Source organism: Micrasema longulum, unplaced genomic scaffold (assembly GCF_059751315.1).
Source record: "Micrasema longulum isolate JH-2025_06_02 unplaced genomic scaffold, ASM5975131v1 h1tg000317l, whole genome shotgun sequence".
Lineage (NCBI taxonomy): Eukaryota > Metazoa > Arthropoda > Insecta > Trichoptera > Brachycentridae > Micrasema > Micrasema longulum.
Window position 1 is genome coordinate 14,777 of NW_028277521.1, and position 72,089 is coordinate 86,865.

At 34.8% G+C, this 72,089-nt stretch overlaps 1 protein-coding gene across 1 annotated transcript; it reads right to left on the minus strand.

Moving 5' to 3' along the window:
* Positions 1 to 10,369: 10,369 nt before the first annotated feature.
* On the minus strand, positions 10,370 to 33,408 carry LOC148282560 (neurotrimin-like; the record flags this gene model as incomplete). The annotated part of the gene is made up of 11 exons (XM_088224894.1): positions 10,370 to 10,673; positions 11,936 to 11,977; positions 14,298 to 14,490; positions 16,376 to 16,549; positions 16,731 to 16,872; positions 19,327 to 19,417; positions 21,359 to 21,509; positions 25,129 to 25,375; positions 26,142 to 26,226; positions 31,705 to 31,848; positions 33,245 to 33,408. Coding segments are annotated over 11 exons (1,549 nt in total), but the record flags the coding sequence as incomplete, so codon positions are not given.
* Between the last annotated feature and the right edge of the window lie 38,681 nt (positions 33,409 to 72,089).

The following is a 72,089-nucleotide window of genomic DNA, read 5'->3' on the forward strand; positions in this document are numbered from 1 at the left end:
TTCGCCATTTTGCCTATGTTTGAACATCCACATTTCTTCAATTCTTCCATCTGTTGACTTTATTTGTTAGCCTTGAAATTGTCGAATGTGGCGCCTGCTATTTTTTTAAAGTTTATTTTATTTTAACAAACAAAATAACATGCATAATTGTATTTTTGTATCCGCAAAGCCGAGGCTTGCCTATAGGTTACATTATTTTATTTATTTTTTTAATTCATAAAAGGTAAGTGAATAGTTTAATGATAGATAAAGAATATAATTATGTGCCCACTTAAATTTCACTTGCTGCTATTTATTTTATTTTCCACACGACAATATTTTGAGTTTGTCCAAATTTTTGTAGACAAGGACTGGATTCAACTCCCTGGGGAGCTGTTTATATTAACATATTACAACAGAGATGAAGAACATTTAAGAGATAAATTTTGAAATTAAAATTAAAATTAAAAATGTTGATAAATTACCTGGTCCATGAAGAAGTATAGAAATTGAAAAAATAATATTTTCAGGCGTTGCCTAGTCTAGTATGTAGGTGAAATAATTCAATTAGATGAATCTCACCCGCATAAATAAAGGTTTCAGCTCTTTAACTTCACAAACATCAACAGATGAAAGAATTGAAGGAATATAGATGTTCAAATATAGGCAGAATGGTGAATGTTACACAGTGTGTAAAGTGGCCACTTAAACCAGCCATTGGCAGGTCATAAGCCCTGTAGATGCCTGGACTTCTATATTACCTTCTCTTAAATGTTCTTCATCTCTGTTGTGATGTGTTGATGTAAGCAGCTCCCCAAGGAGTTGAATCCAGTCCTTGTCTACAAAAATTTGGACAAACTCAAAATATTGTTGATAAATCCACCTGGTCCATGAAGAAGTATAGAAATTGAAAAAATAATATTTTCAGGCGTTGCCTAGTCTAGTATGTAGGTGAAATAATTCAATTAGATGAATCTCACCCGCATAAATAAAGGTTTCAGCTCTTTAACTTCACAAACATCGACAGATGAAAGAATTGAAGGAATATAGATGTTCAAATATAGGCAGAATGGTGAATGTTACACGGTGTGTAAAGTGGCCACTTAAACCAGCCATTGACAGGTCATAAGCCCTGTATCTACAGGCATCTGCCTGGACTTCTATATTACCTTCTCTTAAATGTTCTTCATCTCTGTTGTAATATGTTAATATAAACAGCTCCCCAGGGAGTTGAATCCAGTCCTTGTCTATAAAAATTTGTAAAAACTCAAAATATTGTTAATACACAAGGAGATAAGATCGGGTAAAGATACCGCCCCGGCAATCTGCATTACCATTCAATCTGCAGGTTCAAATTCTAAAAAAGATACAGGTTTCAGGTGTAAATAAATGTATTTAAATAAAATTAGAAAGCAGAACAAAAACAAACAAAAATATTGAACTTTATTGCATTGGAAATAAGCTTTCATCGACGCTTGTTTTTTACTATTTTATTCCCGTAAGTCAACATTATATTTTTGTCTTTGCAAATATTTTTTTTTTCGGCATCAGTTATTGAATGCGAGTAGTAGAATGTTTTTAATCTTTCGAAGGTAGTGCGTGCTTCTGAAAACGAAGGTACAGGCGGCGGCTCCTCTTCATCAATATCGACCTCTTCAGCTGTCTCCTTCAACCTTGCTTCACACGAGCTTTTGATAGTTTCTATCCCACACGTTGGGATATTGTCGTCAAATGTGACAAAATTGTTGAAATTCGTCTGGGTATCAAGTCTCAGCCAATCATCTTCAGAAACCTTAACTTGTTCTAATTGTAATTATATCTCTCTTTCTCTTTCGAACGTTCTGCGCATTAGAAAAATATGTCAAATACGCATCGTAATTCAAACGATGAATGCAGTAAAATGGTGGACAGAGAAACAATCGATGCGATCAATTTTTGTATGTTAAAACATATAAATATGAAATTATTTTGGAGTTGGAAGAAATAAACGACACATCCGGGAAAACGATTATTTTATTAATGTCTTTTGCCTCAATCTTTATTTTTACAGGTACGATAGTTTTTAAATTTGTACTCGTAGGTTCAAGACTAGCTGCACTCCCAGTTCTTTTTTAAATAATTAGCAATAAAATAATAAATAAAACACATTTAATTTTGAATATTTTTATACGTAATCAGAAGCATAATATTTTACATTTTAAAAATGAAATTTCAACACCATTTTCTAAACTTCAAAGCGTTTTCTAACTTACCTACAAGTATTCGGGGTAAACTCTCGATAACATTTAATTAAGCACAAGGAGATATTCTGTTAGACAAAACAATTGCATTTTGAGAAGATAAATCGTCAGAGTCCAACCCCATTTTTGACACGTGCTATAATAAATTTTCAATACAAGTGTTCCAAAATTATATAATTAACTATCATTCGAAGGCAGAAGTGTTTTCTATTTACAATACATATTATAAAATATAATATTTTTATACAAAATACACACTACATCTTTAGTAAACTGTATTTTTTGTAAGTCAAACTGCTCCCATTCATTTTTAATCGCTTTAAAGGCACCATTCATCATTTTTAAATAATTTATTATACATAAAAATAAGAGGGAAGAATGTAATATTTATTAGCTTAGAAAAATGTTAGAATATTTTTATAAATTAGCATTGACTGAGAAAGCTTAAAAAATCACATAGATCCAATGACGTACAATAAACGGACACATTATTCCTATAGTAGCTAAATAGGCAAGTCGACTAGTTTGCTGGCGCATGTGTAGGCAATGAGATCGCTAAACTACCCACACGTCAGCGAGTCGTTCAGTATCTGTCAGTGAGGGCCAATGCGCGAACGTTAAAAGCACACAAAAAATCACGTGCGCTCTCTCTGGTAGTTTACAGCATACTAAATTGCAAAAATATACCCAATCATAGGAATCGCTCCACCACACATTCGAAGGACAGCCGCAGAAGCAGAGAGGTACAAACAAACCCATGCTCCTAGACACCCCCACACCACCACCGACCGACGGCCTCGCGTCTTAGATCTAAAAACAGATTCATCAAAGCCACCTCCCTTATGGAATCCTCACAACAACGGAGAGGAGAACTGTGGCAACGGGATCTTGGAGCGAGACCGTGGATGGATCCCGGGTATCCAAGGAAGTGAGTCCGGTATTGCACGATGTAAAAAAAATCTCCAAAGGTCGGGGTCCCTCCTGGTGATGATATATTGTGTGACCCGGGACGACAGCCACCTACTGACATGCCTGCTCATAGTGCTCATGGGAGAAGGCTGTACTTCTGGGGACCTAATTGTGGCAAGGCAAATGACAAGGCGATATTCGTCGCCGCATATTGGAGTGGCAGGATATGATCTAACCGGACACGTCATGTAGCGTACAAAAAGCTGAGCCAACGTGTGGACGTGTTGACATGCGTTCAGCCAGCGCCCTCTGATCTGTGCTAAAAATCCGAAAACAGACTGATCTGCCAGCCACAAATACCTGTATTTATAATTTTCTCAAACTGAACGGTTTGGGTAGGTAGGAAGAAATTGCCTTAAGGCAATATGCCCGCCCTTACATGTATATTTATTGTATATGTATATAAAGTGTCAAATAAATAAATAAATACCCGTCTCTACATGTTTGACAATACGCATTTACCAACGACTGGCGGAAGACAGTTAGAAATTAAAAGCACGGAAGGCTTCGCATGAAATTGAAACGCCATTTTCTCCGAGCCAGGGATCACTATTACTATACGTCATCGGCTACGCCATTTTTAACTTACAGCATTTGAGCAAGATTTTTATAAAAGTTATTCAAATCATTACTCTTTTGCATGAATTTTCCTTCGTTTTAAGTAAAGCAAATGGTTTACACGGTATTTGAAGATTTAAATTAAAAATTATAGTGGATATTTTGAGATTTATATGTATTAAATATTTGATTTATAGCGTTACATATTATATTTACTTAGTGTTATAATAATTAGCTTAACTAGTATTATACGGAGAAAAATAGTCTTAAATTAACATTTCACAAAGATTATAATATAATACTTAAAATATAAATTAAATTACTATAAGTAACAGATACGGCTTTCCATTTTTTTCCAAGCAGCGAGTATTAGTTAGTCCTATACAAAGATTGCTGAGAAAAAATAGTACAGCGGAACCTCTATGTTCGACATTGATCTGTTTCCAGGGGTCTAACGAATATAGTAAACATTTTTTCCATAAGAAATGACTGAAATTCAATAAATCTCTTTCCAACTCCAAAAACGGTACAAAAATGAGGAAACTCTTGTTTAAACTTGTTTGAATTTGTATGTAAACAAGCGACTCCAGCGTTTTGAAATATTGCCAAAGTTTGATTGAATTATGTGAAAGATTCATTACTTTGAAGTGGTTTTAATGTGTCAAGAGTATTTTTTTATCTTGGATTAGGAAAAAAAAAGATAAGTGACGACGAATACGGAAAATACTAACAAATATGAGGAAAAAATTATCATCGATGACGATTATTTATTGAATATTACTTTTGCTTCATTGAATATTTATTGAATAAAGGTTCCACTGTAAGTATATAAAATGTTCAAAAATGAACACAATTAGTTTGTTAAGTCTGCAAGCACCAGATAATGAAAGCGAATTGAGAGATTTAATCAATCGGTAACATTTTGCGGTTATGTTAGGTTAGGTTAGAAACTTATCTGTCAAAATACATACCTAACCTTTAAGAACCACATTTAACGACGAGACTGCTTAAATAACTATTATACAACTTAAAATGTCTTAAAACAATCTAAACAATAAGTTCCTAAAATCTATATTTGATAAACACAGGATTCAATTATTGGTTAAAACGCAATGTCTTATCATTTTGTAAAATTATTTTAGATATATTTCAGAATATTTCAGTTTTTATTTATTGAATTATTTTACTGCGGGAATCGTAGTCTTTTATATAGAAACAGGGTGTCTTTAGTATTTAGTGATAGAAAGACCAAATATTTTCTCGAAGAGATGCTTCTAGAAGGGACCTTGATTGTCAAATATAACCACCTGGGCTGGTATTCCAAACGCTCTCGCGAAATAAACAGGAGCAAAACCAAAGTAATGACTGTGGCCTCTAATGAGCAGCGAATGAATGTACTAATGTCAGGAGCGACTCTGAAAAACTTGAAAGAGTTTGTGTGCCTCGGAGACAGGATCACTTGGGATGGTGGAACAAAAAGAGAAGTCGACTGTCGCATACATCGAGCGAGGCTTGCGTTTAACAAAAAATCAAAGATTTTCGAATCAAATAATATAAACATTAAACTCCGCAAGCAAAATGCCAAGAAATACGAATGGGGCATATTGATGTACGGTTGTGAGACATGGTGCCTCACCGAAAGAGGTAAAAAAAAGACTAGAGGTCTTTGAGATGTGGCTCTACAGAAAAATATTGTGCATATATAGGAATGCATCGATACTGGAAGAGCTCCATATTACAACTCGTCTATCAGTGGTGTGTTTGAGAAGGATACTGTCCTTCTTTGGACATATTGCTAGACGTGAGCCAGATAATCTAGTAAAGGCAATAATGCCTGGCCGAGTTGAAGGTAGGAGAAGCCGGGGTAGAATCCCATATAGGTGGACTGACCAAATAAAGGTGGCTACGGGGCTAAAATTTGATGAGTCAGTACGTCGGGCTGGGGACAGACTGGAGTGGAACAGACTAATCAGAAGTGTTCGTAGTGATCACGATCCTCAGCATTGAGGGACCGACTTGGAAGAAGATTTAGGAATATATTGTGTATATATAGGAATCACCACATGACATCACTAATGACGAGGTTTGCAGAAGAATCGAAGAAGGGAGGCAACCAATCGAAACTATCTCAGAGAGGCGAGCCCGATGGATCGGGTCACGAGGGTCTCCTGCGTGACATTAAAGAGGCAATGGCTGAGGGGACAAATTACAGAGGGTGCTGCGACGGGAGTATTTGGAGCGAGTGCGCGAGGATTTGAACTGCGCCTCATATGTCGAGCTGAAGAGGGCTGCAGAGAATAGAGACCAGGGGAGGATGAGATGCGGGGCTTTGCTGCAAACCAAACCCCAGGATTGAGACTGCGAAGAAGATTTAAAAGGGTGTTTTTACACTAGAATATTTCATAGTCCCTGGACTGGTACCTGAAGCGAGAGACTGATCATCTTACTTTAACGTAACAAAAATGATCGAGATATGCTGCAATTGGTGTACCGATACAGTTCCCTATGCACTATTAGGTGCGGAAAGGGAATGATGATGTGTTGCCAACATGTGCTACGGGTCATCCTTCTCAAATATTCCATCTCTGCTAAAAATATTGAGGCAGGAGATGTTTTAAATACCTAAAAATACTATCGGAAGAGACACCAGTCTTTGTATTGTGAAAAATATAATCCACGATTAAACATTTGGAAAGACTTTTCGTTCAACCAATTATTTATTACGAGTAATTTGAACTAACATTGAAATAATATTAAATGCATTCTACTTCGTAATTATTATAAATGATATATCAACTAGTGAGAGACATAGGATAGATTTTAATCACTGAAAGCCAGAGGTACTTAATAAATTTTTAAATAATTTTTGTCAAAATAGCTTCCAAATATCTATGGCTTTTATTTTTTAAATAAAACTATTAAAACTATTGTTAATGGGATGATTTTTGGTTAACATCATTGAAAACAACATTAAATCAGAACAATTTGTGGATACCATTTGTCATACGGGGGTGCGGCAGCTAACTTTGCTGATTTGTATTGGGCGCCAAGCGTTGACAGGGGGTCGTAGAAGGGTGAGGTTGGTCTCATTTGAAAGGAGAGGTCTTAAAGTTACGTTTGTCACCTCATCGGTAACCACCATGCAGTGGACCTGCGAGCAGCGCGTGTTTGCCATCAAGCGTTCTTTTCGAACGGCCGCTTTTCACTTTTTCAAGGAAAACAAACTCACTGTTACAGCCAAATGATTGAGGATTTTTCTCCCAAACCTTGACCTAAGGTATGTGTGGTTTCAGCAGGATGGAGCCACGCCACACTGCACGACGCTCCGTGGATGTTTTGAGGGAACACTTCCTCGATCGCCTCATCACCCTGAGAGGCGACTTTCCGTGGCCTGCTCGGTCACCTGACTCGGCTCCTTGCGGTTTCTTTTTATGGGGTTACCTCAACTCGAGGACAACATACGCCAGCCATCAACGATATATATATCAAAATCGGGTTGTGGTCACGTGGCTAGTGTTGCGGACTCACGGATCAGAGGTCCGAGGTTCGAACCCCACTCTACCCCAACTCGATTTCCATTTTCTAATAGTGAGTTATTTACAACTTGTGGAAAATGGCCACCAAAATTGAAATATTTGAGTAAATTATAAGAACGCTAATATTTCTGATTCTATTCTATTGATAAAAAAAAAAAAAATATGTGTTACACGACAAAAAATACAAAATAAATATTTTCACTCCTTTTTTTGTAATAATGTGATAAGGGTTAATAAATACAGAGAAAAATTAGCTGTCACACCCTGAACTCTTTGACCACATATGAACAGAAAACATAATAGCTTAATCACTCACTTTGGCATAAAACTAGTTTAAATAAACCAAAACGTGGAATCAAATTATATAAAAATATAAAAACACAAATATTCCCAGTAAGAACTAAAACTTACAATAAAATGGTAGCTTAGTAAAAATACTTCTTACGCATGTTTCAAAAAGGAGTCTCTGATTGAAATTTGTCTGCATTTTGTTGGGTGGGTGCTATGGACAGTCCATAATATAACTGTGGGCAAAATCACTTAAATAAATTCAATATCATAGAATTATAATATATGTACACAAATAGCTATCGACGTGATAACAATATCTCACCATGGTTGTTTATCATATTCGCAATCACAATGGAGCATCCGTGTAAAACCTAATATTGTCAAATTGTTTACATTTCGTGACGTATGATCCTGCTGTGCAATCACATATTTGAATGTCACCGGTGTAAATATGGAAAATATTCCAAAACGGCTATTTTTATTTATTTATTATTTGTCATGCTATTCATTGCATTTAGCCGGCGGTTGGCCAGCCAAACGTCAAGAAAAGCAGTCGCCATAGTAATTGTAATTTACTTTAAATTTTTTTGTATTAGATACTCCTTACTATTTTGCAAATGCAATATATTGTAATATTTTTTTATAGTAAAGGCTGATTTTTTGCCAGTGAACTGTATTTTTTTACGAGGAAAACAAAAAACAAACCGACACGAGCGTTGACTTGGAAATTACACACGCGTTGACTTATGACTGCGACAACTTAAGCATGTTCATTGTGATTGCTCAAATGCTTAGCATGTTTTTAAGCACGTCGATAGTTATTTGTGATTGAGCTACACAAGGCGCGTAGAATCATATTTGCATACATCGTACTGTGTCCAAAAGTCTGACATCCCGCCTGCGCGCATGCGTGAAGTGGCCGGGTAATGTTACCAGACCGCGAACAATAATAATTATAACACGTGAATAAGATAATTTTGTGTAATGTTATGTTATGTTTTACCACAAAAAATGTTTTACTGACTGGACTTAAAAAAAAAAACAGGCACTTTTATTAGGCGAATGTAAAAAAATACTTAAAAAATAATTTAGTAATTAAGGAAATTAATACCGTTTAGTATTATCCTAAGGTTTATTGATAGAAAGCCGAGTAAAAAAATTGCCTACCCTGGCAATATTAACAAAATGTCCACCTTGTTTTATTTAACAATGTGACAGACGGTAAAATAATTGAATTCTTGAATAATATTATTTGTGAATTTGCTACTTGCACACGAAATGTGATCCCACCCTATTTATTCCCTTTTAATCCCAGCAGTATTTACAAACGACACAACGCGGCGTAATTGAATTTAAATCGGCGGTTGCGTACTAAGCGACGTCTACAGAGCAACTAATGGCCAAAATGTAAAACTACTCGCTTATGAGTAGTTTTGTCAGCTTCAGTTTGATGTGCGTATGCGGTTTTTTGACTATTATAATTCTATGACGCAGCTCTTTTTTAACGTGTAATTTTCCAATTCGAAACATTCGGAAGTATTTTTATTAATTTCTAAAATTAATATAGTACAAACAGTTTTTAAAAAAAACATGTGTTTAAAAAATAAGTTAACAATACATTTGATTGGCGAAACTTAAAAAAATAGCTGTTTCTAATGTTACATCCTAATACATACAAAGGAATTTTTAAATAATTTCTTTGATTTTATTTAAAACGTGTCATTTATTTAAAAAAAAACAATAAATATTGTTACGATTATCAATAGACAAAAATATTAGAAATCATGATGTTATTTATTTTATATTTTGACATCTATGGAAGTAGGACAATAGTTTTTGGTTCTTTTCTTGTCCATACCAAATAATGCATAGGGCTCTGTCATAAGTAAGGTCACTTTTACATGTCAAGGCATAGTTGAGATTGTTAAGTGGTACAATTCATTCGTTTCTTCGCTAACAACATCTTTGACACTGTTATATTTTATTATAAAAATCAACACACAAATCAGTAAGGAGAAAAAATATGCATTTTTTCAGTTGATTTCTGTATAAAAATATTGATTTTCATCCTATAAATATACCGGTTTTTCTGTCTCTGGATCAAAAGATCGCTCGTTTATTATTTCTATAAGAATATAATAGTTTAAAGTAAAATATCCTATTGTAAAAACACAGAAATATACATAGCCGAAGACATCAAATGAGACGCTGAGAGCCAAAAGAACTAACGAAATTAACATTTGGACCGTTTTAAGCGAAAAGAATCATGTAAAATGTCCAAGACTACTGTTTTTGGATAAAGCTATGGTTTCCTAAGAAAGCGGTGCCATTATTTACCAGCCATGATATGCTGTGATGCAGTGGGCGTAAGAAGACAGCCGACAAAACGGTGACCAGAGTAAACTTGAAAAGAGCGGCTCCGTTATCTAGCGGTCGTGTTGACCTAATTTTATCAACTGATTGACTAATTTTATTAACTTATTTGTATAACTGAGATGTACTACGACAAAATAAACTGTTTTTAAAATTAAGAAAAATCAAATTAAAATCAGTGTTCATATAATCACTTTATAAACGCCATTAACTAGGAAAATGGAACCATTTAAGCTATCTATAATAATAACAATAATATCTTTTAACGTGGTGTTTGTCTGCCTACTTTTATTTAACAAGGAAGAAGAAGATCATGCGCGCTTTATTCGCTGACAGCTCTGTACTGATTTGCGTCAGTGGCTTCTCTGGCATACGTTTTTTATTTTGTTTTAATTTTGCATCGCAAAAAATTCTTTATTCAAGTTTTTAACTATAATATTGGCGCTCGGATCAGAGTGGCTTTTTTCATCTAACTTTGAACATACTCCGTTTAAATTGTTTATCAAATGTCGTGTAAATTTCTCTGGCTCTCATCGGCCCAAATACACAAACATAATATATATTTTCTTCAATCCATGGTTTCCAAGAAATTACTTGAGTGTGATTTCAGCTTACATGTTACTGACTAGTTTGTAGGCGACCATAGACAATAGAAGAGTTGTTGCAGTTGTAATAGAAGATTGTTTATTGTTTATGGCACTTGAACGCACAGACTCGGATGCGGGACCTGTAAAAAAAAAAACAATAAGTAAATAAATCTTCTGAATCTTATACGCATCTAATGGTGCATAGGGCATTGCATATGTACACCAATATTATATTTTCTCCATCGTCATTGAGACATGGCAATCTTTTGAGAAATAATTAAATACTCAAAAGATTTATATGTCAACATATCGTTGGGTGATAGCTACAACCAGGTAACTTCAAAATCAGGATTTTTGAGTTACCACTGTCAGCAGATGGAAGAATTGAAGAATGCGAATGTTATGCAGTGTGAAGATCTTTTATTAAATGAGCAGTCGGGTAAAAAAAATTCTACCCTGGCAACACTAATGAAATTTCCATTTTATTTCTTCGACAATCTGACAGATGGAAAAATAATTCAATTTTTAAGTAATTCATTTGCTACTTAAACATTCGTTTGCTAATTACACGTGAAATGTGATGCCATCCCGTTTCTTTAAGATCCTAGCAGTATTTCTACACTTTAAAAGGACACAACACGGCATAGTTGAATTCAAATCAGGAGTTGCGTACTGAGCGACGTCTACAAAGAAACTAATGGGGCAAAACGTAAACCTACTCATTTATGAGCAGTTGAGTCGCCTTCTGTTTGATGTTCGTATGCGGTTTCTGGACTATTCTTAATTCTATGACCACATATATGTAAATGGCAGAAATGCCGTATATAAATAAATATTTTGAGTTTGTCCAAATGTATTTAGACAAAGACTGGACTTCACCCTCTGGGGAGTTGTTAAGATTGACATTCTACAACCGAGATGGAGAACATTTTACAAAAGAAAATATGGAAGCCTAGGCATTTACAGGGTTTGCGACCTGTCGTTGGCTGGTTTAAGTGGCCACTTTACACACTGTGTAACAGTCACCATTCTTCCCATGCTTGAACATCCACATTTCCTCAACTCTTCCATCTGTAGACTTTTGCGAAGTAAAAGAGCCGAAACCTTTATCGTGCGGGTGAGATTCATCCGGCTGAACCAATTCACCTACTAGGCAACGCCTGAAAACAACTTTCCAATTTTTATACTTCTTCTTTTACCGGGTAGTTAATTCAACAATGTTTTGAGTATGTCCAAATGCTTGCAGACTGGCTGGATCTCCTCCCTATTCTTCTTTTGCCATTCTCTGATAAAACAAATTAATTAAGTAGTTTCTCCCCAATACAACGCGAGCGAAACCTAGTAATAGGTAAAAACTAGTAATAAATAAAAATAAATAAAATAAAAACATAAGTATTTTTACCTTCTTCAAGTCTTTCATTGAGGACTTCATTTGTCTCGTAATCTGAGAAAACAAAAATTAAATAAACAAAAAATAAAATAAACAAAATAATAAAAATGCAATAAAAATTTAAATAACGATTTCATCATCATAACCTTTCCGTAAAAATAAATTAATATATATTGTAATTTTTTTCATATACACAACCCTCTCATCCAACACAGATTGGTTTAAATTTAATATAACTTTTTAAAATCAACATCCTGTAGATTTTAAATGCTTTTGTGTAAGTTTTGCAAACCCACCAGCTCTAAAGCTAGGGTTTCCTAGGACAGCGGTGCCCGTATTTTAACGGCCGTAGTGAACGGTGATGCAGTGGACAGCCGTCGTAAAGGTGATTAGAGAGTGGTTTCCTAGGAAAAAGGTGTTAAATGGTGTTGATAACACCGTTTTCCTAGAAAACCACACTCTAGTCACCTTTACGACGGCTGTCCACTGCATCACCGTTCACTACGGCCGTTAAAATACGGGCACCGCTGTCCTAGGAAACCCTAGCTTAATCAATCAACCGGCAAAGCGAATTTGCCTCAACGCTGTTTCTCTCGTGTATTGGTTCATGAGATCATATGTATCCTATAGGATACGTTGCCAAGAAAAGGATTAATACATCTTCGCATGCACGCACGATGATTATTCCGGCGTGTCCATCTCCAAATACAGTAAAACCCAGTTTTGCGCTTTTCAAGGGAGCAACAAAAAAGGTGTAGAACTGGGGAAAACTAAAGAAAAGAAATGAAAATGTATGGAAAAAATTAAATTTCACTGAAATATAATTATTGCACAAGACTATACTAAATATACTGCGGAAAAATTGTAAGAACTGCCATGATTGGGGATTATTCATATACAGGTGTTCTTTATACCCTGTCACATCCGAAACCAAAAAAAAATCCCAATATTTAGGGAAAAAATCGTTGTATGCATTTTATGCAGATTCAATTTTTTTTTTAGTGTTTTTCAGTTTAATTACTGAGATAAAATTATTTATGCATGTATTATTTTTAATTCATTAAAAAATAACACATTCCAGTATTGCTTGAAAAAATACAAAATGTTTTTAAACAACAACAACAACAAACCATCACGCCGTTTATGCATACGATGATTTTTTCCCTAAATATTGGGAATTTTTAAAAATATGGTATCCCTTTTTTTAGTATGGCAGCACTAAATTTCAACTGTCATTTACATCGCGGACTGTTTCACACTTTTATGATAACTGTTTGAACTATCTCCTTTTCACATTATGTGTGTATAACATCAAATATTTATATTGCCAATTTTTTCAACATTCTGCATCGTAATTTATTGATGTAAAGACTTTATTCTTCCTAAACATGCGTCAACTGCATGTCACCATTTCGTAAAATGTCAAAATTAGACACTTGAACAAAATGGTCAATTACACTGCACCTACTTTGAATTTAGTTTGAGACAATAATTTACACATTTTTTTATTTACCTCGATTTTATTCTCCGTTCACGCGGCGGCGCGGCTCGTCTTTGACAGATCAGTGAGTATGAAAAAAAATTCGACGTAAAACCGGGGTTATGTAAACGTATAAAACGTTGATTTGGGGGGAAATTAAATGAGAAAGTATGAAAAAAAATGGGAGCTTATTTCAGTGTAAAAAGCGGGAAACGTAAAAACGAGGTTTTACTATATTTGGTAGCGCCACGTCTTTCTCGGTCTTCCTCGTACTCTGCATCTATCACTTTTAATACCCAGTCATCGCTCTGAATTTCTTGCCTCCTCTTTCACAGTAGTATCCGCTTGATTGTGGAATAATCTACCCACTAATGTTAGAGACGCCCTTCTTTATTTACATTTAAGTCAAGATTGAAATGTCACTATCTAAATAATTAAATTGTTCCTTTATCCTTATTCTTTCCTTCCCATCCCCTCTCCTCTCTTCATAGTATAGTGTTAATTTTTTTAAATATATATATATTTTTGTTAATCTTTGCTTTTAATTTTCGTATAAAATTGTAAGATTCAATATGTCCATGTATTTATAATTTTCTCAAACTGAACGGTTTGGGTAGGTAGGAAGAAATTGCCTAAAGGCAATATGCCCGCCCTTATATGTATATTTATTGTATATGTATATAAAGCGTCAAATAATAATAATAATAACATTTGCATTGTAAATCCTTTTAACTGTGTTCGCCGTCGGTTCGTTTTAAAAATCCCAACTAACGCGGCACGCCTTTCTCGGATGGAATTTTGACCGCGTTCTCTCCGCTTTCATCCTTCCTCTGACATAAGAGTAAGTTACCCTATTGTGGATGTGTTGAAGAAGTTGTCAGCATGTTTTTTTACCTCCGTCAAACGTGTGCTGGTCGGAAAGGTCACTCCAGCCGTGAGTGTTCTTCGCCCTCAGTCTCGCCGCGTACTTCCCCGGCCTGAGGCCGTGCAGAGCGTGCTTGATCGTGTAGATGTTACCCCGGGGCTGCGTTATATCAGGCTTCACGATGATCCAATCTTCCTCGCTGGCGATCCTTTCTGGTTTAGCCTAGAATATTAAAACATCATATTAAGGACTCCTGTATGACAAACTAACCCCAGTTATTATTTTTTTTTCCTGTAAAGATACATATTACAAAAAAATAATAACGTATCATAACTCTATGAGTTTTGCAGTGTCCGTTCTATTATTACTTCATTCCGTACAAAGTCAAACCAGCGCACACCTGAGATTCTTCTGAGTCACCTTTTCTCAAAACTCGGTATTTTGCTGTTCTGTACCCCTAGTGAGGTGGCATGATTCGCATCCGTAGAGGAGAATAGGTGTTTTGCAGGCATTATATAGACGGCATTTTGTTTTCACTAAATATCCGACCTCCAGACAGCCTTCATCCTGTTGAATGTGGCGCCTGCTATTCCTAGCCGCACTGCCAGTTCTTTTTGAAAGCTGCCATTTTCTATAACATAAACTCCCAGTGGTCTGATTCTGAGTCCGCGCTATCGCAAGTTAACGCTGAAATTAACACAGCCACGCATTACTTTGGCTGGTATTCCAAACGCTCTCGTGGCCGTATTATCTCGTGTATTTACATACAAAATGCACGAGAAAAACTGTTTTCTCGTGCCACGAGTGGTTCAGAATAGCACCCCTGTTAACACGAGCTCGTGTCAAATTATCGCAAACTTAGAATCAGACTGCGGGTATTTGAAACTCTTGACCCTTTCCATGACTTGGTTTGACAGAGTCAGGGGATTTTGAGCATGAAGTGTTACACAGTACATGGGGTTTTGCAATATTGATTTTAAAACCCATGCTTGCGGAGTACCTATTTAGGCTATCTACAGTGGCGTGAAGACCCGTGACTGAATTGTCAATTATAACCGAACCGTGCGGAATGAAGTAATAAGAGAACGGACTCAGAAAACTTCGATGACAACCGTCACTAAGCAAAAAAAAAAGATTTTTTTAAACTTTTCTAGCCTTTCTATCAACGAGCTCTTTTATTTAAATACTTGAGTTTATGTTTTCCGCAATTTCGTTTTCGATTAACAAAGATGCCAAGTTTGTTAATCTAGATTGAAATATTGTCGATCATAGATAAGTTTTCATCAGTTTAAACTTAGGAAAACTCCTTTCCACACTAGCAACCGTTACAGGTAGGTATAGTGATCAATATTTGCAACGCTATCAATACATTTGGGTACAGTTCTTGTAAGTTACGATCTTTGATAAAATTCAAAAAAATGACAGGATTAACCACATTCTGATCAGGCAAAAATTTAGAATCTAGATTTAGAATCTACTGTTAATTTTAGTTGGAAATTACCACAGAGCTTGAGAAGGTCTGGTTTTATCGGAATCTTTTTTATATTGAACTGAAAAGACCAAGATGTCGAGTAAACTTTTCAAATCTTTTATTGAGTGAAATTAAAGTAGTGTTTAAAAGGCTGTAGAAAAATTCAACTTCAAATTTCTTTTTTGGGGAAGTTATAGGCTCATCGTGGGCCACTATAACGAGTTTGTCGCTAGATTTAGGAAATTTACGAGTAAGTTGAACTCGCTCGATGAGCGAGAGGATAAAGTGGGGCGCCTGCAGCGCGCCGCTACTGCTTATTCTGTACCCTTCTTATGTAATTATGTAAAAGTTTATGGAACGGCAGATGCTTGCTGTCTTTTAGACAAAACAAAAAGAAGAGATTAGAGAACCAAAGTTGTTGATGTCATGAACCGTGTGGCAAAACCAAAGTGGCAATGGGCAGGATAGAGGGAAAAGTTCAGATAAGTCGAAGCCCCGGGCTAGAGTATCAGAAGCCTACTGAAAACATGGACCAACGACATTGTCCAGATAGATGGTGGTGCCTGGATGCGGATGCGTCAAGATCCAGCAGTGGAGAGAGGAAGGCTAGAAAGAAGAAAAATATGTAATTCTTACCTCGTCCACCTTGTAGTATCTCAGCTCGACGTCTGTGATCGGCTGCACGGAGTCAACGGCCCACTGGAGCAGGGGGGCGGAGTCCTCTTCCTGGCTCCCGGGCAGCCACAGGGCTCTCCCGGGGTGTCGGACTAGGCTGACGTGGCCTTCCCCATGCCCATACTCATTGGTAGCCTGCAAGAGTTAATTCATTATTTGTATATTTAAAAAAAAAAGAAATATTAGCGTTTTTATAATTTACCCAAATATTTCAATTTTGGTTGCCATTTTCAACGAGTTGTAAATAACTCACTCCTTTTTAAAAATAAAAAAATTCCACAATATGCCGATTAAATAAAAAAACATCTATCCATACCTTACACTCGTAACGTCCAAAGTCATTTGGGGTGACCTTTAGGATCCTCAAGGTAGAGTGGTCGCCATTCTTGTCCAGAACTATATGATGATGGTGAGAATCCTTCAATACTTCTCCATCTCTCTCCCAAACTACAGTCGCCCTGTTGATTTATTAAAATTATATTATTTATTATATACGCCCAGAGGGTTTTTGCACGACAGCTACAAGATTCAAATTCAGGTGTTTCATGGTATAACAAGACAATATTTAGGTATAATAAATATGTATCTGTAGGATTAGGTTGTTGTAGGTTGGAGCTCTTACCCCAGTTAGAGATTAACAGAAGACTAGAGGTTGCGGTTTAATGCGTATTTATTACATGGTTGTGGTTGTGTACACAGCACTTGGTTGTGTAGCACGAGCGTAGCGGTGATGGATAGGTTGAAGAGACTGCACTACATGCTGGAACTGAGTGACTGCGTCGAGCTGTACTGTTGGGCTGACTGAACTGAACTGGGTGTTGACTGCGCTCTGTGGTCTCTATATAGGCCACGTTCCTTTGTTGTTCATATCTCCATGGTAGAGAAGACGTTAATGTACCGCAGGACGATGCTCTCGTGTTTCGCAGAATGTAATGAATTGAATTCAATAGAAAATGCTGACTTGCTTCTTGGAGTCATGACTCTATATTTCAGGTGAAATTATTTAGCACGTGCGAACCCCACATATCTAATAAACAGTTTAAGTTTGTAAGTATCAAATTACATTATGCTTTCGAAATGTGATGTTGGCAGCGAATGCCGCGGATTCCGTGGACATCCAGACGCACAAATGTATCTATACTCCAGGAACTGGACATAGGCGAAAGGCTTGCACCCAAGAGCGAAAAGAATCCTGCAGTTATTTGGACATATTTCCAGGGGGAACTCTTGATAGTTTGGAAAAAACTATTCTCCTGGAAAGTGTCGAAGGGACAAGGTCGCGTGGACGTCAGGCGATAAGATGGAGCGGCACAGTCACTGAATTATCAGATTTATCACTGACTAATGCCTACAGAAAAGCACAAGACCGTTCCAGATGGAGGGAGACTGTCCGCAGACGAGCCATGCCTGGAGTCAGACATGAGGCACGGATTGAAGAGAGAGAGATATATATGAAATGTTTTTGAAAAATTATAACAGTTTTAAGTAAAAAAAATTAACATTTATATGAACCACTTTAATTTTGAGTTACACTTCGACTTAAAATTACACGCGTTGCTATTTATATTATGAAATATTGTATGAAAGAGACAGAAAATTTTAAGAAAGAGAGATAAAGAAGATAAAATTAATCATAATCATCGAAAAAATGTTAAAAAAAACTATAAAAAATGGATAGTGGAGCTAGGTAGAAGTAAAATGGATTGTCTCATTCGCCCATACCAATACTGATTCAACTGCTCCACAAGTGTATAGCTTATGTTAGGTTTTTGTTATTTTCATTGTGTGTTTTGTAATATAAATAATATAGATGTACATAAATACCTTGTTTTTAAAACTGTCTGAATATTTGTTAATTATGTTTGTTTTTTAAGTTAGTCTTCTTTGTTTATTCTCAAATGTAATTTCAAAAAACTAAATTGTTAAGTGTCCTCGGCACGGGGAACCCCAGTGAGGTCACATTATTTTTATTATTATTTATAGTTTGTAAGCGAAAAATATGAATACAAACAAACAAACAAACCATCACGCCGTTTCCCCGTAAGGGTAGGCAGAGAGGATAGAACGCCACAACACTCTATCTTTGCAAACAGATCTCGCTTCCTCTACATTCATACATCTTCTCATGCACGCGCGCCGATTATTCCGACTTTTGACATGTCCATCTTTAAGTATTTGTTGGATTTGGTCATGCCATGTCTTTCTCGGTCTTCCTCTATTTCTGCATCCATCAACATTCGCATTGTAAATATTCTTAGCCGTTCTCTCGCTGTCCATTCGTTCTACATGTCCAAACCAGCGCAGAGCTCCTTTCTTGATTTTGTCGATAAAATATGAATAAATAAACAAATAAATAAAAATGAAGACAGCAGCGATGTTATGCATTTATTCCCGAAGCAATCTCATACAGTGGTCTCTACCCCTCGATACAATCCAATTATGGATCTTCATCGTAAATATAGACGTTGTTTTGGAGAACTTAATATGTTCATCCAAGACGTTGAACACTCTCGGAGCTATATATGAAAAGTGTCTCCGAGCGAACATCGAACGCGTTCTCGGTATTAAGTAGTTTAGGTTACGCGAAAACCTCGTGCGGGCATTCTGTTGGGACTTGGGAGCTCCTTCCGTAGTCGCCTGACCAGAAAATTGTCAATACATTCTTGATATAGATTTGACGAATATCAAGAACTTTTAACAATTGAAATAATGGTTCAGATGCGTAGGTTGGAGGGCACCAAAAAACACAAAAGTTATTTTTACAGCATTTGAATGCTGTAAGTTATTTTGAGTTTATCTTTATTTATTGCTACGGACTTTGACGAACCTAAACACGACGCCGACGCGTTAGCTACAGTAGTAAATAAGTAGAAGTAAAAGAAAATAAGAGTAAAATATATATTAATGCGTACCTCGGTTCACTTTTGATCGTGCAAAGCATTTGTGCTTCATATCCTTCATCTGTGTTCACAACAGACTTCCTCACATGTACCTCGGGAGAAACTGAAAATTACCAAAATATCCACATTTAATTTTAACTGTCAAACATTTAAAACATTGCTAGTAATAATGAATATAATGAGAACATAATTGATAAAATATTAAATCAAAAACAAAAATGCAAACTTATAAATAAATATTTATATTCGGCTCCCACAGTAAATAAAGCAAACCCACCTAAACAATGGAGGCGGATTCTTTCTATAAATGTCTTTTTTTCAAAACAATTATCTAATTCCCTACCATCAAACATTAAATTGGCTTTCTAAACAACTAATAATATAGGAACATTGTTGAAAAATCACAAAGACAAAGTCCATAAATATAATAAATCTGGGATATACCAATTAAATTGTAATGATTGCGATTCAATCTACATTGGAAAAACTAAAAGAAACTTTAATATTAGAGTAAAAGAACACTTAAGATGCTTAAATTATAATAATTTTTCTGAATTCGCAAATCATCTGATAGAAAATAATCATAACTTCAAAAAAGACACCGGATTAAAAGTACTTCATGTTGAAAATAAAATATTAAAATTAGACAACTTAGAAATCTTAGAAATTAAAAAAGCGATTCATAATAAGAAAACAATAATTAATAACCAAATAAACAATATTTCTTTTAGTCCTCTCCTGGCTTACTTTGAAAATAATGATATCAAATTACCACCCGTGTAAGGAAAAAAAACGACTTGATTTATTGTGTCCACGTGTAGTATTTAGTGAACATGATAAAAATAAAAAAGGAATCAATTCATTAGTTACGTAAACCTTGACGAAGAAGCTTGTTTGCTTTGAAACCGGTCGGTGGAAAAAAATAATAATAAAAAATTAGTGGTTAAAAACAAAGTTGTTCTATTTATTTTATTGTAATGAATAACCACAAAGTTAGTGCTTCAAATATAAACTTTATATTTAAAACATTGTTTAACAGTTTAAATTAAATAAAAAAATTATGCACACAAGATCGCCGAGCAATAAAATTTATGCTAACCATCAATTTTATCACAGTACTATGCATGTATGACGAGCTACAAAGTTGTCGCCGAGCCTAAAACGGCTTCCATATGTGGAGACTGGAAACTCTCGGTCTCACAACGCTGCGGGAACGGCGAGAAAGGGGTGACCTGATAGACATACGAGGTACTCAACGAGGTATAGCTGCCCAAATTTGAGTCCCATGTTCGAGCTTAAACAAGATGCTCGTCTTCGAGGCCACAGTCTCAGGCTGGAGAAAACGAGATGCAATCTAAATCCACGGAAGCATTTCCTGAGCAATAGGGTCGTTGATGGTCGGAATAAGCTGCCACAAGAGCTGATCTTAATGTGTAGTCTCAATGCGTTCAAAAATGTCTTAGATTTGTTTTATAAATTTTGTTCATTCATTCTATATTACCTTCTCTTAAATGTTCTTCATCTCTGTTGTAATATGTTAATATAAACAGCTCCCCGGGGAATTTAATCCAGTCCTTGTCTACAAAAATTTGGACAAACTCAAAATATTGTTGATAAATTACCTGGTCCATGAAGAAGTATAGAAATTGAAAAAATAATATTTTCAGGCGTTGCCTAGTATGTAGGTGAAATAATTCAATTAGATGAATCTCACCCGCATAAATAAAGGTTTCAGCTCTTTAACTTCACAAACATCAACAGATGAAAGAATTGAAGGAATATAGATGTTCAAATATAGGCAGAATGGTGAATGTTACACAGTGTGTAAAGTGGCCACTTAAACCAGCCATTGACAGGTCATAAGCCCTGTAGATGCCTAGACTTCTATATTACCTTCTCTTAAATGTTCTTCATCTCTGTTGTAATATGTTAATATAAACAGCTCCCCAGGGAGTTGAATCCAGTCGTTGTCTACAAAAATTTGGACAAACTCAAAACTGCTGTTTTTCCTTAATAAATAAAAATACACTCAAAATATACTTACATAGTACTTTGATGTCCACGGCTCCATGGGCTGGCCTTCCGATACCGTTGAACGCCAAGCATTGGTACATCCCGGAATCCTGCCTCCTCACGCTCTTGATGAATATGTGCTGGTTGCCCATCTCAACTTCTTCAGGAGTCAAGCGCTGGCCCTGAAAACCAAATACTAATTGTCAAACTATTCGCATGGGCGCTGCATTGCAATAATAGGGAAACATTGCCCTGAACTATTATCTCTCATCAACCTCAGGGTGCCTGGAAGAATGACTAGACGGGTGCCACCGTTTTATAGCAACAATTCACGGACAGTGTATACTTGTAATGCCGTATTAAATAGACTTCATGAACTCAACAATAGTTATTCCCACGTGTCTGATATATTTAGTGTAGGGTATTGTTCCTATAGAATAAACCTTTTGAACTTTTTCAAAGATGGTGAATGGTAATTATATTTATTTATACATGCATTTCATAATATATATATATATATATATATACAGTTTTTTGTTCACTTTGCTTAGCTGTGTAAAACAGTACTTATGATTTTCTTGTTTTACTGTAGAATGTTTCATTATTTAAACTTTCTACTGAATTTAAACTGAATTGAATTTAAATTGTTAATATATATTTTTAGTTTTTTACTGATTTAATTTTTAAGATCCTCATGACTTTTTAACTTGTTTTAACTATGTATTTATTTTTTTTAATTTTTATTACATCTTTTACTTTATTTTTTAATTTGCTGTTTTTTTTTTTTTTTTCTTTCTTTCTTTAAATATGCTTTTTGCCATACAACATACATTAATTTTTTTATTATGACTTTAAATATGTTTCTTACTATGTATTCTGTTTTTAGTTCGCATTTTACTGAGTTTCAAAATATTTTTAAAGACATATTTATATATTTTCATGGTTTTTTTTACTATGTTTTCACTGCATTTATTACTTTGTTTTCATAATTTATTTTTTTTGCTACGTTTTTTTTTTACTACATTTTTGACTATGTTTTTACTACATTATTACTATGTTTTCACTACAATTTTACTATGTTTTTACTACAATTTTACTATGTTTTTACTACATTTTTTACCATGTTTTTACTTCATTTTTTACTTTGTTTTTCACTTTGTCCTGTATCTTTATAACTGTTTCTATAAATTGATTACTGTTTTTTTATATTTTTTGACTGTTTTAGAACGGGGTAAATAACCCTAGTTAGACAGTCAAAGCAACTTTACATAAATTATAATTTTGTGTATGTAATATAATGATAATAATAAATAAAATAAAATAAATATGCTGTATAATTTTTAGGTTATTTTTTAAAATATAAATCTTGTATAATTTTTGGTTTAATTTTTTTTTATAAATCTTGGGTATAAGGAAATTCATGTTTTTTAAAAATAAAATATGTATTAAGCCAAATATGTTAATATTATAAATGTTTGTAAAAAGCAGATTTGCAGTTTATGTTAATAAAATAAAATATCACATACTACGATTACCAATGAAATATATGGAGGGGATTTAGAATAATTAATTGTATTTTCAAAATCAATATGGATATTGTAGAGAAATGTTTTCATACATAAATGTAAAAAAGAAATTCAATAAAAATATGTTAGGAGAAAAACGCGACGTGTTATTAATTACAGGTCATAAGCCCTGTAAATGCCTTGACTTCCATATTCCCTTTTAAAAAATGTTTTTCCTCTCTGTTCCAACAAATTTAGATCTAAATGGCTCCCCAGCGAGGAAATCCAGCCTGTCTGCAAACATTTGGACATACTCAAAACACTGTTTAATTAACTAACTGGTAAAAAACTAACTAACTCTCTTCTCTTCCCTAGTTCGCCCGCACCTAGAGTATTCCTCTGTTATCTGGTCTCCATATTATGATGTTCACATCAAGAATATTGAATCAGTTCAACATTGATTTTTGAGAAAGATAGGCTGGAGGTTGGGCTTATCCAGAGACCCATATACGTATAATGAGTAAGAAACTACCTTGAATATATCTTCTCTTCAAGACCGTCGAAATAAATCCGACCTTCTAGTCCTATTTAAAATTCTCAACTCACTCTTTGATGCGCCTGAACTACTGAGCTCAATAAAATTAAATATCCCAACTAGAAACCTCAGACAAAACTTACTCTTTCATACCGATAACCATAGAACTAACTATGGTTTTCATTCCCCTATGCCCAGAATTCTTAGGTCTGCCAACAAACATACCAGTCTTGATTTCTTTGATAACAAGTTGTCTTCTTTCAAACGATCACTGAATCAAATTCAATTATAAACACCTCTCTCCCGCTTCCACTCCCACAAAGTCTACTATAAACCATTAAGTCTTTCTAATTTTTTTTATAATAATTTTGTATGTATAAATGTGTCCATCAAAATGCCTATTGGGCGTATAAATAAATAAATAAAAGAAGAAGCATAAAAATTGGAAAATGGTTAATTACTTTTTAATTTTTTATTTATTCTTTGTTTAAAAAGATTGGCATTTTCTTAGAATTTTCATCTACAGCTTTCAATGCTTATATAACCGTCAGTGCATCTCAGTATAAATATATTTTCTATTACATACACATGTATAATATAAGTATGTTACATTGAAGGTTAGGTGATCAGTCTTAGGCTTCAGCTGCCTAGACCAGGGACATGAAATATTGCAGTGTAGAATCACCTGTTTTAACCCTTCCTCCCCGGTGCGCGGTGATGTGTAGCTAGTACACATTGCGTCTAATAACTATAATATCTTTATAAATATTGGGTTTAGATTTTCAGTATTCCTCCATTACACAAATAATTTGTTATTAAATAATAAGTACTTATTAGGCACAAAAAAAAACATATTATCGGAAATCGGGGATAAATTACAAATATCATCAAAAGTATACTCTCAGTCAGTCACGTAGTCCAGTACAATATAGCTACTCAGTAGCTCTCGGAAAGTTGGCGCGGGTGCACATTTCGCCCGAGTCGTTAGCGATACCCAATGGTTTTTTCATGTTTTCAGCAGTTAGATTTGAAATATTATCATCTTTGAATTAAATTATGGTTAATTAAAGCCATTTTCTATAAATATTCAATTTTTCCCCTTTTCAATCTCTATTTTTTTTAATGTGTAGTGACTACACAGCACCGAAATGCGCGGGTGTATTTAGGACAGTAAGGGAAAGGTTAACAATACTTTTAGACCTTCCCGGGAATGGAACTCGGGGCCTCAAGCATGGTAGGCGAATGTGCCAACTGATACACTACAATTGTACAGGGTTCTACTTTTAAGTGTCAGAAAAAGTCTCAAACTATTTTTTAATAAAAATACATATTTGTGATCTTATGATTTATCCAAATATTTCAATTTTGGGGGCCGTTTTCAACGAGTTAAAAATAACTCACTATTAGAAAATGCGAATCAATTGTGGTAGAGTGGGGTTCGAACCTCTGGTCTGTGAGTCTGCAACACTAACCACAGGACCACAACCCGCGTTGACTTGACTGCCTGGGACTGTCGATGATTCGCAAGTTTGAAGGCAATCGGTTCCAGGCAGAGGGGCCGGCAACGGCAAACGCACTATCTCCGAATCTAGTGTTTGGGGAGCGCCGGATTTCAACAAGTTTTCCTACGCCATCAAATGCTGACCTAAGAGTAGATTTTCTTTGACTTATCTCGGAGAGTTTGTCTACTAACAAATATAAATAAAAAAATACAGAAAAAACCACTTAAATTTCCTCATTCGATTTAAAAGATAAATTTACCTTTCTGCTCCATGTAATGGTGGGCGGGGGGTTCCCAGAAACCCTGCATTCTATCTTCAGGGGCTTCCCCTCGGGAACCAGCCGGGCTCGGTCCTCGGGAAGCATCCTCACGACTTGGGGAGCCTCGGACTTGGAGACGTGGTGTGTCAGGACAGTGGGAGAGCCATTCTTCCCGATCATAGTGCAAGTGTAGACGCCGAAGTCTTCGGAATTAAGATTCGATATGCTGATGGTATCGTTTGCGAATCTGAAATAATTTAGAGGTTACAGTAAGATCAATGGCGATTTCTTAGTATGGGCACAAATGCTTTGCACTATCAAGTAAAAATATGTGTAAATAAATAATAATTATTATTAATACACTAGCAGCTATTAAGCCGATGCGTGCATATCAAGTGTACACGGTTATTAAACATTATACATTGCTGTGTGCATCTAGTTAACATTCACTGAACTAGCACCGATCACTTTCTCGGGAAGGCCATTCCATTTCTCCACGACTCGGTTTGTCAGGAAGTTCTTCCCGGGGTTGGATGAGAAGGAGGCAGTGTTGAGTTTCAATGAATGACCTCTGAGATGGCAGTTTTTATTCATAGTGAACATTGATTTCAACTTGGGTACATTATATTGCTCAGTTAAGTCACCAAGCTGCCTCCGCTCTTCCAGTGAACTTAACCCGAGCTCCCTTAAGCGGTCCTCGTATGATTTATTTCTTAGAGAAACTACCATTTTAGTTGCTCTTTTCTGGATTGATAGTAAAAATATGGAATCAGGGATTTATTGCGACATTATATGTATATTTTATTCAATCATCATCAGCTCGACAGCCCGGGTGGGCCATGGCTGTATCCAGGAATCTCCTCCACTCTTGTCGGTCGGCTGCTCTGTCACTCCAGAATCCCTCTTCCGAAATTCCGACTACAGGGGGATACGTTCTGGACATGGCCGCGATAAGCGAAATATCGCAATCAGCGGGGGATTATTTTCACGAATTAAGATAGTAGGATACTAACCTGACGATTCTAGGATCCTGTGTGATTTTCATAATACTTTGAAAGAGCGGCTGGTCCTTTTTCTTCCAAATGATGACAGCTTCCGCTGTTGAAATAAAAATAAAAAACTCCTTTAAAATACATAATAACAAGTATTAAAAATATAAGGGAATTTAAATCCAAATTAAAGGAACATAATATCGTCACCGTTTAGGCAACAGTTACTAACCCTCAAAACGACAGTTTCCATTTAAATATATGCCATTCTAAGAGTGATATTATGTTCTTTAAGAAGCAAACGTCACAAAGATAACTTAGTTAAAAAAAGTTGCGTAAATCAGAGTTATTTGTTTTTTACTATGCAACTTTATATTAATATACTTCTGTCTTCATTGGAGAGACGTTGAACTGAGATGGACTTTATATGCATTTTCAAAACACTTAATGTTATAAGTGATGTCCCATCTCTGTTGCAATCAATTTCTTTTCATGTTCCCAACCGTGTCACCGGAAGTCAAAATCTGCTATTTATTAAATATTCTAAGAGCAACTTTTGTTTTTATGCCCCAATGTCCAGAATGTGTAGATTAGTCAATTCATCACACGACTTGGAATTCTTTGGGATAGATCTTCCGGCAATGTTTGAGTATGTTCAAATGCTTGCAGACTGGCTGGATTCTCTCCCTAGGGAGTTGTTCATATTTAAATTTATTTCAACAGAGAGGGAAAATGTTTTTGAGAAGGGAATATGGAAGTCGTGATAAAGGTTTCAGCTCTTTTACTTCACAAAAGTCAACAGATGGAAGAGTTGAGGAAATGTGGATGTTCAAACATGGGCAGAATGGTGAATGTTACACAGTGTGTAAAGTGGCCACTTAAACCAGCCAATGACAGGTCATAATCCCTGTAAATGCCCAGACTTCCATATTCCCTTCTCAAAAACGTTTTCCCTGTGTTGAAATAAATTTAAATAGATCTTCCGGCTTTTCGTAGATCTCTTCGCGACTAAACAGTGTGGGATGAAGTTGGATTGGCATGGTTTATCTCGAAGTCTTATGTCTTTCGTTTTTGTGAATACATTGTATACCATTATTGTATTGCCCTTTTTTGTCTTTGCTACATAGTTTTATGTTCTTTTTGTTCAGTTTCTTGTATTTATGTCTCTTCATGTAACTGTTGTAATTGGCTTAGGCCGTATATATAATAAATAAATTTGTATGCGATGCCCAGTGCACTATTTGGCAAGAGGAGGATTAGGAAGATCGCGAATAGATATTTCGGCTAACTACATATTGTTGAAGGTCTCAATGAGTCGAAAAGTACCCATTACATCATGAGAGAAAGATGCATTCTGGCAGAATATGTCCATTGCAACGTAAACTTGGTAACGGCATATCAAATTTTTGAACAAAAGCCAAGAAACACAACAGGGCCTGCCGCGTTGTACTGATTAATAAAATAAGCAATCAAAATGCAAACTGATTCATATGAACTAGTGACGTAGTTCGTTTTTATTTAAACATTAAAAAAATTATTTTTCATACATTTTCAAGAAACTTTGCCGCACAGTTTAATGATCTAATTTTCCGCGCGTTAGAAAACGTTTTTTATATCCAATTTCCCGTAGGGCTGAACTTCCTCATCGGTACACATAATATTATTTACATTTAATTTCATTATATTTACTGCTATATTATTTACGTTTCTAATTTCGTAAGCTTCTCTAATAATTGATTCATAAAAATCTCCTTCTAGGCGTAGCCATGTAAGATGGAGATTAACCTAACCAGAGGATACTTAATATTAATTTTTAAATGCTTTAACATTATATAGGTTCCCTAGAATAAATATTTGTGATTAAATAAATAATAGTTTACTATGCATTATATATGTATATATATATTTTTAAGTAATGAAGCTGAGTCCTTTATTGGCACGCACTCACGCTGCCATCATTTCAACCTCTAGCAACACTGCGCAAGGCACACCGGAACTGCTTGACGCCGGCACATTCGAGGCACGCTAGAATCTCCGTGTCCCTCGTTGACTTCAGTTCGTTAGCGTTTTGTTCTCTCTAAGACTTTCAAATAACCCACTTAATATGAATTCGTGTCACGGTTATTTAATTAAATATTGTACTTAATCTAATCGCTTTTTGTATAATCTTGTATTCATCTATTATCTATTAAACCTCAGAACAATGTAAGTTAATATTTCAGTAAATTTTACGCAACTTTACAACGAAACTGCGGTAAATCAAACCAACTATTGCATTCCAACAAAATAGTTCACTACACCTTGATTATGCATAAATTGTGGATTACGGTAAAAAGTCACCATATCAATTTTCTTATCCACAAATATACGGTGAATGCTCTATGCACCAACTAGGTGTGGATGATGCAACGACTCCTAGCACTATATGTTGTTTATTTTTAAGTAATCAAGCTGAAACCTTAATTTATTCTGTAATATGATATTCTTATAAAATTTTCATAAATCTGAAATACGAAAACAGCATCATAACATCAAGATAAGTTTATTAATCTTGCCAACAAATCAAAAAGAATTTGGAGATTAAAAGGTTTCCAACTGACCCCTGTTTATTTATTCATTTCGACGTTTCGTACGCTTTTTTTCATCTAGCAACCCTGACCGCGCCCAAGTGACAGATAAAACGGCGGGAAGCTTGCCAACTGACAACATGGCCGATAAAACTTAAAATTAACAATGAGCAAACTGTTTTTGAGCGGATTTCGTGATCTATCGCCGTATTTCGGCCGTAAAAATAACGAGCGCGGTGCGTAAATAATTTAAATCGATTTTATGTCCATTGGCAATAATTTAGAACGTCGCTTTTTGATGTTCTAGACTTAAAACCAGGATGCAGGATACACTCGACTATAAAGACACTGTATAATTGGATGATTATACTAAATATATTATGCTGTAAATATCATAAAGCAAGATTACCCAGTTAAATTCGTTTTATTTTCGTAAGCATGTATGTAATGTACATATATTATTATGTCGATCGTCTAATTCACTAACAACCCATTAGTATGCAATGTTGCCATTTATCAAATCGATCTCCGTTTATTTTTTACAATATTCAGATATTGTTTTACATCCTATTTTGTGACTATTCTGGCTATTTTTTTACTGTCAAAAACACGTCATCGGCATAATACCAAAGTGATGAAACGTCACCCATTTATGGGACTGCCAGGACCGCGATTATGTTGCGAAGTTAAGGACGTCACAATTTCACCATGACGGTATAGTTAAAGATAATTTCTCTCGAGCGATTAAGAAGATACACTACCGACCCCCCATCTTCAAGTTTTGGGTAGGTAAATCGATATGTAACAAAGGGAAGCGTACGTCACGGTACACATATCTACGCACTTAAGTGACATACCTTCATTATGACGTCATAGTTCACTTCAGAAAACATGCATAAGGTACATTTTTGGTCTTAGAAAAAATGACCACATTTCTGATTATCGTAGGCAACTGAAATGGTTCAAAATTAGACAGCGGAGAGACTATCACTCCCTCTCACTTATGTTCAATATACTTCATAGTCCTAACGTTCCTATATACCTGCGTGAAAAATTTCAACGCTTATCAGTTCATCGTTTACCTCTTCGTTCTAATTCTCAAGGAACTCTCTTAATACCCATCCAAAATTCCTCTTTCTTCTCTAACTCATATAGTGTCCATGCGGCTCCACTGTGGAATCATCTCCCTTCCACCATCAAAGATGTTACTACATTATTTCTGTTTAAATCGCGTCTGAAGAAACATCTCCTCTCTCTTCCTTAATCTCTCCTCCTTTCCTTTTTCCTCTTTCCTTTTTTGTTCTTTTTCCCATAGAGTAATAGTTTTGATTTAAGGTAATTTATAAAAAAATACGTTTATTTGTATTTTTATATATCTTTTGCTTTTTAAATTTTTTTTCTATTGAATATGTTCTGTAACTTGAATTATAAAAATAAAACTTTTATTTTATCGGTTGGTTGGAAGAAATTGCAACTTGGCAATAAGCCCGCCAATGTACAAATAACATTTTGTACAAAAAGTTAAATAAATAAATAAAATAGTTGAAGATGAATTCTCCCGAGCGATTACGAAGATACACTACCGACCCCCCAACATCAAGTTTTGATGTAAGTACATCGGTTTACACCGACGGGTCTAGAACCCCTCGGTACGTTTATCTACGCATAAAAAGTGGCAAAAAAAATCCACCGAGCATTTTTCCTTTAATTACGATATATTTTTAAAAAATCGTTCTGAGGCTGGCACTTTTTGTCTTAAAAGCCTATTAAAAACATGAGAGAGAAATTTACTTTATTTTTTTTCTCTCTTTCTACTCGGTATTCTTCTATGTTTTTTTAAATATGCTTATTGCTGTACACATACATTCATTTTTTACTATGACTTTAAATATGTTTCTTACTATGTATTCTGTTTTTATTTCACATTTTACTGAGTTTTAAAATATTTTTGTATAAATATTTATATATTTTTAATGTTATTTTACTATCTTTTCACTACATTCTTTGTTTTTACTATGTTTGTGATTAATTTTTTTCTACATTTTTACTATGTTTTTACTCCATTTTTTACTTTGTTTTTCACTTTGACCACTATCTTTATAACTGTTTCAATATATTGATTACTGTTTTTTCAATATTTTCTTGACTGTCTTAGGACGGGGTAAATAACCCTAGTTAGGCAGCCAAAGCAACTTGGCATAAATTATAATTTTGTGTATGTAATGTAATATGATGAGATATATATATTTTTTAATAAGTACTTTTTGAAGTCGAATTAAATTCCGATAAAACGGCCAGTTTTAAAAACGAACACCTAAATGCATAGATAATGTGTCTAGATCTATTGACTATAAGAGCATCTATGTGTTAAATGTTGCCACTATAAAAAATACATTTAGTTAACATATTTTTTCAATCTGTTTTACTATCTTCCTTAGTGAAAGTATCGATACGTTAAAGGAGCCGGCTTCGTAACCGCTCGGTAGATAAACGCAGACGATTGCTATGCATACCGTCTTGGTAATTGTCAAAAGTCATATAAAATCATGTTCAAGCGAGCATTTTTTGCTTGAATTAGGATTTGTTGGAGTTTATAATCGCTTTGAAGTGGGCACTTTTTATCACAAAAGTCTATTTAAAATAAATATAAATGAGAACTATTAATGAAGTAAGGAACGCGGATTAAATTTTCGGGGTCATTCATTGGTTGGATTCGATCATATGACGTCGAGATGACAAGTCGGTAGAACATATCGAGGTAGATAGAGATAGTATAGAAGTTAAGTGTACCGTCTCGATATGTACATATGAATATAGCGTTCATAATCACCGCACTGGCCAGTAACTCAAAATCTTGAACAACGGCCAGGCAAACCATTGGAAAACGTAGTCCAACGAAAATGGAGCCAACACTCCAACACCACATAACTCTTCTGATCTCCGTTGGTTGCGCACGCACATTTAAGTTCATATTCCGCGACTATTACACTCTTAAAAAAATATAAATGAATTAAGCTTACGGTTATTCGTGACGCACGGCAACCAAACGGTAGCTCCTTCTGGCAGAGTGAAGTTGGTCGGCTTCGAAATAATGATACTAGGAGAGGTTTCTTCTTCTTTCAAGTCGGTATCGTCATCATCTTCGTCGTCGTATGGTTCTTCGTCTGTAATGTAAAAGATATAATTTCATTGACTGTTTTTAAACAACGTAACACAGTAATGTAATAACTCACAGAATTACATCACTCCATAGAATTTACGATAGTCCAGAAGGGCGTAGAATCATATTTGAATACATCGGAATGTGTCCAATAATTCCTTCACTATGCCTCAATTTCATTAGTGTTGCCAGGGTAGTAATTTTTTTTCCCTCCTTTGCTCATCTAATGAGAGAACTAACGAAAATTCGACCTCGGATTAAACAACTCTGTGGTGGACATTTGACCGACATTATCTTAAAAACATAAAATATTATACAACATAATATAAAAATATCCGTTTAAGTTAAAAGTTCATTAATTCAATTACATTAAAAATGGTATTAGGTTAACTAACGGATGTTTATAAAACCGGCCCTAAGAGGCACTTGTACCGTATAATATTAAATAAATATTGTATTTTCAAATTGGGTGTCCTGCGCAGACAAGCCCTAAAGAGGATAATACTGCAATGTTTGATTATGTCCAAATGCTTGCAGACTGGCTGGATTTCCTCCCTAGCGAGTTGTTCATTTTTTAATTTATTTTAACAGAGAGGGAAAACATTTTTGAGAAGGGAATATGGAAGTCTAGGCATTTACAGGGCTCATGACCTGTCATTGGCTGGTTTAAGTGGCCACTTTACACACTGTGTAACATTCACCATTCTGCCAATGTTAAAACCAAATCACCTACTAGGCAACGCCTGAAAACAATTTTCCAAGTTTTATACTTCTTCTTTTACCAGGTAGTAATTCAAGAATGTTTGGTTATGTCCAAATGCTTGCAGACTGGCAGACTGGCTGGCAGATATGAACAACTCCCTAGGGAGGAAATCCAGCCAGTCTGCAAGCATTTGGACATAATCAAACATTGTTGAATTACTACCTGGTAAAAGAAGAAGTATAAAAATTGGAAAATTGTTTTCAGGCGTTGCCTAGTAGGTGATTTGGTTCAGCCGGATGAATCTCGCCCACGTGATAAAGGTTTCAGCTCTTTTACTTCACAAAAGTCAACAGATGGAAGAGGAAATGTGGATGTAATGTGGATGGAAGAGGAAATGAGGAAATGTGGATGTTTAAACATGGGCAGAATGGCGAATGTTACACAGTGTGTAAAGTGGCCACTTAAACCAGCCAATGACAGGTCATAAGCCCTGTTAATGCCTAGACTTCCATATCCCTTCTCAAAAATGTTTTCCCTCTGTTGAAATAAATTTAAATTATATTTTCACATAGGGTGTCCTGCGCAGACAAGCCCTAAAGAGGATAATACTGTCTTGTCCCGCACGGAGCCGGGACAAGACAGTATTATCATGTTTATTGTATTGTCCCGTATTTGAGAATGATAACATTTCCCTTACCATCATTATCACCGTCTCCGTCGCCCAGGAAGTCGTCTCCTTCGTAACCCTCGTCACCGAAGGCCTGGTAGTCGTCTTCGGCGTCTCTCGTTTTACCCTCAGCATCTGCTTCTCTTCTGGCCAAATGGTGTGATCTTGCATCGACTGTGAAAGAAAAAAAACACCTGTTTAGTAAGGATGGAGAGATTTTTATTGTTGTTTGAGTCAAATCAGTAAATGGAGATTATTTTTTTAATTTGTAAAAAAAAATATTTTTTACATATTTATTACAGCAGTTTACAAGTAATTATGTATACAACAAATTAATTAAGTATTTTATTTTTATTTTTGCTGTTGGTTCATCTTAATAATAATAATAATGTTTGGATAATTTATATAGCGTCTTTTTGTGAAAATCACCTCAAGAGCGCAAGGGCGCTAACTAACTGCCTAGGGATAGCTTCCCCGTTCTAAGGCAGTAAATTATGTATTTTATAATAATATAAAAAAATAATTACAGTTTTATCATTATGTGTGCTTTTTCAGTCTTAAAAGTAAACATACTACAACAGAGATAAAGAACATTTAAGAAAAGGTAATATAGAAGTCTAGGCATCTACAGGGCTTATGACCTGTCAATGGCTGGTTTAAGTGGCCACTTTACACACTGTGTAACATTCACCATTCTGCCTATATTTGATTCTATATTCCTTCAATTCTTTCATCTGTTGATGTTTGTGAAGTTAAAGAGCTGAAACCTTTATTTATGCGATTGAGATTCATCTAATTGAATTATTTCACCTACATACTAGGCAACGCCTGAAAATATTATTTCCCCAGGGAGTTGAATCAAGCCCTTGTCTACAAAAATTTGGACAAACTCAAAATATTGTTGATAAATTACCTGGTCTATGAAGAAGTATAGAAATTGAAAAAATAATATTTTCAGGCGTTGTTGATTACGGGCAATATGTCGGGGCCGCAGTAGGCATCCATATAAAGTTTGAGTTTTTATCGAGTAGAGGTCGATTGAAATTTTACTCGAAAACAGCAATATTAACCTTGAAATCGCAACTAAAATGACGTTCAAATTTCAGGCCGCTACGACTCGCCGTTTCGGATATGCGACGGACAAACAAACAAACTCAACACAGGACTTTGGTTCCATGGAGTTGGGATTTATGTCTCAATAAATGTAACGTAAGTATATTGTGAATAAAATTAATAAATAAATAAAAAAATATACACACACATGTATTTTCAGTTTCGTAAAATAAATATAGGCGAATTTTCCGAAAATTGATATAAAAAACGCAAAAACAAGCCTATTTTAGTTTGTTTGACACAATTATTTACCAAAAAATGAGACATTTATATTTTTTTCATGAACAACATCAAATGAATTGTTTTTTTATTCGATCAATTTACATTGATCAATTTGTCCCATCTCTAACGGTTTTTGCAAAATGATATAACTTTGTAAGAACGTCGTTAATAATTATGTTTATTTTAGTTTTAAAGCTGATTTTATATATTAATGTTGATTTATGTTTCAAGCATTGTATTAAAAAAATAAATTAACACGCCAGATACAAATGATTTTTTGTGTGTCAATATAAATAACTCCTTTGGCGTTACTACAAAGTTATGTCGTCACTTTTTCTGACAACTGTCATTCTAATCATGTTACATTTTAAGGAATATAATACCCAATAGTCATAGGATGGTTTTCCTACGTTTAAGCTCCTCTATGATATGGCGCATTATTTCTCTGAGATTGTATTGCAATAAATTATTACTCTTTTCGTCATTTATTATCGGATTTACCGTGGTTTTGGATGAATATTCATTACATAGCTCCGACCGTTTGCCAATATATATTTTCTATAAAACCAATCAGCGCAATACCCTTTCAAAACACTTCTCTATCTTTGTTGCTGCATATTTCGGGATCACATCCTCGTTTTATTCAGCTCACGTGTCAACACAACCACAGATAAGATAAGACATTTGATATCACGGCGTTATCTATGATCTACGTAATCCATAGAAAAGGAGGAAACAAAGATGCGTGCCACTTCCTACACGATTATAGATCCCGAAAGATGGGCGCGTTCTATTTCCTACGCGCAGTTCGAATATTTAAATTTAGAACTTGGAACATCGCATTCCATTCTTGCACTTTGAAAATTGAATTCCTGAACTCTCTCGAACTATTTACACTGCAGACAAATATCTCACAAAACATGGAAAAATATTTGAACAGGAAATATGAGAATCTTTATATATTTATTTATTTTCTCTTTTTTTGGCCGAAACTAGCCGAAATCAAAACTGTCAGTAGCTCAATCACAAATAACTATCGACGTTCTTAAAACATGTTAAGCATTTGAGCGATCACAATGAAAAATAATAAACATTTAAATTTGTTGCAACTGAGAGGGAAAACATTTTTGAGAAGGGAATATGGGAGTCTAGGAATTTACAGGGCTTATGACCTCTCATTGGCTGGTTTCAATGACAGATCACAAGCCCTGTAAATGCCTCGACTCCCATATTCCCTTCTCAAAAATGTTTTCCCTCTCTGTTGCAACAAATTTAAATATGAACAACTCCCTAGGGAGAAAATCCAGTCAGTCTGCAAGCATTTGGACATACTCAAAACATTGGTTGAATAATAAACATGCTTAAGTTATCGCAGTCATAAGTCAACGCGTGTGTAATCTCTAAGTCAATGATCGTGTCAGTTTTTTTTTTGTTTTCCGTAAATACAGTTTATTGGCGAAAAATGAGCGTTTACTGCAAAAAATAATACAATATATTGAATTTGCAAAATAATAAGGAGTATCTAATAGAAAAAAGTGAAGATAAAATGGCAATTACTATTTCGACTGCTTTTCGTGACATTTAGCTTGCCAACCGTCGGCTAAATGCAATGAATAGCATGATAAATAATAAATAAATAAACAAAAATAGCAGTTTCGGAATCTTTTCCATATTTACACCGGTGAAATAAAAATATGTGATAGCGCAGCAGGATTATACGTCGCGAAACGTAAATATTTTGACATTTAATATTAGGTGTTCACGGATGTTCCATTGTGATCCCGAATACAATAAACAACCATGGTGAGAAATTGTTATCACGTCGCTTATTAGAACTTTATGAGTTAGAGAAGAAAGAGGAATGAGGAATTCCAGCCCAATCCGGAATTAAATTTTTAAAATGTTTTCGTGTACACGTGAATATTTAAAAATTTTGGAGTAGGATGAAATATCTCAAAAACGCACGCAAAAATAAATAAAAAATGTTAAAAATAGTATTTATTTAAAATCGTAAATAATGACGTCACTCCTTATATCTACGTGTAGTATTTTCGGTTTCCGCTTTAAAGCCCCCGCACCTTGTAAGGAACGTTTTGACCACAGAAAAAAAAGTGTATAATTTGTATAATTTGACATTTCAACCAGAGATTATGTCAACTTTCTAGGTTTTTCTAAATCGAAGCGTTCGTAAAAACAACCATAACATAGAAATGAGCAAATTACGATAAACTAAATGAAGTAATCAAAGCAATATTCCATAGATTCTTGTCAGGTCAGTGAAAGTAAGAACGCCAACCGTTTCATGACATCACTACATCACACTGATTACAGTCATTTTGCGCGGTATTTGATAAATGTAACTTTAAAAAATCATATCTTTGTAAATAACGTACAAAAAAGAACAGAAAAAATATTTTTGCTTAGTTAAATAGTACGCTAATAGAAAATAAATCAATAAGAAAACAGTGGAATTCCTCATTGTGGATGGGTATTAAGAGAGTGCTTTTGAGAATTAGAACGAAGAGGTAAACCATGAACTGAAAATCGTTGAAATGTATTTTTTTAAATCCCCAATAATTCATTCACCTCTTTTGAGACATTAGTTTTAAAAGTCCCCTGACGTATTTCTTTCAATATTCCACACGTGAAATTTCCAATCGTCCCTGACCTTACAATTATTTACAGCGCCGTAAAGATAGCTTCATTCATCCAACTCTCGATATGGGCTTTGTTCCCATGAGTAGATATGGTCTTAGCTCTTAAACCGGTTACCGAGATGCGTGCTGAATGCACTTTCATGGCGAGACAGGCTGTCTTGTGGCGGATAGCGGACCGCTAATGGCCAGGAAAAACAAAAATTAACTTATATTTCATAAGAGATTTATTTAGATACGAGCGGACTAACGTGGTTATAACGATCACGGAAATAACGAAATTTTAGATGTCATGAGGAAACATTCGTGCCCATGCGCTCTGTAGCTGCAGGACATGTAATTTCGATTATATTTGTAAACGATTATATAATGAACCATAGAATTAAGAATAGTCCAGAAGGAACGTAGAATCATATTTGAATACATCGGATTGCGTCAAAAATTTCCCCACTATGCCACACTTTTGCCGCGCGCATTCGTGATGTCGCCGCGTAATGTTGCACGATGGGAAAAAATATATAATACAAATGTAAGGTAAAAAAAGCAATCTGTTGATTTGAAGTTCGAACAATAAAGGTGACGCAGAACCCAGAATAAGGTAGGTAATTGCATTCATTGTATTTAGGATTCTGTGGTAAAGCAAATAAAGGATAACGCATTCCGCAAACCAGCATTTCGAGCGGTCATTTGCTAACAAGCAAGTGGCGGGATTATTACCTTCTCCAAAACTGTTTTCCCTCTCTAGTATAACAAATTTAGACATAAGTGCCATTAATGAAAGCACAAAAAGCCTTACCTTAAGTTTACAAAAAAAAGCCTTACCAATACAGACAGTCTTTTTACAGAATTTCTAGTACTATAGATAAGACACTTAAATAAAACGCTTTGTACTTACAGCCAATCTGCCAAACAAAATGGATTTTTTACCCCTGAAAATAGACGCACTGTATCTGAATTATGCTATTTACACAAATTATTAAATAATAAAGTAGACTCTTTTAACCTACTCTCCAAAATTAATCTTAATGTCCCCTTTCGTGTGACAAGAAATAAGTATTTATCCCATCTGCCAGTCTGTAGCTCTAACTATGCACAACACTCTTTCCTCTATCGTTCTTGCTCTAACCATAAAGTTTTTTTTTTATCTGTTGATATATTTTACATACCCCTTAATTTATTTAAAAATAAATTAACACTTATTACTTCTGGCGGCGATACGATCCCACTTACTATTTAATGATGCACCCTCCTGAACACTTACTCCCACACTAATACACATTAACACACATCTACACTTACAAATACACATAAACACATCCTTTTGTTGTAAAACAATTTAATAATATGTATGATTTTTATTTAGAAACTTTGCTGGTCTGTCTTTAAACTGTATTTTTTTTAAATGTTATTATATCATTGTCGACTGTTTGTTTCTTAAAAATAAATAAATAAATAAGACAAATATACATAAAGACAATTTTAAAACATTTCCATCAAAATCCTGACAGACATAATGACGGACAACAAATTGACGACACTAGGCAAAGACAAAAGACAATACTTCTGCTCCCAAAGAAAAAACAAATTACGGACAAAGGCATTATACTTGTCTGGCCCCTAAGCTAGACAACTTTTTAAGCAAGGACATATTGGTGAACAAAATGACAAACAATATTTTCAAAGCTCGAGTCCATAAATGGATTGCTAAAAAGACTCGACAGGAAGCTGAGGAATAAGTTTCATATATAAGAATATAATTTTAGTTTCTTGAAAATCCTTTTCGTTTTATTGATGTAGGTATGTTTTAGAATCTTTTTTCATATTTCTTTTGAATTTTTACACGACAATTGATGTGAAAGTATGTACAATTATGTATAAAATAAATAATACACTGACACTCCGGAACGTGCCTGTGGGCCAGTGGAGTGGCTACATCCACAAATAAAAATAAAATTATATTAAATACCTATTGTATAAACATTTTTGTGAACTATGTATTTATTTTTTTAAATTTTATTTTTTTAATTGAATCGGCATTCACTTCGTAACACCTCATTTTAAATTATTATGAAAATAAATCATCATTGATCATGTTTTCATATTTGTACTTTAGATAACTATTCATTCATATGCTAACAACACCTTAGATTAGTGGAATAAAACCCCCTGCTCTAAGTTTCACTGATTAATTTGTATATTTTTTGTTTAATTTCTATGTCATTGTAAACAATATTCTGTTTTTACTATATTGGTTTTATATCACCCGTCGATGGGAGGAGTGTTCTCCCGAAACTATAGTTGTGTTCTTGTAAAAAAAAAAAAAAATAAGAAAAATGTGTAACACTAATATTTAAAAAAAAAAATTATGTATTTGTATTTTATATTGAATTAAATAAATTAATCAATTAATTAATTAAATAAATAAATAACTCCCTAGGGAGGAAATCCAGCCAGTCGGCAAACATTTGGACATACTCAAAACATTATTGACTTCAATAACTCCCTATATATATATATATATATAGTTGGATAATTTATATGGCGCCATTTTTGTGAAAATCACCTCAAGGGCGCTGTGCAATTAATAAATATCCCAGTACGTCTTGCAGCTACAGAGCGCATGGACGGTTGGGATTCTAGTTCCTCGTTTTCAATTAAGATCAATAAAAAAATATAACAGATAGGAGCTAGATTACAGGACGTCTTGCAGCTACAGAGCGCATAGACAGTTAGAAATTTAGCTCCCATTTACACATTTAAAAAATTGACAAATAAATTTAGTGTATTAATGATATTAAAAAAAATAATAATAATATGAAGTAAAATGGAGTATGATTACAACACGTCTTGCAGCTACTAAGCGCATAAACGATTGGAATTCTAGGCCACATTTATAAAATTTAGGTATTTTTAAGTTGGTATATGAAAGCTAGATAACCAATCATCGTGCAGCTACAAAGCGCATGGACGAGTGGAATTCTAGCAAAGTTAGAATGATATCAATAAATTTATAAAAAATAGAGCATAGTAGTAAGTTTGTCAAGTGTTCATGCCAAGAACTAAAGCTAGGGTTTCCTAGGACAGCGGTGCCCGTATCTTAACGGCCGTAGTGAACGGTGATGCGGTAGGCAGCCGTCGTAGCGGTGACTAGAGAGTGGTTTTATTTTTTTACGGTGTTATCAACACTATTTTTATAGGAAACCACTTTCTAGTCACCGTTACGACGGCTGTCAACCGCATCACTGTTCACTACGGCCGTTAAAATACGGGCACCGCTGTCCTAGGAAACCCTAGCTTAAGCAATAACCCTAGGGGGTGAAATGCACGCCTTGTCTACAAAAATCTGGAGAAACTCAAGATGAATTATGTACGTAGTATAAAGACAAGTACAACACGTGGTTCGGATTCGGTTGCGCCATGTCCAAATTGAGGTTAAATAATGTTTGTTTATAGAAACTTAAAAGACCTGTTGCATACTTCACCCTTGATGTCTACTGTTATAACATAAAACAGTGCATTTTGTTTTGTATACTGTGCTATTTTAGTTTTTATTTAATGGGCTATAAATACAAGTGTCCTAAATGGGTTACGCTTAAGATGCGCGGTCTGACTTATCTTCGCAAGAACGTACTTCCATATTTTCTACCTGGAGTATCGCACTAGAGACTAGAGCATAGAATGGGCAATTATCATAATAATAATAATAATTATGGATAACTTATATAGCGCCATTTTCGTAATAAAATACCTCAAGGGCGCTTTACATGGTGATTCTATTGTTAAGTTAATTTAATTGAAGCTTTTAAATTTGTAATTTAATTAAAATAATTTATTTTGTTGTCACGTGCTACGGATTTATTCAAATGATTTAGAGAACAAGTGGGTTTTAAGTTTTTTCCGAAACATCACTTCACTTTCACAGCCTCGCACCTCTGCTGGGAGAGCATTCCATGCCATAGGGCCTGCGACCGCAAATGCGCGTTCACCAAATTTAGTGCGCTGTTTGCGTAGAGGTATGATAACTTTTCCTCTCGCCGTAGACGTAGCTGATCTAAGCGTGAGACGCCTGTCAGCTAGTTCATCTGGAATGCATAGTTCCCTTAGATATTCCGGAGCCGAGTTGTGCAGTGACTTATACATAAGCCAACAGAGTTTGTATTCGACCCTCTGTGGAAAAGGTAGCCAGTGCAGTTCCCGAAGTAGTGGAGTGATATGACTGAACTTAGAGATTCCGAAAATAAGTCTCGCTGCGGCATTCAATACAGATTGTAGGCGAGTCATTTTGTTCATTGGTAGACCTGCATAGATACCATTACAATAATCGACTCTAGACACTACAAATCATGGATGATACATCGCCTCTGTTACTTCAATGCTTGTTTTATTTAAACCCTTTATTTATTGTTAATTTGCAGTATTCTCATGTTATAATTTCTCAAATAGGTGCGAAGGTTTTCACGGTCACTGTTATCAATATTAATAAACTTCAGTGCGACGTTCAAAATATTATTCAAGGGAGCAAACAAAACAAATTGTTCTTCAATGTCTCCAAATGTTTTGTAATTTCATACACAAGAGCACCCAAAACAATATATGATCGTTATCTCGTGGACGGAGTGAAGCAAGAGTTTCAACGTCCAGAGATCTCGGGGTGTTGTTTGACGCTCAGTTATCTTTTAATCTTCATAAGTTAATTAATCTATGTAATGACTCCCTTAAAATGCTCGGTTTTGTTCTCAGAAATACCAAGATCTTGTCTATTTATTTTACTCGGGTTATGAGGACATTGATAATTCCTCGGTAAGAATTCGTTTGGAATTTAGTTCCATCATTCGGTCGCCACATGAGGATTGATACTCTTTGATGGTGGAGAGAGTGCAGAAGAAATTTCTGCGCTATCTGTACCTAGAGGAGTGTGGATATTATCCTCGACTCTTCCCAACCAACTTTTTACTGGGGATGCTAGGCTATCAGTTATTATGGAGGAGGATGGACGTTCATTTGGGTGTTCACTTCTTCCAGGTGATCGGTGGTCGCATACATAACTCTAGGTATAGGTCTGTTCGCACCTGATAACTATCTTCGACAAAGACAGCATCGATTGTTTGACCCACCACGATGCGCAACCAGCCAGAATGCAGCCAATGCAACCTTGCTACTTAATCCCATCACCTCGAATGTCGACATATTTCACGACAGACGGTCATCCTTGTGACATCAAAAAACATGGACTTCTCATAAATCCAACAAAAACCCAAATTGTACTTGTTGGTAGTAAACAAATGTATTCAAAAGTGAATTTTTCCACACTTCCTCTTTTCAAAATAGATGGTACAGAAATTCCATTCATGACTTCAGTCAAAAACTTAGGTATTATCATTCATAAGCATTTAGAGTGGCACGATCAGGTTAACGAAGTTAGTCGTAAACTTTATAGCAGTTTGCACTCACTTAAAAGATTACAGAATTTCTTGCCAATTAATGTTAAGCAAACATTAGTCCAGAGCTTACTTCTTCCACTCCTTGACTACGCGGATGTGTTATCCAGATGCTAACTCTGAATTGCTTGATAAGTTAGAACGATTGCAGAATATTTGTATTCGTTATATCTTTAATCTTCGCAAATTTGACCACTTAACCGAGTATCGCACGCAACTACACTGGCTCAGTATCAGGCATAGAAGAAACATTCACATTCTATCACTTCTTCACAATATTTTAAATAATCCCACTTCGCCTGTTTATCTGAGAGAGCTCATCCAACCTCTTTCACAACACGGACTATCTCTTCGTTCTAGTAACGAGAGAACCCTTTTAATACCCTGTCATCGCTCTAATTTTTTTGCCTCCTCTTTCACAGTAGTAGCCGCTCGATTGTGGAATAATCTACCCACTAATGTAAGAGACGCCCCTTCTTTATTTACACTTAAGTCGAGATTGAAATGTCCCTATCTAAATATTTAAATTGTTCCTTTATCCTTCTTCTTTCCTTCCCATCCCCTCTCCTCTCTTCATAGTAAAGTGTTAATTTTTTTTATACATATATTTATTTTTGTTAATCTTTGCTTTTAATTTTTGTATAAAATTGTAAGATTCAATATGTCCATGTATTTATAATTTTCTCAAACTGAACGGTTTGGGTAGGTAGGAAGAAATTGCCTTAAGGCAATATGCCCGCCCTTATATGTATATTTATTGTATATGTATATAAAGTGTCAATAAATAAAATAAAAATCCCTTAGGAAAGCACTTTCCAACTTATGATTTTTCTTTTTACACTTTGTTATATTACTACTAACATAACTTCATAACTATCTTTTATTATTTGTGATTTATTATTGTATTTAGAATGAATTGTTTTTTTTCTGTAATGTTCTAAATGATTGAATAAAATAAAAATGAAAATAAATATAAGTTTGGTTAAAGGAAATCTAATAAGGCCAAAAGAGTTATAATGACCTGCCTTGGCGTCAAGGAACATAGCGACCTTCCCGTATGGGACAATTGATATAAATTACTTGGGTTGAATAAAATGGTCATCTCTTAAGTAAACTCAATATAATTTCATTCAGAATGAAATATTATGTATATATGGGACATTGATCTGTGGTAACTGGTAAAATGACTCGCCTACAGTCTGTATTGAATGCCGCAGCGAGACTTATTTTTGGAATCTCTAAATTCAGTCATATCAAATTGATAATGAAACCATAGAAAAGGTTAATGAAATGAAATATTTGGGGATAATACTTTATTCAAAATTGACATTAAATGCAAATTTTGAACACGTTAATAAAAAAATATAAAAAAAATATTTTTCCTTAGTAGATTGAGAAATAAATTAAATAAAGATACTGCAGAACTAATTTACAAAACAATCATTCTTCCACATATAGATTACTGCTCAACAATATTATTTTTAGCAAACGAAGGAAATTTAAATAAACTAGAAATTTTACAAAATAAAGCTATGAGAATAGTTCGTAAGAAAAATAAATATAGCAATGTAAAAAAAATGAGAGATGAACTAAAATGGTTATCTGTAAGAAGGAGACTTAAATTTAATATGTTGATATTTATACATAAATTTTTTCACGATAAATTACCAAAATATTTTAAGGATAAGTTGTCTTAAACAAAAATTGTCATGAATATGCTACTAGACAAAATGATAAAATAAGACTACCATTATTGAAAAGAGCTGAGTCGCAAAATTGTTTGATGTATAAGGGTTTAAAAATGTATGATGAGATGCCTGAATGTATGAAGAATGAAAAGTGTCTGAAAGAATTTTAAAATAAATGTATAAGTTACTGTAAGGAAATGTAAATATATATAGATGATGTAAATGTACATAATAGTTTATATTAGTTTTAATATAAGCTAACTTAAGGAATAAATTTTAAAAAAATAAAAAAAAATATATAAAAATTTAGACAAACTCAAAACATTGTTTATAAAAAGGTGTTTAATTTGCAGAATCGTAGATAATTTAATTTACAATTGATCTGCAAGCATTTGGATACATTTTTTATTTTAAATATTTTCTCCTCACTGGTTAGCTACGCAATCCATTTCCATCTACTTTTAAGCCATTAAATACAAATGAAAAACAAACTTTATCGTTGCATAATTGAACACAGGCGTTCTGTGTTTACAGTTTTAAATTTCGAATGGCGCGCTCTAAATCCTAAGAAAGAATGCCCGCCAAGTGATTTACGCTTTTTCCAAAATAGAACACCAGAAACGTCAAAACGCGCGCGCTTTATCTTGTAATACAATATTATGAGCGGGATATTTGATATATATTATGGCTTTTTTGAGAATAATGCGGAAGTCTAGGCATTTAGAGGACTTATGACCTGTTATCGACCGGATCAAGTGACCTTTTAACTTTACTATGTTGACTAAATGGACAAACACAAACTTACTTACACTTAATGAAAAAAAATGCAATATTATCCATTTTGAATCTAGAAAAAAATGTCAGAAAGTAGATGCTTACATAAATAATGAAAGACTCAATGAAATTGAACATGTTAAATACTTAGGACTAACAATAGACAGACAATTGACATGGACAATTCATATCAACAATTTAATTAGCAAAGTGACGACTTTATCGAGTTTTTTTTTTAAATCAAAAATTTTGTTCCAATAGAACAGACACTGTGTAAAGTGGCACCTTAAACCAGCCAATGGCAGGTCATAAGCCCTGTAAATGCCTAGACTTCCATATTCCCTTCTCAAAAATGTTTTCCCTCTCTGTTGAAATAAATTTAAATATCCAAATGCTTTCATATCACCTTGACTCGAAAAATTCATATCATTTATCATCAATATAACCTTGTAACCAAATCTATCAAGAATGTTCGAATAATTCAGGACCTCGGTGTTCCCTTAAATAATAAACTCGACTATGTCTTTCTGAATCTTCCTCTATTTCTGCATCCATCAACATTCGCATTGTAAATACTCTTAGCCGTTCTTTCGCTGTCCATTCGCTCTACATGTCCAAACCAGCGCAGAGCTCCTTTCTTGATTTTGTCGATAGTGCTTATCACTGCCTTACATAATGTACGGCCTCTACATTTGTGCATCTATCGTACCACACATTCGCCGAGAGATCGCATTTCGACAGGATTCAGTCTACTTTCATCCCTGTTTTTCCGAGTCCATACTTCGCTCCCATGCATCAGGGTCTCCATTGTGAACTGATAATTTTACCTCTTGCGACCAACATTTATTTGCCAAGGTTGATTTAAGTGCACCGTTCACTCTGTTCCCGGCACTCACCCTCCTTTCAATGTCTTTCTCAGTCATTCCACCCCTAGTAAACATACTTCCCAGATACACAAATTCCTCTACCTGTTTTGATATAACTCCATTCACAGTGATTTCACATTTAGTCATACTTTCATATCTTTCAAAAACCGTCACATTCGATTTATCGACATTCATCAGCAGATATGCTGAGCAGCAGATTTGTTCCTTTCTCTTTCTTCTTTCCTTCTCATCCCCGCCCCTCTCTTCATAGTATAGTGTAAACTTTTAGTTAATTATTGTTTTATTTTTTTTTATTAAATTATAAGATTCTGCATAATTACCTAGAATATGTCCATGTTCTTGTAATTTTCTCAAACTCAACGGTTTGGGTAGGTAGGAAGAAATTGCCTTAACTTAAGGCAATATGCCTGCCCTTATATGTATACATATATAAGTGTTAACTACTTAATAAACTACTTTAATTTTATATAAATATTTCAATTTGAAATCACAAGTATACCTGGTTTTGCATTGCACGCAAGATGTTGCCCATGGCGTCTGTTATGTTTTGAAAATTATGATTTCAATTTTATTTGAAGTCATATCACTCCTTAAAAAAACTAGATATATTGGGTACACAAGGACTAGTATCATATACCATTAGTAAATAATCTATTAGCACTTTTATTACCGTCAATAAAATTGTAATAAAAATGATTTAAAAACATAGTTATGATTCAATCAATTAGGCGCAATAAAACATGCCATGAAATACTTAAGTAAGATATTGTGTGATTTTAAAATACTTTTACTATCTTTTAAGTTTGCCTGAATCTACGTAGACAGCATGCGCGGTCTGTTAGCAGAACGCGTGAAACTATTGCTTTAGTGTAAAATTTCGTGTAAAAACAACATTAAATTTTAATTAGTATGAATGTTAACAAATTACAACAGGGATAGAGAATACCTTAAATAATGGAATATGGAAGTCTAGGCATTTACGGGGTTTATGACCTGTCATTGGCTGGTTTAAGTGGCCACTTTACACACTGTGTAACATTCACCGTTTTGCCTATGTTTGAACATCCATATTTCTTCAATTCTTCCATTTGTTGATTATGGTGAAGTTAAAGAGCTGAAACCTTTATTGTTGTGAAGAGATTCATCTGACTGAATTATTTCACACGCCTGAAAACAATTTTTCAATTTTTGAACTTCTTCTTGGACCAGTTGGTTTCATTACAACAGTGGCCACTTAAACCAGCCAATGACAGGTCATAAGCCCTGTAAATGCCTAGACTTCCATATTCCCTTATTTAAGGTATTCTCCATCCCTGATTTTGTTAATCTTAATGACTCCCGAGGGGGTGAAATCCAGTCTTTTGTCTACGAACATTTGGACAAACTCAATCTGAAGTATGAATGTATGAATGTATTATTGTTTTATGTTTTTTCGTTATATATCCTATCTTTTTATTTTTCTTTTTGTGTACTCGTAATTAAAATTATATAAACTCTTATAAATAAACAACTAAAACAGTGTAAGTCACTCTCTCCAAGTATTGTATTTTCGACACTTGACACTTGTGCAATATTTACACACATGTCCACTCTCATTCCAATATAACACCCACTCACCCACACTCTCACTCACTTACACTCACACAAACACTCTAGTATGTATTGTACGTGTATTAAAAAACAACGTGTATTCTCTCTGCCTACCCCTACGGGGAAATGGCGTGATGGTAGTAGAAGTAGTAGATTTTAGTTTATAATTAATATAAATTTAATATGTAACAACAATATTTTGAGTTAGTCCAAATTTTTGTAGACGAGGACTGGATTCAACTTCCTGGGGAGTTGTTAATATTTACATATGACAACAGAGATGAAGAACATTTAAGAGGAAGTAATATAGAAGTTTAGGCATCTACAGGGCTTATGACCTGTCATTGTCTGGTTTAAGTGACCACTTTACACACTGTAACATGCACCATTCTGCCCATATTTCAACTATTGATAAATCCACCTGGCCCACGAAGAAGTATAGAAAATGAAAAAAAAAATTTTTCAGACAGTATGTAGGTGAAATAATTCAATTAGATGAATCTCACCCGCATAAATAAAGGTTTTAGCAATTTAACTTTACAAACATCAACAGATGAAAGAATCGGAGGTATATAGATGTTTAAATATGGGCAGAATGGTGAATGTTACACAGTGTGTAAAGTAGCCACTTAAACCAGCCAATGACAGGTCATAAGACTTCTATATTACCTTCTCTATAATGTTCTTCATCTCTGTTTTCTTCTCTCTCCCGCTTCCACTCCCACCAAGTCTACTATATACCATTGTGTCTTTCTACTTTCGTTTTTAAAAATTTGCTATGTATAAATATGTCCTTAAAAATGCCCATCGGGCGTATATATAAATAAATAAATATGTTAATTCAAATTACGAGTAACTTCTAACTCTTTTTCATTTTGATTATCTGATAAAACGCCGCGTTGTTTTCGATCTAAAATTTCTGTATAAAATATTAAACTATCAAGTAGATACTAACCTCTTAAGTAAACTACAAATAAATGCGAAATTGAGAACACTTAGACTTCGGGAAATATTTAAACTGCCTTTGTTTTCAAGTAATGCTACATACCACACATCTATGGCACGCACGTGTCGGGAATATAATATATACTGCTGAAAGTACTGTCGCATACATAATTCCGATATTCTGAATGAATTTGGTATATTTGTCCCTGATAATTATCTTCGACAACACAGATTGTTCTACCTACCATGATACAGAACCAACCTGCCAATTGTTACGCCGGTAGGTAGAGCAATCGTGTTATTCAATCGTATTGCCTCGGATGTCGATATATTTCATGACAGTGGGATTACATGACTTTTTGTTCTCTTTTCTATTTAATAAATCTGATATGTATATTTTGTAATGTTCTCAATGTCATTAAAAATAAATAAATGAAAATGAAATGAAATAAAACAATAAAACTGTCATTTTTTTCATGATACTCTCTCAGCTTTTGCGAATAATCTCTTAGGAATAAATCTTATTCAATAAGTACACACGTACAACTTATTTTTTATTGCGTATTTATAAAAAAAAATATTCAAAAATATGTATTACATCTTAATATATAAATGTATTTTGTGTAATTCTATAATTGAAGATATGTATGCATGTAAAATTGTATCGACGAATGCTTTTAAATTCTATATTTTCTAGTATGTATCTTTGTTGAATTACCTAATAAAAAAATAAAAATAATAAATTAAAAAAATAAAAATAATAAAATAACAATCATTTTATTCCTTTGGCCATAAACATGGTTAGGTACCTACTATAAAACCTTATCATCGAAAGTCGAATATAATGGTAAGCTGTATATAATCGCTTATTTAGACGATTCGCCCCTGGTTAACACTCATCACATCCGTCAACACCAAAATATTTAGTACACTGGATTGCCACCTGAAGTGTAGCGTAAGACTGATCACCGTCTCCTGCATTTATTTTACCATTACAGTGTTTGATCGCGCCACTTGCCCGTTAGCAAATGAACGCTCGAATTGCTGGTTCGCGGAATGCGTTATCCTTTATTTTGCTTGCTATTGGACCCTAAATACAATGACTGCAATCACCTGTCTTATTCTGGGTTCTGGCACCTTTATTGTCTGGTACTTCTGTCTGATATTGTGGTCAGGAAGGAGGAGCACTTGACGAATTACACAACACAGTGGATTTAATAGTTATTGATTGCAAAATATCTTCTTTGCGATCGCGGTGAGAGTGTAAAAATCGCATGTACTCACGCTTAGTTCAGTTGTTATTCTGGCGCCGGAACAATATCGGTACCCACGATAGGCAATGCAACATTTTAACCGGGGTCCAGTAGGTAGCAAATAAATTCGAACGCCACATCCTAGCAAATGTGCTATATATATGGGTGTGTACACATAGAGGTAATGTTGCGTAACCAGTGTTCTATGCACCATTAGATACGGATAATGGAATGATGATACACACAACAATGTAGGTAGTCATTTCATGCCTTTCTAAGCCTTTCATAAGCCCCCAGAATAAAGAATTTTCACCCACGCATCTCTAATAATAGTAGGCGTTTTTAAGAACTAAAATAACTCCCGATAATGCTATGGTTCATACGAACAGCAATCAGGGTGCTTGTTTTCAGTTAATTATATTATTTATATGAAATTTCACCCTTTTGAGCCTTACAATTTATTTTTTGCTGTTAGGAGCAATCGAAATATAATAATGAGCCGGGGTGTGGTCCTGTGGCTAGTGTCGCGGATCCAGGGATCAGAGGTCCGAGCATCGCACCACGCTCTACCACAACTTGGTTCTCATTTTCTAATAAATAAATAATTTGGGTTAGAACACAAATATTTATTTACAAATAAAAAAATTGACACTCAGAATAATGCTTAGAACACAAATATCTATTGAAAATAAAAATAAAAAAAAATAATTTGTCACTTAGAATAACGCTTTAAAAACCACACGGTTATAATATATTGAATATCCCAGTGACCTCCACGGTGTAGTGGTTAAGACGCTTGACTCACGCAAGGAAAGTTTCGGGTTCGATACCTGGTGAGAACACAAAAATTAAATGTGAATAAAGTTCCTTTTATGCCATTTTTTTTTATTACACCACAAACAAAATACTCACTTTTTTCTGTTTTCTCAGAGAGCAATTATTTTTGCTTGTCTGATAGTTTTTTTAAAAATTATACCACTATTGCCATTTAGCGGCCGACCTATGAAACGTTAAACCAAAATTTTATCAAATTTTTCAACCATAATTTTCGCAAATTAACTCGCTCACGAAACCTTTTGCTTCGGCAGTACATATACTAAAAAAAAATTCACCATCGGGCAAAATGAGCCCGTACATGATAGACGCAATCAATCATTTCTAGGGAATAATTTACTTAACGCTATTTTTAAAAAAGTAATCTTTAAAGTAAGATGGAATTTCTATACGAAAATGTGTATGCTTGTTGTACAGTAGCCGGCATTAAATAAAGGACATCGTGATTAAGAAAAAGACTGCCGGTCTAATCGGCTTTGTATAGCGCCATCTTTGTCATTCATGCAGACCCCGGACTCTTGCAACAGAGACGACGCTCTACAAAGCCAGCAGTCTCTTTTTTAAGCCCGATATACTTTATTTACTGCCGGGCATTGTAATTGTTCCGCGGAGATAGCCTGCCCGTCTATCTCTCGGAACAATTTTTCGTCCTACAAATTGTGGTGTATTTATTTATTTTTACACTTTATATACTTAAACAATTTAAACACATATAAGCTGTTTAGTTCGAGAAAATTAGAAGTACATGGACATGTGGCAGAATCTTATAATGTAATACAAAAATTTAAAATAAAATTTACTAAAAAATTACACCGTATTATGAAGAGAGGAGTGGAGAGGGGACGGGACGGGAAGGAAATAAGGAGAAAGGAACAACTCAAAACGGGCATCGGGCTTAAGAGACTGCCGGCCATAATCGGCTCACTTCGATTTTGTAGAGCGTCGTCTCTTACTTGTTAAATACCATATGAACCTTTTCGAAACTTCTAGATGTAGGTTCTGCAGAGTAGATGAGGAAACACCTATAAACATAATATGTGAATGTGATGCTTTACATCATAAAAGGAGCCTCATCCTCGGGGGACCACTGGTTAAACCTGAGGATGTTAAAAAGCTCGCCTCCTACCTAATAGCCAGATGCTTTACGGATCTGGGCTTGGAGGGGGAGATTTAGCAAAATGTTTTCGCAAAATTTTAAGTATTCAATAAAAAAATTACAAATAATAAAATATGGTTATTCTTTTTGGTATTCCCCCGATCTCTAATTAAAACATTACTAGCCTACATCAACACATATCCTCCTACGCATAATTTATGAATATTAAATATGTGGGATTATTAGTTACGTAAATAAGTACAAAACATGGTATATTTTTTATATTTATTTATTATTTTTAAAAAAGGTAGAAGAATTTGTGTACCTGGGAAGTATGTTTACTAGGGACGGAAAGGCCGATAAAGATATTGAAAGGAGGATGAGTGCCGGGAACATGGTGAACGGTGCACTAAAATCTACTTTGGCAAACAAATGTTTATCGCAGGAGGCTAAACTAGCAGTTCACAACGGAGTTCTAGTTCCAACTCTAATGTATGGGAGCGAAGTATGGAATTGGAAAAATAATGATTAAAGTAGGTGGAATGCTGTCGAAATGCGATCCCTCAGGCGAATGTGTGGTAAAACGATGTATGATAGGTGCACAAATGTCGAGATCCGTGAAGTGTGTAAGGCTGAGACATGCATTATTGACAGAATCAAGAAAGGGGTGCTGCGTTGGTTTGGACATGTAGAGCGAATGGACAGCGAAAGAACGGCTAAAAGGATCTACGATGCAAATGTTGATGGATGCAGAAAACGAGGAAGACCGAGAAAGACATGGCACGATCAAATCCATCAAATACTTGAAGATGGACATGTCAAAAGTAGGAATAATCGGCGTGCGTGCATAAGAAGATGTATGAATGCAGAGGAAGCGAGGTCTGTATGCCAAGATAGAGTGTTATGGCGTTCTATCCTCTCTGCCTACCCCTACGGGGAAACGGCGTGATGGTTTGTTGTTGTTGTTGTTTTTTTAAAAAAGGGTTATATAAGAAATACTAGCGGACCCGACAGACATTGTCCTGCCCGAACGTTTGCTTGCCTGCTATTACCTTAGAAAAAAGATTGATAAGTAGGTACCTAGGTAGTTGTTTATGGCTGAATTCCAAAACTGTAAAGAATTATTTTTCAAACATAGAATTCTTTTTGCATCAAAGTCGGCTCTTCTCACCAACAGGGGTGCAGTAGATTACCCATAAAAAAACAACGCTCGCCACTGCCGCGAGGTTCGGACTACTTACCTCGAAACGCTAAGATACAGAGTCGATAGTGTTTCTTCGTAATCGCTAGAGATTCTAGAGCAGTTTTTTTTTTCGCACAGTATCGGAGAGGCATGACTTATGATCAAAATTATAGTACTGAGATTAGAGCACGGCAACCGGCAGCAAACAGATGTTATTATGGCTAGATTAAACATCTGGGATCCAAATTGCTCACTAGAAAAACTAAGACCATTATTTACAAAACTCTCCTCAGACCGCATTGCATATGGTGCCGAATGCTGGGTTATGACGGAAAGAGATGAAAATATGGTATTAGTGTTCGAAAGAAAAATATTAAGGAAGATATTTGGTGCTGTCAACCAAAACGGAGTGTGGAGGAGACGGTTTAATCACGAATTAGAGGCACTGTATGGTGAACCCAACATTGCAAAATTCATCAAAATAAGAAGATTACAATGGTTGGGCCATGCGCGCAGAATGAATGATAACCGTACCCCAAAAAAGAATATTTATAACACTCCGGAAGGCAGATGAAGCAGAGGCAGATTTAAATTAAGATGGCTGGATAATGTGGAAAGTTACATTAGAGCGATTGGCCTGACGAACTGGAGAAGAGCCGCGGGATGCAGGGACGAATGGAGACAAATTCTAGAGAAGGCCAAGGCCCACAACGAGCTGTAGCGCCACTGATGATGATGATCGGAGAGGCATTTGCGAGAGGGTGACAGAAAAATCGTGTTTAAATCATATTTTACGAAATTCCCAGCCACTGCCTATCCGCTTAATGGATCCGCCCGAGGTTATCCGTCATGTGATTGATTAAGTGATAATGACGAGTGTGCAATTGCCACTTGCGATTACATTGTTTATGTTATATTATCAAACAATTTCTGCAATAATAATATTTAACGCTACTCAAACAGAGTCATCATCATTATAATAAATCATTCATAATCTCAAGAGTCTGGGCACTTAAGTACGAATCTCTTTTCTTTTGATTTGCTGAGGGCGATCGTATGTTTGCTAAATCTTAAACGCAGCTACCAACGAAATAATTTTATTCCTATTCTCACAGATGGGGGTCTTGTAGACGAAATTGGCGGAGAAAAGAGAGAGCAGAGAAGGACAGAGAAGAAATCAGTATCAGTACCTAAGTATTAATCTGTGTATGTATTTTAGTTTAGTTTATATTTACACCTGAGGATGGGTAATACTGATTACCCGAAACTAGTCGTGTTTTAATGTATTGAACTCTTGTGTGATAAATTGAAAAAGTGTTTTATTTTAAACAAATTCATAAAAAATCAGGCAAGAGTGCAAATCTGAGACACGTATAATGAGGAATATATGATTATCTCACACGCTCTTTTCGTCTCACTCTCGATACTACCGATATATTCGGGAGTCAAATGCGCCAACAGAAAAATTGCCAGTACTTTGTAGGATTTTTAGTAGTTGAGGGTTGGAGTTCCTACCCCGTTAGAGATTGACAGAAGACACGAGATTGCTGTTTAATGCGTATTTATTACATGGCGAATAAGATACAGCACTTGGTTGTGTAGCGCAAGCGTAGCGGCGATGATGGATTGAAGAGACTGCACTACATGCTGGAACTGAGTGACTTCGTCGAGCTGGTCTGACTGACTGAACTGAACTTGTTAGGCCGACTGACTGAACGGGCTGACTGACTAGCGTTGCGTCCTATGGTCTCTTTATAGACGACGTTCCTTTGTAGTTCATTTCTTCATGGTAGGGACGATGTGAACGTACTGCAGAACAATGCTCCCGGTTTAACGTGCAATACTATAAGAGTCGCATTATACGAATGTATTGAATTCGATAGAAAATAATAACTGCATCGTCGGTCATTAGTCTGCTTCAGGTGAACTAATTTAACACGTGTATGTCATCGATTATGGACTATAGACCCCACATTTCTGTCAGACGCCAATTAGTATCAGTAGCTCTTTGAATTTCACTAGGGCTAGTTCTTTCGTTCGCGTTGCGAGCATGAGCTGGTGGTTTTTTCATGTTTTTGCGAATAGATTAAATATATTATTAGATGCTATTGACTTATTTTTTCTTTGAGGCTTGTCAGGACCGAGGTTTTTAAACAGGTATGGACAAAGAACACTTCATTAAGGATGGGTCATGGGGTCTACCACGAACTCTGAATTCGGGCAAAGAAATTTCAGGTTTCTGGGCCCCAAAATATTCAATATGTTACCCGAACATTACAAAACCATGACCCGAATCCAATTAAGTAGATTTGTAAAAAAATGGTTACTGGATTTAGGTAGAGAAAAATTGGAAAACTTATTTAAAAACATTCTAAAATAATAAATGGTATATTAAAATATTGTATAACTCTTTCATCAATTTACTAGTAGGTAGTCATATTATTTTTTATTTTTGCATAAAAATGTCTGCCTTAAAACAGGTTGTACCTAGCTGGGCAGACTAGACATAATCCAGAGAAATCTTTTACCTCATTGTGTACTACTACTACTACTACTACTACCATCACGCCATTTCCCTGTAGGGGTAGGCAGAGAGAATGAACCGCCACACACGTCTATCCTGGCATACAATCCTAGCCTCTTCCACATTCATACATCTTGTCATACATGCCCTTCGGTTCTGTCTGCTTTTGACATGACCAGACTTAAGATTTTGGTTTATCTGATCATGCCACGTCTTCTTTGGTCGTCCTCGTCTCACGTTGCCGTTCATTTTCGCCATATATACTTGTTTTACCATTCTTTCGTCGTCCATTCGTTCTACGTGATCAAACCATCTCAGAGACCCTTTCTTAATCGTGTCAATTATACTTGACTCAGATTTACACTATCGCCTGATTTCATCATTCGTAACCCTGTCGTACATTGATTTCCCACACATTCGTCTAAGAGATTGCATTTCAACCGCGTTCACTCGGCTTTCATCCTTCCTCTGCCAGTTCCATGTTTCACTTCCATACATAAGTGTTGGGACTAAAACTCCGTTGTGCACTGCCAGTTTAGCTTCGATTGACATATTTTTATTAGAAATTACTGTGCTTAGTGCTCCGTTCATTTTGTTGCCCGCATTCACTCTTCTTTCAACATCTTTTTCTACTCTTCCATCCCTTGAAAACACGCTTCTCAGATACACAAACTCTTCTACTTGCTCGAGACATTCGTTGTTTACATTTATTATGCAGTCAGTAACCTCACTTCCCCTTTCAAATACCATCACTTTTGACTTACTTTCGTTCATCGCCAATTCGCTCTCCAGGCATACATCATACATTCTAGAGACTATTTGCTTCAAATCATCCTTGCTGCTTGCTAAAGTATGTATGTCGTAGATAAAGAAATCGTATTTTTTTGTTAATAAACCACGATTATTATTATTGTTATAAATATATGTATGCAAAAATAAACAAATAAAAAATATTCAGCGCATCTCTAGTAAATATCCATAGTATGATTATTGTTATTTTACCGTAATCCAGGGATAAAATACGGGAATACGTTTGTTTGAAGGAAAGCCGGACCGAGTTCCCTCTTAAGAACTGTTTTTTTAAACCGCATCGAAGCTGACCCCATATTTCAAAATGTCCAACACAAAATACTCTCGTAAATTAATATTTGTTTTATAGTTACATAAATGATCTCTTAAGATGAAAAATCATTCAACTTAAGAGCACTTATAGGAAGCTGTCATGGACCGAAATATAGTATACTCAAATACTATGGAACCAATTGAGGGAAGAGCGCTTAGAATAATATTTATAGATGTAGAGCTGAATTACACAAACCAGAAAACTGGTCTAATTACTCTTAATTTTTTCCAAACATCAATGGATTTTAAAAATATTTTTTTAAAATTATAAATTATTAATTATTAATTGGGTATTAATTTTGTGTGAATATTTTATTTTATGTTATGTACACTTTATTTTTATATTTATTTTACGGACATTGTCCAATGAGGAATTCCAGCCCAACCCAGAATTAAATTTTAAAAATGTTTTCGTGTACACGTGAATATTTTAAAATTTTGGAGTAGGATGAAATATCTCAAAAACGCATGCAAAAATAAATTTAAAATGTTAAAAATAGTATTCATTTTAAAATCGTAAATAATGACGTCACTCCTTATATCTACGTGTAGTATTTCCGGTTTCCGCTTAAAGCCCCCACACCTTGTAAGGAACGTTTTGACCATAGAAAAAAAAGAGTATAATTTGTATAATTTGACATTTCAACTAGAGATTATGTCAACTTTCTAGGTTTTTCTAAATCAAAGCGTTCGTAAAAACAACCATAACATAAAAATGAGCAAATTACGATCAACTAAATGAAGTAATCAAAGCAATATTCCATAGATTCTTGTCAGGTCAGTGAAAGTAAGAACGCCAACCGTTTCATGACATCACACTGAAAAGTGACACTGATTACGGTCATTTGGCGAAGTATTTGATAAATGTAACTTTAAAAAATCATATCTTTGTAAATAACGCACAAAAAATATATATATTTATATTTGCTTAGTTAAATAGTACGCTAATAGACAATAAATAAATAAGAAAACAGTGGAATTCCTCATTATACAATTCATAGGGCATTAATTAATATTACAAAATGTAAAATAATGAATTTTTAGAGAATGGAAAAACCTATCTCGCTTGATTACAAAATAGAAAATATTAATTTAGATGTAGTCAATGACCTCGGAGTTATCATGGACTGTAAATTTACCTTTAATGAACATATTAATTGATTTATTTATTCATATTTTTTGCTTACAAACTATAATTAATAATAAAAATAATGTGACCTCACTGGGGTTTCCCGTGCCGAGGACAATTAACAATATATATTTTTTGAATAACATTTGAGAATAAACAAAGAAGACTAACTTAAAAGTACATCTATATTATTTATATTACAAAGCACACAATGAAAATAACAAAAACCTAACATAAGCTATACACTTATGGAGCGGTTGATTCAATATTGGTATGGGCGAATGAGACAATCCATTTTACTTCTACCTAGCTCCACTATCCATTTTTTTATAGCCTTTTTAAACATTTTCTCGTTACCAATTGCTTTAATAGATACTGGAAGTAGGTAATAGATTTTAATTTAATAATACTCAAAATCCCTTTGTCCGAAAGTGGTTTTAGTTTGTATTTGTTTATGATTAACAAGTCACTAAAACTCTTGGGTTTTGTTAGCAGGACATCTGGTGACTTTACTAATATGTTCACGGTTAAAACATTCTATTGCTCTCTTGTTCGTCCTCTTTTAGAATATGCCTCCGTGATCTGGTCTCCCTTCTATGTAGGCCGGATAAATCATGTCGAATCGGTGCAACATCGTTTGCTAAGAAAAGTATCATGGATGATTGGCCACGAGAGGGGAGACTACACTTACGGAGAAATGGAGTCAATGTTAAAAATCTCAAGTCTACAAAAACGTAGAAATAACATTGACTCCATATTTATGTTTAATTTGCTGAATGGCTTAATTGATGTACCATCGTTACTGGAACAAGTGGCATTCAAAGATCCAATCCACCGGTTGCGAAATAATAATGTGCTGTTCCTCGATCAACACAGCACAAACTGTGGCTTGCATGCACCAATGTCCTGATTGTGTCGTATTGTAAACTTTTGGAGTACGTCTTTATAGATTTAAAAAGCATTTAAAAGGATAATAGATCCTGTTTACTGCATACCAAAATAAAACAGGGACCCTTCGAGTTTGAGTATCGTCTATCATCTTGTTAACCTTAATAATAAGTTAAGGAATGGTATCTTTGTTTACTTTTTTTATATTTTACTTTTGTGCTGTTACATGTTCACTTAATTGCCATACTTACTAGTTCTTTGCTCAACGTATTATTATTGTGTTTTTTTATTATTTTTTATTGTTAACTTTTTAAAATCATTCTTATGTTGTTGAAATTCCATTCGTCGATGCGTTTTGTAGCTGCAAGACTTTTGTGATGTTAGCTATCATATTATTTTTATCATATTATGTTAATGTTATCAACTATCAAATATCTAAATTTAGTAAATGGGGTCTAGAATTTCAACCGTCCATGCGCTCAGTAGCTGCAAGACTTGTTGTTATCTAACTTCCAATTTTATAAATTTGCTTTTTATTTCGTTTTTTAAAATATCACTTAAACTCTTAACTTCATTGTCAAATTTTTTTTTTTTAATACAAATGTAAATAGGGGCTAGATTTCTTATTGTCCATGCGCTCCGTAGCTGCAAGACGTGCTGTTATCTAGCTCCTGTATATCATAATTGTTGTATATCAAATTTGGAGACGAGGAACTAGAATCCCAACCGTCTATGCGCTCTGTAGCTGCAAGACGTGCTGGGATATTTATTTATTGTACAGCGCCCTTGAGGTGATTTTCATAAAAACGGCGCTGTATAAATTATCCAAACATTATTATTATTTACAGCCATTGACCTGTCATTGGCTGCCAAACGGCAAAAAGTGGGCTCCCGAGTTTTACCCTCTTGGCCAGTCTAAGGTACAGATTTAAGAGGAAGAAATATGGAAGTCTAGTCATTTACATAGCTTATGACCTGTCTACGAGATTCGCTGCCATTGATATTCTAATGCAGTGCCCTTTGCACCTTCGGTTGCGAGAAGGTTGGTGATGATGATAAGATTTCTGGCTCAGAATTCTGATCCATGTAAACAGCCTATAATAGGATGTACAGTACCTACGCCAAGTGTAGGGAGTCCATAGAATGCGGAAGTATTGAGCTTAAAGAATTTTTATGGGGCTAACTTTAACGAAATGAAAATTCCGGTTAAAACAATTAATTATACTAGCAGGCAACATACTATTCGACCCTTTGGGCCTCATGTGATGGCCTACGGGCCTTAGTTTTTGACTTCATTTATATATATATATATATATATATAGAACATAGAACATCGAATTAAGAATAGTCCAGAAGGAGCGTAGAATCATATTTGAATACATCGGACTGTGTCCAATAATCCCCCCACTATTTTTTATTTTTATTTATTAAGGAAAAACCATAGTTATATAAGAATACAAAATATAAAAAATAGTTCATACATCCAGTTAAAGTTTTTCACAAATATAATGATAGAACATGTTACACAGTAAAGAGAAAAATAATATATTATAATATTATAAGACATGAGAAAAAAAAAGAGCTCGTAAGAAGGTTAAGGGATGAGGAAATAGAGTGGAGGAGTGGAGGAGAGGGATTTTCATAATATAGTTGAGCAATTCAAAATTTTGATATTAGAAACAAATAAACATAATTAAAGGAATATAAACTTATTACACACTGAAAAATGTTTCATTTTACAGTGTTTCAAAAAGTTTTTTTTTAAGTCACAAAATTGTGTATTAATAATATCTAAATGGGGACAAAGTAAATTAAATTTGGAGCAGCTACGATAAATAAAAGCCCCGTTGGAAGGGGCTACCGCTATGCTGAACAACATCGCTCTGGATGTTGATCTGTCCCATGCATCCGAAGGGGTTTTCCGGAGCAGGATTCTCCTACTACTTTGACAAGAGTCTCTTTCGTGTATTTTTTTTCTTTTTTTCTTCCAACACTTATGTATTTAAGTGAAACATGGAACTGGCAGAGGAAGGATGAAAGTCGATCTCTTATGCGATCTCTTAGACGAATGAGTGAGAAATCAATGTATGACAGGGTTACGAATGATGAAATCAGGCGATAGTGTAAATCTGAGTCAAGTATAATTGATAAGATTAAGAAAGTGTCTCTGAGATGGTTTGGTCACGTAGAACGAATGCACGACGAAAGAATGGTAAAACAAGTATATTTGGCGAAAATGAACGGAAACGTGGGGCGAGGACGACTAAGAAAGACGTGGCATGATCGGATCAACCAAAATCTTAAATCTGGTCATGTCAAAAGCAAACAGAACCGATGGACATGTATGACAAGATGTATGAATGTGGAAAAAGCTAGGAATATATGCCAGGATAGACGTGTGTGGCGGTCCATTCTTTCTGCCTACCCTTACGAGGAAATGGCGTGATGGTAGTAGTAGTAGTACGTATTGAATGTATGTTTGTAATGCATACGTTATATTTAAATAAATTAATTGAATTGAAAATGGAATTTTTGAGATTAAATTTAATAAAAACATTGAATTTCCTCATATTTACATTTATGTCATGTAAAAGTAAAAATGCGCAATAAATGCTATAAAACACGCCGTTATCTTATGTTATTGTAAAAAATAAATAATATTGACTGTCCCAGTTGACCCTAGGACACACTGGAGTGCATTAAACACACTAATTGGGTCATATTACTCAACTTGATTGGAATATTGCAAGACACAGGGCGTTATCTCTTCCGTGTCAATTACTCTGAAAGGTCGGGGGCCCCAACTTATCTGACGGCTACGGGTGCCCAATGAACACGTTACGAGATACAATATCTTCATTTTATTATTTATTAAGATGCTGTTTTTACAGAATTCCACTTTCAATTATGCACATCGCATCCCGAGAATGACGGCGGTACAACCTCAGAGTAACGATTCTCTAGCGAAGCTCGTAAGCTCTGTTGCATATGTAGGATTTAGGTTGTTAATGGGTGTTGGGGCCAAAACTCAATTGATCAATATTTCAACAATGTTTGATTATGTCCAAATGCTTGCAGACTGGCTGGATTTCCTCCCTAGGGAGTTGTTCATATTTAAATTTATTTCAACAGAGAGGGAAAAAATTTTGAGAAGGGAATATGGAAGTCTAGGCATTTACAGGGCTTATGACCTGTCATTGGCTGGTTTAAGTGGCCACTTTACACACTGTGTAACATTCACCATTCTGCCCAAGTTTGAACATCCACATTTCCTCAACTCTTCCATCTGTTGACTTTTGTGATCAATATTTCGTTTATTAAATAATACATTTTGTAAAGAACGCATTTAAATCACTAACAACTTTTTTGCGAAGATTAAGCGGGTTAAAATAATGCTTTACAAAGAACACTTTATTGGTTAATTTTGTATACCGACTAGCAATTTCAGATGTTATTGTTCTGCTTTGCAACATGTTCATTTCTTTAAGTGTCGTATATTGTGAATTATTGTTTTATGCCTTTTTAAATGTTGTCTACCGAAGTTGAGATGTTTATTTTACTGTGTACACTTTGTACCCTTGTATTTTTTTATATAATATTTCAAAGAACCGGACATTTGTCCCATACTTAAGTATTGAGATGTAAGGAGTACCGCTTTACCCACCGTTAAACTACTGGGAGTCATCCTTAATTCTGACCTTTCTCTTGACGCTCAAATTAGTAGAACGATTAGTTCATGCTTTTACCAGCTGAGACAGATTAAATGCATACGCAAAAATTTGCCAGTTGATGCCGCCCGTCAATTAATAAATGCGTTTGTAGTGTCTAGAGTCGATTATTGTAATGGTATCTACGCAGGTCTACCAATGAACAAAATTACTCTTATTGAATGCCGCAGCGAGACTTATTTTCGGAATCTCTAAGTTCAGTCATATCACTCCACTACTTCGGGAACTACACTGGCTACGTTTTTCACAGAGGGTCGAATACAAACTCTGTTAACTTATGTATACGTCACTGCACAACTCTGCTCCAGAATATTTTTTTTTTTTTTAAAACCTTTATTTTAGCATAAATAAACAATACATTCAGTAGAAAAATGAAACACTTAAGGTTGAACTTGCCAAAAAAGAGTCTAGCTCTTGTGTTTGGCAAGTTTCCAAAATAACATAAAAATAAAACATGAAATGCAAAACAAAATAATAAAATAAATAAAAAATTAAACAATTTTAAAAATTGAGAAAATATAACACTAAAAAAAAAAAAAAAAATATATTAAATAAAAACACAAAATTTGTAAACACTAATATATAATACAATATCTAAGGGAACTCTGCATTCCAGATGAACTAGCTGACAGACGTCTTACGCTTAGATCAGCTACATCTACGTCGAAAGGAAAAGTTATTATACCTCTACGCAAACAGCGCACTAAATTCGGCGAACGTGCATTTGCGGTCGCAGGCCCTACGGCATGGAATGCTCTCCCAGCAGAAATCCGAAACTGTGAGAGTGAAGTGATATTTCGGAAGAAACTTAAAACCCACTTGTTCTCTAAATCATTTGAATAAATTCTTAGCATGCGGTGGAAAAGTAATATGAAAAAGTACATTATTTTTCTTAAATTAAAAAGTTAAAATTAAATTTATATCTTTATATAATCACTTTGTAAAGCGCCCTTGAGGTATTATATTACGAAAATGGCAATATATAAGTTATTCATTATTATTATTATTATTATTATTATTATAAGATCCTAATTGTTTTTGTCTTGGATGTCACATGTAATTTAATTTATCGAGGAAGAGAAATCCTGTAATTGTTTGAAAAGGTCTTAGAAATATTTTGTTTGGCACTATATCAGTATAATTTTTTGTAGAATGCAATTGAAATAGGTTTTGAAAAGCTTGTGAGAGAGGAACAAGCTTTAGTCTTCATCTTGGAGTCGGCAAGTGCGCTTGTAGAGTTGCTGACGGAAAGTCAGGCCGGGGCAGGCGAGGATTGTACGCACCCTCGAGTGTTACGTGTATTAGGTAAATGTGTTTGTTTACCTATGTAATCATTTAAAGAAACTGCGGTTATCTTTTAGAACAGTTGCAATAATTGTTATTTCTGCGACATTGACTAGTGAGCCTCTAGAGACGATGACGGAAGGTCCTAAGTGACAGGCGAGGCTTGTACGCATCCTTGAGTGTTACGAGTTACGAGTGTGAGGGTGTGATTGCCCTGTGGTTTTATTTGAGCTGATTTGTGTGTTTAATGCCTATGTGCCCGCTCAACTTTTTCAAACTGTTTTCAATTGTGATTTATGTGACATTGCGGAATTTGGATAATAAATAGTATTTTGAAGAAACTGTGTCTTTTTCCTCATTCGCGTGTCACCCGAGATTGGCGAGACCGTCGAAGCGAGAACCCTGCACCAGCTGGCGTGAACAAGGGGGTTGGTTGGAGCTCCTACCCCAGTTAGAGATTGACAGAGAAGACACGAGCTTGCTGTTTGATGTGTATTTATTACATGGCGAGTAAATAATGAATTATGTAGCACGAGTATTAAGGCGATGAGGAGTTGAAGAGACTGCACTTGAACTACATGCTGGAACTGTGTGAGGTCGTCGAGCTGACTGACGTTGGCTGCTTCCTGTGGTCTCTTTATAAACCACGTTCCTTTGTAGTTCATTTATTTATGGTAGGGACGATGTGAATGTGCTGCAGAACAATGCTCCCGGTTTAACGTGCAATACTACAAGAGTTGCATCATACGAATGTATTGGATTCGATAGAAAATGATGACATTGCATCGTCGGTCATTAGTCTACTTCGGGTAAACTTATTTAACACGTGTGTGTCATCGATTATGGACTATGGACCCCACACATAGAACAAAAGTGTTCTAAATTTTTTATTTGGTTTTAGTTTAAAAACCATCGTGTACCGGAAGGTTTCTGTTAACCCTTGCCATTCTCGACCCAAGAACCTACGGCCCGTTGTATTGCTGTAATATGTAGCGAACTTCGTTGTCAATATTCATATAATAATTTGTGTCCGTATGGGAGACTCTATTAGGTTATTACTCTAAGGGAACAACTTTAAAAACTCATTATTCTAAGCACCCACCCTGGTTGAGCCGATTATTTGTTTCGATGTATTTTAGCCAGAAGAATCGCATGTAAGTAGGTACTGGCTAATTTTGGTTTGTGAGGTTGCCACGCCTGACGGGACATTGTTGATTTGGCAACACTGCTTGTTCCCCCGCGATCTTTTCGCTTTTCGAATTATTGAAAAGTATTTTTCGCTGTTTCGCCGTGAAAGTTAATATAACTTGACGCTTAAACTCGCACAACTCCGCAAAAATTATATCATCCATCGCCATTCATCATCATCCGCCGCGCCGCTTCCAGACTCCAGCCAATTGTGGGCATGCAGTTTTCCTGACCACCAGTTTTCCTGATAGCGTGAGCTGATCGCCAACAAGGAAGAAGACTCAACACCAAGTTAGTCAGTGTTATTAAATATTTATTTTATCTGGTTCGAATACATCTTAATAGATTGTTGGCTGCATAATCCGCTAGCTCACATTGTCAGTTTTGGAGAAAATAATTTAACTGTCCACTATCACAAATTTATTTAAATCGCAAAGGGTGAATTCTATTTACACGGATTCACCACACCCCTTCAACTGTTGATAAAAACATGTGTTTTTCTTAAGTTTCACATATTAACTATGATTTTTTTATGTCTGAAAGCAAAAATGTAATATTCCTTTACAATTGAGGTATATATTTATTTATTTTATTAGGTAAACAAACAGTATGTACACATATATTGCCAATTTCTTTGTATATTAGAGTAAGAAACTCATGCACACACCAAAAAAATTGTTTACACTTAATACAATAATTTAAATTATGTTAAGTGTAAAAAATACTTAACAATGGCCCAGAGGGCCGATTGACTGAGAACCGAAGGGCCAAATTTTATTCCACGCTATAGTAAAATTGTAATGGTCAGTGTGTTTGCCTACAATACTAAAGGTCTCGGGTTCGATTCCTGACATGGTTGATATGAAATATTGATTTAAAATTATGTTTTCACACTAGAATTTTTCGTAGTCCCTGGACTGGTACCTGGAGCGTAAGGCAGATTCATGTAACAAAAATGATCAAGATACGTTGCAATTGCTGTACCGATGCAGTGCCCTATGCATCATTAGATGCGGGAAGGGAATGATGCTGATGATGATGAAATTGCTTTATAAACAAGATTGGTTTATTATGCTTTTCTGCCCCACATCTGTCAGTCAGCAGTCCGGATTCACTTTTACCCGCCAGACCATAAACACACTTGACCCGCGCCGAGCAACGATAATTAAAAACGCATCAGCCGATTTGAATTTGAAACTTGGAGCGTGGAACACCGTTTTGACGTTCGCCGCACAATGGCCGCCATTCAGGTTCCGTTTTGCCGCCTTAATTCGGTTTTGGAATACGCAACTCATCTTAGTTCCAGTGCCGGCGGAAGTGCGGCGCTGCGTACCCCCGAGTGCTGCCCGATCGAAGCTTAATTGCAATGAGATTTTTTTCTTTCAGATTTTTCAAATTTACAATTAGCAATTTTTTATTTATTTATTTATTTTTACATAAACGGCATAAATTGTCTGTAACATATATTGAATATAAATATTAAAAAAAAAACATCTATAAATACATAACAAAAAATTATAAAATTGCACAACTATAAAAATAGTAACAAGTAGGTACACATAAGCAACCAAAAATATTAACGAAATAAATACATAAATATGAAAAAACAAAAAAGGAAAAACATTTTTAAATATAAAGAAAAGTTTAAGAATAATATTGCGAGGGAAAAAAAAAATCAGACTCGTTTTATAACTATCAAGTCCAGAACCAAATATATCAGCCTTGTCCTCATACTGATTGCCATATCTATGGAGCCTAGGGATAGGCGAGTGCATGTGATAGTTGGTCCTAGAACGTGCAGAACAAAAAGGAGATCTGTGGCGGGTATGTCGACCAGGTACACGGAAACACACCAACTCCAGCAAATACGGACAGTCAATTAATAAATTGATAACTTTATAAAGTAATATTAGGTAAGTAAGGATTCTTCTATCAGAAAGTCTTAAAAGATTTGCTGAAGATAACAATTGATTATAATTAAATAAAGCAGCTGGAATATGAAGTTTGAAATTAATATGTTTTGGAAATTTCTTCTGGACGCGCTCCAGCGAGCGGAGTGAATCAGAATGTACACGATAATGGGGCGACCAGCGACCAGACCGGAGAAATATATTCTAAACGACTTCACTAAACCAATTTAGCTTTGTGATTGTTTCGTTCCGACCTACCGATAATCTTGGTGACTTATATAAGTTTATGTCATTTCGTGAATAAATAAAAATTGTATAACCACGATATTACGATCTCTAAAATATTATTCATCTCTGTTGTAATATGTTTATAATAATGACAGAAAAAAATATACAAAATTAAACAAATATTTGGGATAGTTGCTGAATGTGCATCTTGCTATGTATATGTGCCGCATGTAATGTATATGTTTGTGTATGTTTTATATGTGCGTTCATGTGTGTGCTTGGAAGGCTCGGAGTGTACATTCGGTATTTTTATTTATTACCTCCATGGAAAACTCAAATGTCAACAATTATTATTTTCTCAATTTTTGTCACATTTAATGTTTATATCTTTGCACAATTTATGAAAACTTAATTATATATATAGTTCGATAATTTATATAGCGCCATTTTTGTGAAAATCACCTCAAGGGCGCTGTACAATTAATAAATATCCCAGTACGTCTTGCAGCTACAGAGCGCATGGACGGTTGGGATTCTAGTTCCTCGTTTTCAATTAAGATCAATCAAAAATTATAACAGATAGGAGCTAGATTACAGGACGTCTTGTAGCTACAGAGCGCATAGACAGTTAAAAATTTAGCCCCTTTATAACACATTTTAAAAATTGACAAATAAATTTAGTGTATTAAAGATATTTAAAAAAAAATTTTTTTTTTTTTTTTTTTAAATTTATTTGGAAGTTCAACAAGAATACATACAATGCATACATTTTTCAAGTGAGCATAACTAACGTTCTTTACATATATTCTCAATTACAGAACTTCAACATCTTTCATAAATGATATAAAATAAGAGTGTAAATTCAATTTAAGTAATGGTAAAGATTAAGTTTAGTGAAATGTAAAAATAAAGAAAGATTTTTTTTTTTTTTTTTAAAGAAAAGAAAAGAGAAATTAAAAACATATAAGATATAATAAAAAAAGACTAAAATTAATTTACATACACAAAACTAAGGATTAGGCATTTGATCTAAGATACATAGTAATGTTTTTTTTATAACTATTTGCTCTATCATGATAAATGTCAATGTTAACTTTTTTTTCCATTTTGTTATAGAGTCTTAACATACTTGCAAGAGGGTTAAAATGTGCCATATTGTTTGTAAAAATTGGAAGGTAAAATGTATTAGGTGATCTAAGGCGCCTACGGGGAACGTACAATGACACACTTTGAACACAAAACACTGAATCAACATTATTGTGAATTATATTATACAAGTACATCATATCTATAATTTGTCTCCTAGTTTCTAACTTTTCAATTTTAAAATACTCCAAGCGCTCTTCATAACATTGAAGTATTCTGCCCATGTTACACTTAAACGACAAAGAACGAAGAAATTTTTTCTGTACAGTTTCAATTATATTTTTATAAATCACATATGTGTGACCAAACAATACTTCCAAATTCCAACTTACTACGTACAAGAGAATTATACAAACAATATGAATAATTATACAATAATATGAATAATAAAAAGGAGAAAGATTACAACACGTCTTGCAGCTACCAAGCGCATAGAAGATTGGAATTCTAGACCCCATTTACAAAATTTAGGTCTTTTGAAGCTACAAAGCACATGGACGAGTGGAATTCTATGAATCAATAAATTTACAAAAAATAGAGCATAGTAGTTAATTGGTCAAGTGTTCACGCCAAGAAGTAAGCAATAAAAAACTAAATAAATAAAACACTGTTTCAACTCCATGGTTAACAGAGAGATAGATGTCCGAAGAGAAGCTTTTGTAGACAGTAGGTAGATACCGTCGCTATGTGGCCTACTGGCTGCTTGATAATTTCTGGAAACGCACGTGTGTAGACTGGGGGAGTATGCCTATTGTTCCAACGACTTGGTGTCCATTTTGGTCCGTATTATTTTGTTTTATGAGACGCAACATTTCTGTTCAATTCACTTTTTTACATGAATATTTTGATTTTTGATTTTTAATTTAAACTTTTAACTTAATTTTAATTTAAACTTTTACTTTTAATTTTAAACATTTGATTTCAACTCTTAATTTATACTTACCTACATCTACTACCTGCATCGAATAATTTATTGTTGGTTGTGATTTTTTACAATTAAATTTAAATGTTCATGGAAGCAGAGAGAGAGGGGGGAAAGTAGAGTAGCTTTACAATGTCTTCTCCTTTTTATGAACTTTTTATGTAATATTTTTATTTTTACTTTTTTAGAATTAAATTATTTTCCCCCTCTCCTCCTGCATTCATTAGTGTGAAATCTGTAATTGGTCTTACTTTTTTAAATTGTTTTTTTGTACCTCGTTTCATATAAAGACTGTATGATTTCATTAATAAATAAATAAATAAATGAAAATAAATAAATAAATATTACACAAAGACGTGTATGAGCGGTTTGATTTATCATTTTGTATGTTATTAGAAGGTAGGTATTTGTAATATTATGTATTTATCAATAAATGTCAGTTCACTTTTAGTAGCACTGTTGTAATTTATTAATTATGGGTGTAGTGTTCCAAATAGCAAAATTTAGCTTTTTTCTGGTATTTTTATGTTAAAAAAAATTGTTGTTTTTAATACCTATTATGTATGACTACATGTTTTCTGAATAAAATAAAATAAAATGAAATAATAAAAATATTTTTTGTGAATATTGTTAAATTTCAACCCTAAATCTTGACCTTTCGCGTGTCAGAGGACGCTAACCGCCACCAGCACTCCAAGAACCCAAGAAGTCGACATATATACGCGTTCACCAGCACATGATAACTCATATTGCGAGAGGATGACTCCTATATTGTTATGACCCGGCTGCATCACAATGCATTCGAGAATGCATTATTCACGTACCCGGATAATCTGTAAGGAATTTAACTCGGAGACGCTCGAGGAATATTAATGCGAGTCATTCAACTCGAAACGTCGACTCACGATCGTATTAAGCTCATAATATTCCTCTGTTTACAAAACCTCTTTATCTCCTGATTACTCTCTTATACGGGAGATTGTAACGTTTGTTTTATTTATATAAAACTTAATCATGGATTAAGGTGATTTAAAATCTTACTTATGGGCGTCAAATCACGTCTGGTGGAAGCACTAGCATTATCATTTTCCATTAATATTTATAATGGTTAACTGGTAACGAGGAAATGTTTAAAAAGGCTATAAAAAAATGGATAGTGGAGCATTGAGGGGAGACCCTTAAGCTCACCATCTACCCGCAGCTGTTATAAAATCCCGAGGGACTCTCTGTCAGCTGCGCATAGAGAAAAGTTATTATAAATATTCCCAAGGAATACAAACTCTATGCAGATTAAGGAGGGGGGAGGAGGACGCATGGACAGAGGCCAACACGTCGTCCCCACCCCTCAGGATCCCCTCAATGCCTCTGTTTTTTTTTATTCAAAAAAATATGTTAACAAATAATTTACATAAATAAACGTATCCAAATATGCAAAAATATTTTCTTAAAACTATAGTAACATAACAAACATAACTTACACTAAACATAAGTAAAAACACGGATATTTACATTAAGAGAACGACGTTGGATAAAGAAGGACTCCCTGGGTGGTCAGAGGCAGAGGATCCGAATACCACCCCCGTAAGGGGAGGACAAAACAAAAGAACGTGTGCGTTCCGCTCGGAAGGATAGTGGAGCAGTGCATAACGGAGTTTAAGACCCAACACTTATGTATGGAAGTGAAACGTGGAACTGGCAGAGGAAGGATGAAAGCCGAGTGAACGCGGTTGAAATGCGATCTCTTAGACGAATGTGTGTAAAATCAATGTATGACAGGGTTACGAATGATGAGATCAGGCGAGAGTGTAAATGTGAGTCAAGTATAATTGATAAGATTAAGAAAGGGTATCTGAGATGGAAAATTATATCACCCGTACCTGGCAAAAGAAGAAGTATTAAAATTGGAAAATTGCTTTCAGGCGTTGACTAGTAGGTGATTTGGTTCAGCCGCATGAATCTCACCCACGCCCACGTGATAAAGGTTTCAGCTCTTTTGCTTCACAAAAGTCAACAGATGGAAGAGTTGAGAAAATGTGGATGTTCCAACAGTGGCATAATGTTACACAGTGTGTAAAGTGGCCACTTAAACCAGCCAATGACAGGCCATAAGCCCTGTAAATGCCTAGACTTCCATATTCCCTTCTCAAAAAATTTTGTCCTCTCTGTTGCAATAAGTTTAAACATGAACAATTCCCTGGGGAGAAAATCCAGCCAGTCTGCAAGCATTTGGACATACTCAAACATTGTTGAATTAACTACCTGGTAAAAGAAGAATTATAAAAAATGGAAAATTGTTTTCAGACGTTGCCTAGTAGGTGATTTCAGCATGATCAGCTCGATGAATCTCACCCGCATAATAAAGGTTTCAGCTCTTTTACTTCACAAAGATCAACAGATGGAAGAGTTGAGGAAATGTGGATGTTCAAACATGGTCAAAATGGCTAATGTTACACAGTGTGTAAAGTAGCCACTTAAACCAGCCAATGACAGGCCATAAGCCCTGTAAATGCCTAGACTTCCATATTCCCTTCTCAAAAAATTTTGTCCTCTCTGTTGCAATAAGTTTAAATATGAACAACTCCCTAGGGTGAAAATCCAGCCAGTCTACAAGCATTTGGACATACTCAAATACTGTTGAATTAACTACCTGATAAAAGAAGAAGTATAAAAAATGGAAAATTGTTTTCAGACGTTGCCTAGTAGGTGATTTCAGCATGATCAGCTCGATGAATCTCACCCGCATAATAAAGGTTTCAGCTCTTTTACTTCACAAAAGTCAACAGATGGAAGAGTTGAGGAAATGTGGATGTTCAAACATGGTCAAAATGGCTAATGTTACACAGTGTGTAAAGTAGCCACTTAAACCAGCCAATGACAGGCCATAAGCCCTGTAAATGCCTAGACTTCCATATTCCCTTCTCAATATTTTTTTTCTCTCTGTTGCAATAAGTTTAAATATGAACAATTCCCTAGGGAGAAAATCCAGCCAGTCTGCAAGCATTTGGACATGCTCAAACATTGTTGAATTAACTACCTGGTAAAAGAAGAATTGGAAAATTGTTTTCAGGCGTTGCCTAGTAGGTGAATTGGTTCAGCCGGATGAATCTCACCCGCATAAATAAAGGTTTC